The 51,323-nt window shown below is 39.8% G+C and overlaps 1 protein-coding gene and 1 long non-coding RNA gene across 3 annotated transcripts; one reads left to right on the top strand and one right to left on the bottom strand.

Moving 5' to 3' along the window:
* Positions 1 to 21,767: 21,767 nt before the first annotated feature.
* Positions 21,768 to 25,823, top strand: LOC127944726 (uncharacterized). The gene is made up of 3 exons (XR_008150413.1): positions 21,768 to 21,884; positions 22,484 to 22,828; positions 23,951 to 25,823. It is a non-coding gene; the product is annotated as an uncharacterized LOC127944726 (long non-coding RNA).
* Positions 25,824 to 26,175: 352 nt separating this feature from the next.
* Positions 26,176 to 50,634, bottom strand: LOC127944697 (sodium/hydrogen exchanger 8). 2 transcript variants are annotated; one of them, XM_052540880.1, is made up of 16 exons: positions 50,344 to 50,633; positions 49,662 to 49,840; positions 46,967 to 47,047; positions 41,840 to 41,898; positions 37,259 to 37,342; positions 36,155 to 36,256; positions 35,940 to 35,974; positions 35,716 to 35,859; positions 29,720 to 29,852; positions 29,312 to 29,417; positions 29,119 to 29,235; positions 28,951 to 29,033; positions 28,742 to 28,853; positions 28,379 to 28,599; positions 26,924 to 27,070; positions 26,176 to 26,838 (listed from the first exon to the last, which is right to left on the bottom strand). In XM_052540880.1, exons 1-16 carry the CDS (start codon positions 50,538 to 50,540, stop codon positions 26,725 to 26,727), a joined length of 1,914 nt encoding a protein of 637 aa, XP_052396840.1. In that variant the 5' UTR covers positions 50,541 to 50,633; the 3' UTR covers positions 26,176 to 26,724. The 2 variants fall into 2 exon arrangements, with proteins under 2 accessions (XP_052396840.1, XP_052396841.1); XM_052540881.1 differs by lacking the exons at positions 28,379 to 28,599; positions 28,742 to 28,853 and having other exon boundaries at positions 50,344 to 50,634.
* Between the last annotated feature and the right edge of the window lie 689 nt (positions 50,635 to 51,323).

The raw sequence follows: 51,323 nt of genomic DNA, 5'->3' as shown, positions 1-51,323 counted from the left end.
AACAATTTACCACTTCAGCCATAAATGAGACAAATTCCAATTTCCCGATCACCAAACTATCCTCTTTTGTCTTACTTAGAACCAACGTCTTTTCATCCTGTTCTTGTACTTTTACCTCTCTGTGTGTCTGCTCTTTTTGTTTTGCTTTTTGTGCTGCTTCAGCGTAAGTTAATCCCTCAGTTATTCTCACATTTTGAATTTTCACAGCATGTTTGTGAACACTACATCCCCCAAAACCAGCACTATGCTCACCTCCACAATTACAACATTTAGCCTTCACTCCTTCACCACATTTACCATATTCATGGTCACCCCCACATCTCGCACAGCGTTGTTTTCCTCTGCAAACAGCACTAACATGTCCATATTTCTGGCACTTGAAGCATCTAAGCGGAGGAGGCACATAAGGTCTTACTGGATAGCTTACGTATCCTATTTTTACCCTCTCTGGCATTCTTTCCTCATCGAACTGAAGCATTACTGACAAACTATCCATTCTTTCTTTGTTTTTCACGTACTGAAGTCGTTTTGCTCCAACTACCTTCGCCCCTTCAACGCAACTTTTAATTTTATCAGTATTCACATCAGTAGGAATTCCAGTTATTACTCCTCTAACCCAAGGTTTCTTCTTCATCAAAGTGCATGACACCAAGAGTCCAAGCATCGAGGTTATACTTAGAGCCTTCTTTTGTTGTTTTTCATCCTTACATATGATAATCAAGTTACCATCTCTCAGAGTCTTTGCACTATGAATTTCACCTAAGGCTTTATTTAGCGATTTAGTTAGTTTAATTGGGTTAATCGTCATACCTGAATCTGCAAATTTCATCATCACTTTATATTCTTCAATGTTTTTCCTACTCACATGATCCTCCTTTCCACTATCCGTAAATGATCCTTGACTATTAGTTTTCTTTCTTTTCCGATTTACTACTTTCCACCATTCATTCCCTCCTGTACTCCCGCTACACGATTCATTTTCCATTTCCGGATCACTACCAGAGCTACCGTCATTTCCTGCCATCAGTGCTCCAGTCCAACCCAGTCCCGCCTCATTCCCAACCGTTGGACCCCTAGTCCTCTCCCAAAAGAGCGCATCGTTTCCTGATGTCCTTTATATCCTGTGTTAGGAATTATGGGAAATGTAGTTTGGGTACCACAAGGGTTTGGATTATTTGTTAATTGTAATGTTGTTATAATAAAGGGCATTCTTTCCAGTACATTTTATTATTGCTTTATGGTGAATGGAATTTAATGCCTATAGAGTTTATTTATGTATATATTATATCTTTCGTTTTCATTTAGGTTTCTGGTGAGGGATCCCCTGGATAAACATCTGAGGCCCAGAACTCAGTAGCGTGTTGATTTTATTTATCAGTTTGTTTTTTTGCCCTTTTCTTTAGTTTTCCCATATATATATATATATATATATATATATATATATATATATATATATATATATATATATATATATATATATATATATTTTTTTTTTTTTTTTTTTTTTACTATATGAGTGTGGCAGTTAATAAAATGTAATTTTGAAGATTCTATGGATGCCTCCTGAAGATTTTATGGAAGAACCCTGACAAGATGGTGGCAGCCGGTGGGATTCTGTCCAGGAGGAGGTTGTTTATATAGAGTCAAATATGGAAGGAATGGCGCCCAAAAAGCAGTGCGTGCTGGTGTTCCTGCTGACATCGAGGTCGTACCAGATGGGGGAGAGATACTGATGGAGGATGCGGCAGGTGCGGCAGGCCGTATGTCTGATGAAGAGTCGGAGGATGAAGTGCTGGAGCTTAATTAGATGTTTCAACGGTTTATGCGAGATCAGCAAGAGAGAGATTCATGTCAAGCACAAGAGGCAGTTCGACAAGAGACGAGATGGAAATCTCTTCAGCATCAGTTCCGTTTATTTGAAGTTGAGGTCGTCCGGCAAACTTCGTTGGAGGATTTGCAAGATAGGGGAGCCGCCGAGCCAAAGGAATCGCCAAGAGCTTCTAGTGGCTCTCATAATAGGAGCCATGGATATGTGCTGCAGGAACCAAAGATGCAACAACTGAGTGAGTCGGATGACATTGAACATTATTTAACTGCATTTGAAAAGATTGCGGAGGTGTGCCAATGGCCGAGGGAAGATTAGGCCATTAGACTCATTCCGTTGCTGACCAGCAAGGCGCGCTGCATATGTGGCAATGGATGTCACAGATGTAATTGACTACATGCAGGTAAAAGAGGCTATCTTAAAGAAGTATTCCATCAACCATGAAATGTACCGACAAAGATTTCGTGCTATGGAGGTGCTTGAAGAGACCCCTAAAGAACTGAATGTTCGATTAAAAGACTTGTATCAGAAATGGGTGAGACCGGCAGAGAGGACAAACCAGGAGATCAGAGAAATAATTATTCTTGAATAATTTCTGCAGATGCTTAACCCAGAAGTGCAGACGTGGATCAAAGAACACAGTCCATCTTCAGCTAAGGAGGCGGCCCGTCTAAATTATCTTCGTGGCAGCACGACGTAGAGCTGAGCCCTGGAGTCTCTCCCACTGGAAGACAGCCTGGGACAGATCTTACATACGACCATTTTCAAGTACAGCATTTCAAGGAAGCAGGTCTGCAAACGAGGCAAGTGTAACACGAACTGAGAACTTTGGTGGCTCTGGTGTAGAGACTATTAAGTGTTATAAGTCTGGTCAATTAGGTCCTGAGAAGCCAATGTGTCCTCAGTTGACAAAAACACTTACTAATATATGTTATGTACCTCGAGAAACACTACCTGAACCTGTTAACCTTCCCATTCCAAGTCAGGTGATAAGAACTGTTGAGTTGAATGGAAAAAAAAGCCACTGCCTTAATAGATACAGGTTGCACACAAACCCTAGTAGAATCCGAGCTGGTACCTGAATTATGTGCTAGTAGTCAAGTGAAGTCAAGTCACCTTTATTTATATAGCGCTTTAAACAAAATACATTGCGTCAAAGCAACTGAACAACATTCATTAGGAAAACAGTGTGTCAATAATGCAAAATGATAGTTAAAGGCAGTTCATCATTGAATTCAGTGATGTCATCTCTGTTCAGTTAAATAGTGTCTGTGCATTTATTTGCAATCAAGTCAATGATATCGCTGTAGATGAAGTGACCCCAACTAAGCAAGCCAGAGGCGACAGCGGCAAGGAACCGAAACTCCATCGGTGACAGAATGGAGAAAAAAACCTTGGGAGAAACCAGGCTCAGTTGGAGGCCAGTTCTCCTCTGACCAGACGAAACCAGTAGTTCAATTCCAGGCTGCAGCACAGTCAGATTGTGCAGAAGAATCATCTGTTTCCTGTGGTCTTGTCCTGGTGCTCCTCTGAGACAAGGTCTTTACAGGGGATCTGTATCTGGGGCTCTAGTTGTCCTGGTCTCCGCTGTCTTTCTTTCTTTTTTGGATCGGGATGACTGCAGTGACCCTCTGATCTGGATACAGACTGGATCTGGTGGCCACGGTGACCTCGGAACAAGAGAGAAACAGACAAATATTAGCGTAGATGCCATTCTTCTAATGATGTAGCAAGTACATATGGTGTTATGTGAAGTGTTTCCGGTTCCGGTTTACCTAATTAATGCAGCCTAAAAATCCTTTAACGGATTTGGATATTAAAAGCATATTAGTATGTTACGTGTATGCCAGGTTAAAGAAATGGGTCTTTAATCTAGATTTAAACTGCAAGAGTGTGTCTGCCTCCCGAACAATGTTAGGTAGGTTATTCCAGAGTTTAGGCGCCAAATAGGAAAAGGATCTGCCGCCCGCAGTTGATTTTGATATTCTAGGTATAATCAAATTGTCTGAGTTTTGAGAACGTAGCGGACGTAGAGGAGTATAATGTAAAAGGAGCTCATTCAAATACTGAGGTGTTAACCATTCAGGGCTTTGTAAGTAATAAGCAATATTTTAAAATATTAAATATTATTTAAAAGATACTTCCTGGTTCTAGTAAGAACTCTTGCTGCTGCATTTTGGACTAGCTGTAGTTTGTTTGCTAAGCGTGCAGAACAACCACCCAATAAAGCATTATAAGGTCATAAATGCATGGATTAACATTTCTGCATTTGACATTGAGAGCATAGGCCTTAATTTAGATATATTTTTGAGATGGAAAAATGCAGTTCTACAAATGCTAGAAACGTGGCTTTCTAAGGAAAGATTGCGATCAAATAGCAGACCTAGGTTCCTAACTGATGACAAAGAATTGACAGAGCAACCATCAAGTCTTAGACAGTGTTCTAGGTTATTACAAGCAGAGTTTTTAGGTCCTATAATTAACACCTCTGTCTTTTCTGAATTTAGCAGTAAGAAATTACTCGTCATCCAGTTTTGGTGTGTTTCACTGGGTGCGAAGAAATATAGAGCTGTCACGACTACGTCTCACCGTCACCCAGTTGCCCTGCTGCAGGGGCTCTGCTGGAACCGGACAATGTACAGGACTCCCTGAGCTAGACGCATCCAAAGCAGTATCTAGAGCCCTAACATTCTTACTGTCCTCAATAAAAGTTTGGATGCGTGTCTCTAATTCTGAAATCTTCTCTGTCAGCCTAACTATTTCCCTGCATTTATCACATGTGATTCCCTCATCAGCGACAGAGATAGATAAACTGTACATGTGGCAAGAGGTGCAAATAACAATAGCAGGAGAAGCCATTACTCAAGACTTTACAGAAAATTATGTTTCTACAATATTTAGTAGTAGCTAGTAGTTTGTGCACATTTGACAGGATTTTAGAAAAAATAATAATAATAAAAGATGTAGTCAGCTTGACGATGAACTATCAATATTATTAATTAAGTTATTATATGATTCAGTCACACATTTGGCAATAATTGTTAGTTCTGTTTGTTGTTTCAGGGTTAGCATCATCTGAGGTCCTCTGAGGGTCAGCATCATCTCTTCTCAGGTTTTCTGGATCCAGACTGGGGCTTGTGTAAATCCTAGATGCCACGGGATGTAAATCCCGTGGCGAAACATAGAAACAAAATACAGACATCATTAGCATAGCTGCTGATCCAACAAAGTAAAATTAGTTTAACCCAAGCTAATGAATAAAAATGCACCTTTGATCAGATGCAACTACACTCACAATTAAAAAGATACATTATTCGAATGCTTGGCGAAAGAGATGTGTTTTTAATCTAGATTTAAACAGAGAGAGTGTGCCTGAACCCCGAACATGATCAGGAAGGCTATTCCAGAGTTTGGGGGCCAAATGTGAGAAAGCTCTACCTCCTTTAGTGGACTTTGCTATCCTAGGAACGACCAAAAGTCCAGCGTTTTGTGACCTTAGGGTGCGTGATGGGTTGTAACGTGGTAGAAGGCTAGTTAGGTACGCAGGAGCTAAACCATTTAGGGCCTTATAGGTAAGTAATGATAATTTGTAACTGATACGGAACTTAATAGGTAGCCAGTGCAGGGACTATAAAATTGGGGTAATATGATCATATTTTCTTGACCTGGTAAGGACTCTAGCTGCTGCATTTTGGACTACCTGTAGCTTGTTTATTGACGAAGCAGAACAACCAACGTAGCTTGGCAATGTTTCTAAGATGGAAGAATGCAGTTTTTGTAACATGAGAAATATGATTTTCAAAAGACAAATTGCTGTCTAATGTAACACCCAGATTTCTGACTGTAGAGGAAGTAACAGTACATCCGTCTAGTTGCAGATTGTAATCTACAAGATTCTGTGTAGTGTTTTTTGGTCCAATAATTAGTATCTCTGTCTTATCTGAATTTAATTGGAGAAAATTATTTGTCATCCAATCTTTTACATTTTTAACACACTCTGTTAGCTTAGATAATTGGGAAGTTTCATCTGGTCTCGTTGAAATATATAGCTGAGTATCATCAGCATAACAGTGGAAGCTAATTCCGTATTTTCTAATAATATTACCAAGGGGCAACATGTATATTGAAAATAGAAGGGGACCTAGGATGGATCCTTGTGGCACTCCATATTTTACTGATGATAAATGAGATGACTCCCCATTTAAGTAAACAAAATGGTAGCGATCGGACAGGTAGGATCTAAACCATCTTAGAGCCTGCCCTTGAATACCTGTATAGTTTTGTAATCTATCTATGAGTATGTCATGATCTATGGTGTCGAATGCAGCACTAAGATCAAGTAAGACTAGAAATGAGATGCAGCCTTGATCAAGATTGATCGATAATATCATAAATATGGTGTGAATTAAGTTATATTTTATCACTTTTAAAAAACAGAGAGTGATAGTAAGATAAAGATTCTAGATAAAAATAAAAATAAAAACAGCTACACAGAGCTACGATTACAGAAGGCCAACAGGAAGTAGAGAAAACACTGTCCCTAGTAGTGATGCTCCAGTAATAGTGAGATGGGTTTACGGGTAGGAGCGGCAGTATGTTGTCATGGATTTATATCTGGGGATAGTGGGGCAAACCTATTAGTTAAAGGTAGGACTGGCACAGAACTTACCATACCCAGTGATTTTAGGTCATGATTTCCCTGCTCTGATGGATTTGGTACCCTTTCAGTATAGCTGTAATGTAGTTCTGACTCAGGCACAAAGCAGGCAGAATGAATGTGAAGAGGAAATCCCATTGATGTCTATGCCTTTCTTTGACTCTGAATTGTCTATGAACCAATGTAAAGTAAGGAAGTCTAGGAGGTTGAGGCAGGGGAAAAAGGGTCAAAGGGTGATGTGGCGAGTGGGGCGGGGCCTGGGACATTATTTTATGTGTTTGCTTTTATTTGTGCGCGTCAGTCGCCGTGAGGGGCTGATGCGCTGTTTTGTTTATTTTTGATTATTAAAATGTTTTGATTGTCCGCCGGTTCCCGCCTCCTTCTTCCGGATGAATATGGAGTTTTTTATCGTTACAGTGGTGCTGAAGCCCGGGAGAAGGAGGGACGCGCTGCTGAAGATCCCTCGCCACTGTGGTGAATCCGCGGTGCCCTCGAGCTGGCGAGGTATGTGCCGCCAGGGACGCTCGAGGCAGTGGGCTGGAGCGAGTTGCCGGGGATGGGCGAGCTCGCTGCTGGCCGCCCACGATATGGAGGGGCGGCTGCCGTCCGTGAGGGAGCGGAGTCGTCGGCGCCGTTCGCCAGGGGACCGGAGCCTGCTGCCTCCGCGAAGGAATCCGGAGGGGCAGGGAACGGGGGACTCCTGCTGGCTGCCCAAAACCGGAGGAGCCGTCGCCGTCCATCGGGCGGCGGAGGAGTGTCGCGCCGTCCGCCGAGGGCCGTCCAGTGCCACCGCCAGGCACCGCGGAGGAGATCACCCAGCTGCTGGAGGGCCGAGCAGCAGTGCGTCTGGGAACCGGATTTTTTTTATTTTTTTCCTCTCTCCCCTCTCTCGTCCTTGTCGCTCCTCCTTCCATCTCCTTTTCTCTCGCCTCGTCTGTCCTACCCCCAGGTTCCTGCAGGTCCCCGTGAGCGGTCCCCCACCGGAGGAAAGGGGGGGGGGGGGGGGAGTAGAGCGCAGTCTCGAGGGTACCCCCCGGCCTGCGAGGGGCGATGGGGGTATGTGGCGAGTGGGGCGGGGCCGAGAGGCGTGGGAACGAGGAGTGAGGCCAGGTGTAGTGATTGGAGATGAGTTACACCTGCGCCCCACCGCCGGTCTTGAGTCCCACGTAGGAGATGGAAGGATATAAAACTGGAGTGATGACTGTGAAGGACGAGAGAGGACCAGGCCTGGGACATTATTTTATGTGTTTGCTTTTATTTGTGCGCGTCAGTCGCCGTGAGGGGCTGACGCGCTGTTTTGTTTATTTTTGATTATTAAAATGTTTTGATTGTCCGCCGGTTCCCGCCTGCTTATTCCGGATGAATATGGAGTTTTTTATCGTTACAGGTGACTTGTTGTATCGTAAAACGGGAGAGTCACTCTAGAATTGATGTCCTCTTGAAAGGACATCGCTGAGTTTTGTAAAGTTTGCCCTGAGTGCTAATATAGCGGAATTCGCCAACCCCATAAAGTCCCGTTAATTCCTTTACCAGTCATTGAGATTCCCTTTCAGTGGCTGGGAATGGATATTGTAGGTCCGCTGGAATGAAATAAGACCAGCTATAAGTATATGCTAGTCATTTGTGACCATATGACACGGTTTCCAGAAGTGTTTCCCTTAAAAAACATCAAAGCTAAAGCTATTGCCTCGTGTCTGGTCCATTTTTTTTCAAGAGTAGGTATTCCGAAAGAAAGACCGATAGAGGAACGATCTTCACGTCTCAACTTCTGCAACAGGTGTATCAACTGTTGGGGATAAAAGGGTTAAGAACAAATTCCTATCATCCGGAGACAGACGGGCTAGTGGAAAGATTTAATCAAACTCGAGTGCAGTGCTCCGTAAATTCATGAATGAGGTGGGAACCGACTGGGCTCAGTGGCTACCATACCTCATGTTTGCTTATAGGGAAGTACCGCAGGTGTCAACCGGGTTTTCACCGTTCCAGCTGATGTATGGTCATGAAGTGTAGGGACCATTGCCCCTGGTAAGAGAATTGTGGGAGGGGAATTTGGAGACGTCAACTAAAACTAGTGTAATTGATTATGTGTTAGCCATGAGACAAAAAATTACAAAAAATTACCGAATTTACGTCTGCCCATTTAAAAGAAACACAGAAAAAACTAAAGACATGGTATGATAGGAAGACAATGTGGCAGTCTTTCGAGCCGGGTCAAAAGGTTCTTGTGATGCTCACTAGCTCAGAAAATAAACTTTTGGGTAAAGGGCCGTTTGAAGTAGAACAACTACATATGACATTGTGACCATAGGACAGGCATGAGCACATTGGGTGATGCACATTAATTTGTTGAAGGAATGGTACCCACAGAGTAAAAGCACCATTGTTAATTTAGTCAGGCTGGTTAAAGATGAGGAAGAGGCGGAAGAACAATATTTACCTGGTAGTCAGCCCTCACCACCTGTTGATCTTAACCATCTTTCGGTAGAACAGCGAACTCAATTTCAGCAATTATGTGATCCAGAGTTGTTTAAAAATCAGCCAGGCTACACTGATAAAGCATAGAATCATGCTAAAAGAAAATGCTCAGCCGAAACTAATGAGTTACCGCATTCCTGAACGATTGCTGGCTGCTTTTGAGGATGAGGTAACACTGATGCAACAAATGGATATAGTGCAACCATCAATACGTGAATGGTGTAATCTGGTTGTCAGGGTTTGGGGCTAATCACCTGCGTAATCACCTGCCCAAGGTGCAATGGACAGTACCTGCAGAAAAAGCATTCCGTTTGTTAAAAGGGATGCTGAGTAATGAACCTGTTTTGTGTAGTCCTGATTTTTGAAAAGGCATTTGTACTTCAAAGAGATGCATCTGACTTAGGTTTAGAAGTGGTCCTGATGCAGGAAGAGAATGGAGGAAGGCATCCTGTCGTGTATTTGAGTCAGAAATTATTTCCCAGAGAAACTAGGTATTCTGTGGTGGAGAAAGAATGTTTAGCTTTGAAATGGGTTCTTGACTTGTTGAAATATTGTTTGGTTGGCCGCGATTTCCTTATTGAAATGGATCATAACGCTTTGAAATGGTTGAATAGAATGAAAGATACCAATCCTTTATATCCTGTGTTAGGAATTATGTGAAATGTAGTTTGGGTACGACAGGGGTTTGGATTGTTTGTTAATTGTAATGTTGTTATAATAAAGGCCATTCTTTCCAGTATATTTTATTATTGCTTTTTGGCAAATGTAACTTAATGCTCACATTACATTATTCATTTAGCTAATGCTTTTATACAAAATGACTTACAATTGCTATATACAGGTCCTTCTAAAAGAATTCGCATATTGTGATAAAGTTCATTATTTTCCATAATGTAATGATAAAAATTAAACTTTCATATATTTTAGATTCATTTCACACCAACTGAAATATTTCAGGTCTTTTATTGTTTTAATACTGATGATTTTGGCATACAGCTCATGAAAACCCAAAATGCCTGTCTCAAAAAATTAACATATTTCATCCGAACAATAAAAGTCAACCTTCAAATAATTATGTTCAGTTATGTACTCAATACTTGGTCGGTAATCCTTTTGCAGAAATGACTGCTTCAATGCGGCGTGGCATGGAGGCAATCAGCCTGTGGCACTGCTGAGGTGTTATGGAGGCCCAGGATGCTTCGATAGCGGCCTTAAGATCATCCAGAGTGTTGGGTCTTGCGCTTCTCAACTTTCTCTTCACAATATCCCACAGATTCTCTATGGGGTTCAGGTCAGGAGAGTTGGTAGGCCAATTGAGCACAGTAATACCATGGTCAGTAAACCATTTACCAGTGGTTTTGGCACTGTGACCAGGTGCCAGGTCGTGCTGAAAAACGAAATCTTCATCTCCATAAAGCTTTTCAGCAGATGGAAGCATGAAGTGCTCCAAAATCTCCTGATAGCTAGCTGCATTGACCCTGCCCTTGATAAAACACAGTGGACCAACACCAGCAGCTGACATGGCACCCCAGACCATCACTGACTGTGGGTACTTGACACTGGACTTCAGGTATTTTGGCATTTCCTTCTCCCCAGTCTTCCTCCAGACTCTGGCACATTGATATCCGAATGACATGCAAAATTTTTCCAAAAGTCCAGTGCTGCTTCTCTGTAGCCCAGGTCATGCGCTTCTGCCGCTGTTTCTGGTTCAAAAGTGGCTTGACCTGGGAAATGCGGCACCTGTAGCCCATTTCCTGCACACGCCTGTGCACGGTGGCTCTGGATGTTTCTACTCCAGACTCAGTCCACTGCTTCCGCAGATCCCCTAAGGTCTGGAATCGGTCCTTCTCCACAATCTTCCTCAGGGTCCGGTCACCTCTTCTTGTTGTGCAGCGTTTTTTGCCACACTTTTTCCTTCCCACAGTTTTCCCACTGAGGTGCCTTGATACAGCACTCTGGCAACAGCCTATTCGTTCAGAAATTTCTTTCTGTGTCTTACCCTCTCGCTTGAGGGTGTCAATGATGGCCTTCTGGACAGCAGTCAGGTCGGCAGTCTTACCCATGATTGCGGTTTTGAGTAATGAGTAATGATGAGTTTTTAAAAGCCTCAGGAATCTTTTGCAGGTGTTTAGAGTTAATTAGTTGATTCAGATGATTAGGATAATAGCTTGTTTAGAGAACCTTTTCATGATATGCTAATTTTTTGACATAGGAATTTTGGGTCTTCATCAGCTGTATGCCAAAATCATCAGTATTAAAGATTCTGTAGGAAACTTTTGTAAAAAAATATTTTTTACATATTTATTAAACCTGTCATTATGTCCTGACAGTAGAATATGAGACCGATAATCTGTGAAAAAAATCAAGCTCCTCCCAGTGGTCCTATTGCCATTTGCAGAAACTCCATCGCTCCCGGTAAAAAATAACCAATCAGAGCTGCGGTCCGTAACTTTGTTTGTGTTCAAAATGTAGAAAAATTTATATAATAAGCGAGTACACCATGAATCCATTTTCCAAACCGTGTTTTTGGCTTGTCCTGAATCACTAGGGTGCACCTATAATAAGTGTTTATATTCTGACTATTTTAGATTGCTTCAGGGGTACTGCAGCGGAGTAACCCAGTACCTTTGTGATTCTTCATAGACATAAACAGAGAGAAGTAGTTCCGGCTACGATGTTCTTCCGCAAGACGCAAGCAGTTCTGTTTATTAACCGCTACAGCGTCAAAAGTTCCCTACCGCAGCTTTAAAACAATAAAAGACATGAAATATCTGAATAATTAGTAAACAAACTACAGCTAGTCCAAAATGCAGCAGCAAGAGTTCTTACTAGAACCAGGAAGTATGACCATATTAGCCCTGTCCTGTCCACACTGCACTGGCTCCCTATCAAACATCGCATAGATTTTAAAATATTGCTTATTACTTATAAAGCCCTGAATGGTTAACACCTCAGTATTTGAATGAGCTCCTTTTACATTATACTCCTCTACGTCCGCTACGTTCTCAAAACTCAGGCAATTTGATAATACCTAGAATATCAAAATCAACTGCGGGCGGAAGATCCTTTTCCTATTTGGCGCCTAAACTCTGGAATAACCTACCTAACATTGTTCGGGAGGCAGACACACTCTTGCAGTTTAAATCTAGATTTAAGACCTCTTTAATGCTAAAGATCTCTTTAACCTGGCATACACATAACATACTAATAAGCTTTTAATATCCAAATCCGTTAAAGGATTTTTAGGCTGCATTAATTAGGTAAACCGGAACCGGAAACGCTTCACATAACACCCTATGTACTTGCTACATCATTAGAAGAATGGCAGCTACGTTAATATTTGTCTGTTTCTCTCTTATCCGAGGTCACCGTGGCCACCAGATCCAGTCTGTATCCAGACATGATGGTGGATCAGCACCTAGACAAGACCTCTACTGCCATGAAAGACAGCGGAGACCAGGACAACTAGAGCCCCAGATACAGATCCCTTGTAAAGACCTTGTCAAACGCAGCACTAAGATCCAATCAATCAATCAATCAATCACCTTTATTTATATAGTGCTTTAAACAAAATACATTGCGTCAAAGCACTGAACAACATTCATTTGGAAAACAGTGTCTCAATTATGCAAAATGATAGTTAAAGGCAGTTCATCATTGAATTCAGTTATGTCATCTCTGTTCAGTTGAAATAGTGTCTGTTTTAATTTGCAATCAAGTCAATGATATCGCTGTAGATGAAGTGACCCCAACTAAGCAAGCCAGAGGCGACAGCGGCAAGGAACCGAAACTCCATCGGTCACAGAATGGAGAAAAAAACCTTGGGAGAAACCAGGCTCAGTTGGGGGGCCAGTTCTCCTCTGACCAGACGAAACCAGTAGTTCAATTCCAGGCTGCAGCAAAGTCAGATTGTGCAGAAGAATCATCTGTTTCCTGTGGTCTTGTCCTGGTGGTCCTCTGAGACAAGGTCTTTACAGGGGATCTGTATCTGGGGCTCTAGTTGTCCTGGTCTCCGCTGTCTTTCAGGGCAGTAGAGGTCCTTTCTAGGTGCTGATCCACCATCGTGTCTGGATACGTACTGGATCCGGGTGACTGCAGTTACCCTCTGATCTGGACACAGACTGGATCTGGTGGCTACGGTGACCTCGGAATAAGAGAGAAACAGACAAATATTAGCGTAGATGCCATTCTTCTAATGATGTAGAAAGTACGGTGTTATGTGAAGTGTTCCGGTTCCAGTTTACCTAATTAATGCAGCCTAAAAATCCTTTAACGGATTTGGATATTAAAAGCATATTAGTATGTTATGTGTATGCCAGGTTAAAGAGATGGGTCTTTAATCTAGATTTAAACTGCAAGAGTGTGTCTGCCTCCCGAACAATGTTAGGTAGGTTATTCCAGAGTTTAGGCGCCAAATAGGAAAAGAATCTGCCGCCCGCAGTTGATTTTGATATTCTAAGTATTATCAAATTGCCTGAGTTTTGAGAACGTAGCGGACGTAGAGGAGTATAATGTAAAAGGAGCTCATTCAAATACTGAGGTGCTAAACCATTCAGGGCTTTATAAGTAATAAGCAATATTTTAAAATCTATACGATGTTTGATAGTGAGCCAGTGCAGTGTGGACAGGACCGGGCTAATATGGTCATACTTCCTGGTTCTAGTAAGAACTCTTGCTGCTGCATTTTGGACTAGCTGTAGTTTGTTTACCAAGCGTGCAGAACAACCACCCAATAAAGCATTACAATAGTCTAACCTTGAAGTCATAAATGCATGGATTAACATTTCTGCATTTGACATTGAGAGCATAGGCCGTAATTTAGATATATTTTTGAGATGGAAAAATGCAGTTTTACAAATGCTAGAAACGTGGCTTTCTAAGGAAAGATTGCGATCAAGTAGCACACCTAGGTTCCTAACTGATGACGAAGAATTGACAGAGCAACCATCAAGTCTTAGACAGTGTTCTAGGTTTTTACAAGCAGAGTTTTTAGGTCCTATGATTAACACCTCTGTTTTTTCTGAATTTAGCAGTAAGAAATTACTCGTCATCCAATTTTTTATATCGACTATGCATTCCATTAGTTTTTCAAATTGGTGTGTTTCACCGGGCTGCGAGGAAATATAGAGCTGCGTATCATCAGCATAACAGTGAAAGCTAACACCATGTTTCCTGATGATATCCAATAAAACTAATAGAGAGATACACCCTCGATCAGATGATAAGAGCAGATCATTTGTAACTCTAAGGAGAGCAGTTTCAGTACTATGATACGGTCTGAATCCTGACTGGAAATCCTCACATATACCATTTTTCTCTAAGAAGGAATATAATTGTGAGGATACCACCTTTTCTAGTATCTTGGACAGAAAAGGGAGATTCGAGATTGGTCTATAATTAACAAGTTCTCTGGGGTCAAGTTGTGGTTTTTTTATGAGAGGCTTAATAACAGCCAGTTTGAAGGTTTTGGGGACATATCCTAATGACAATGAGGAATTAATAATAGTCAGAAGAGGACCTATGACTTCTGGAAGCACCTCTTTTAGGAGCGTAGATGGTATGTAGGGTCTAGCATACATGTTGTTGGTTTAGATAATTTAACAAGTTTATACAATTCTTCCTCTCCTATAGTAGAGAATGAGTGGAACTGTTCCTCAGGGGGTCTATAGTGCACTGTCTGATGTGATACTGTAGCTGACGGCTGAATGGTTGCAATTTTATCTCTAATAGTATCGATTTTAGAAGTAAAGTAGTTAATAAAGTCATTACTGCTGTGGTGTTGGGAAATGTCAACACTTGTTGAGGCTTTATTTTTCGTTAATTTAGCCACTGTATTAAATAAATACCTGGGGTTATGTTTGTTTTCTTCTAAAAGAGAAGAAAAGTAATTGGATCCAGCAGTTTTTAATGCTTTTCTGTAGGATAGATTACTTTCCCGCCAAGCAATACGAAATAGCTCTAGTTTTGTTTTCCTCCAGCTGCGCTCCATTTTTCGGGCTGCTCTCTTTAGGGTGCGAGTATGCTCATTATACCATGGTGTCAAACTGTTTTCCTTAACCTTCCTTAAGCTTAAAGGAGCAACTGTATTTAAAGTGCTAGAAAAGAGAGAGTCCATAGTTTCTGTTACATCATCAAGTTGTTCTGAGGTTTTGGATATGCTAAGGAATTCGGATACATCAGGAAGATAACTTAAAAAGCTGTCTTTTGTGGTAGAAGTGATGGTTCTTCCATACTTATATCAGGTAGAATTTACAGTTTTAGCTATATGAAGTTTGCACAAAACTAAATAATGATCTGAGATATCATCACTTGGCTGAATAATTTCAACACTATCAACATCAATTCCATGTGACAGTATTAAATCTAGAGTATGATTTCGACAATGAGTAGGTCCTGAAACATGTTGTCTAACACCAATAGAGTTCAGAATGTCTATAAATGCTGATCCCAATGCATCTTTTTCATTATCAACATGGATATTAAAATCACCAACTTTTAAAACTTTATCTGCAGCCAGAACTAACTCGGATGTAAAATCACCAAACTCTTTAATAAAGCTTTCATGGTGCCCTGGTGGCCTGTATACAGTACCCAGTACAAACATAACAGGGGATTTATCATTAACATTTGTTTCTCTGGATAATGTTAAATGAAGCACCATTACTTCAAACGAGTTATACTTGAAACCTGCCCTCTGGGAAATCCTGAAAACGTTGTTATAAATTGAAGCAACTCCTCACCCTTTGCCTTTTAGAAGTGGCTCGTGTTTATAACAGTAATCTTGGGGGGTGGACTCATTTAAAATAATGTAATCATCAGGTTTTAGCCAAGTTTCTGTCAAACAGAGCACATCTATATTATGATCAGTTATCATATTATTTACAAAAAGTGTTTTCGTAGAAAGGGATCTGATGTTCAATAAGCCAAGCTTTATCATTTGTTTATCCATATTGCATCTGTTTTTTATTTGTTGAACCTCAATTAAATTGTTAATCTTAACTTGGTTAAGTTACTCGGTTACTTGTTATAGTGTGAAATCTAGATGAAAGAGTCTCTATGTGCTGAGAATTAACTGACCTCTGTGACGGGAGGCAGCTAGCAGACGGTTGGTTTAGCCAATCTGTCTGCTCCCTGACCTGGGCCCCAGTTAGTCAAGTATAAACACTAAGACTATTTGCCATATTTCTAGAGAGAAGAGTGGCGCCACCCCAGGAGTGATGAAGACCATCTCTTTTAAACAGGTCAGGTCTGCCCCAAAAGCTCGTCCAATTGTCTATGAAACCTATGTTATTCTGTGGGCACCACTTAGACATCCAGCCATTGAGTGATGACAATCTGCTATGCATCTCGTCACCACGGTAAGCAGGGAGGGGACCAGAGCATATTACAGTGTCTGACATCGTGCTTGCAAGTTCACACACCTCTTTAAAGTTATTTTTACTGATCTCCGACTGGAGAGTCGAACATCATTAGTGCCGGCATGAATAACAATCTTACTGTATTTACGTTTAGCATTAGCCAGCACTTTTAAATTTGCCAAGATGTCAGGCGCTCTGGCTCCCGGTAAACATTTGACTATGGTGGCTGGTGTCTCTATATTCACGTTCCATACAATAGAGCTTGGGAAACTACGTCACTGCGCATTGCATTCTGGGTAGTTGCGGCCATGTTTGGGGACACGCTCATCAGTAAAAGTGAAAGTGACATGACATACAGATCAAGTGTAAGATTACATATAAAGAAAAACTCAACAAGGAAGCAAATATGCGGTATTTAGAAAAAAATCAAGACAATCAATGAACTCAATCTGCACGAACACAAAGAGTGGTCGGATGATCTTAAAGAGCTGCCGCTCGTAACCTTCCCAATAACCTTATACAATTCTTCCTCTCCTATAGTAGAGAATGAGTGGAACTGTTCCTCAGGGGGTCTATAGTGCACTGTCTGATGTGATACTGTAGCTGACGGCTGAATGGTTGCAATTTTATCTCTAATAGTATCGATTTTAGAAGTAAAGTAGTTCATAGAGTCATTACTGTTGTGGTGTTGGGGAATGTCAACACTTGTTGGGGCTTTATTTTTCGTTAATTCCCCAATGTGTTTTCTAACCTTGTTTGTAGTGTCAGAGCGTACACCTCTGATCAATTTAAAAATGATAAATCTCTCGAGTCTCACCTGCAATTTACAAATGGATGGGTGCAGAACCTTCATATCTTCCGCGTCAACGAGCGGAAAACTGTTGTTTGCACAAAGGCCTTGAATTAATCAATTTTAACAATTTCTATGTACCTTTTTCACTTATTACATTATCTATGTTCTTGATACTTGAAGGTTACTGTACTATACTTGAAGGATACTTGAAGTGCATTGAACGTTTAAAATTAAATAATCTTTTTTTTTTTTTTTTTTATTTTCACTGCCCTACCTGTGGTCTTGATACTTGTTTACCTAATTACCTTTTTATGTATTACACTGCCCCTTTACTTTTTAATATGTGTTATTGTAAACTGTACAAATTAACCTCAGTGTGTTCTGATGCACAAATAAAGAGATACAGAATTGATCAATTTTGCCGTTTATTACTGTAACAGGTGGTATGCAATAGGCATAACACTGATAATGCAGGAGATGTGGTTGATGCATGTAACATTTAATGTAAGTCTGTCAAATCGATTAATCACATCCAAAAAAAACTTGTTTATATAACGTACATTTCTGTATATATATATAAATGCACATACATACGTGTGTATATATCAGACCAAAGGGACAATCCTTCTTTTCCTTCTTACTGCTGCTGACCAAGCTATGTGACGCCACTTTGTTAACTCGGAGACCTGAGATCAAGGTGCGGTTTTCCAGCGGGAAAGCTGGAAAATCGCACTCCATTCAAATTATTTTTCCATGCTGGTCATGAGTACAAGTATGGCAGTTAATTACACAACAAGCTTACCATTGTAACTTATTTTTTAGCTGTAGAGAGTAAACAAAACAGTCTATTATCAATCCAATCCAATACATACAGCCGTGTCCGTGTCCTAAAGTCCCAGAAAGCATTGCGTTGCTGACGTCATGTTCCCAGACTCTATAGAATCACCAGTAACAAGAACACTTTCATTAGGTTTCTCAGTGGGTGCATCACTGAGTGGGGAGAACCTGTTTAATGTTTTTTTTTTTTTTTTTCGGAACAGAAGAGCGGTGTTTTGATCCACGACTACGTCTCACCGTCACCCAGTTGCCCTGCTGCAGGGGCTCTGTTTCCGGAACCGGACAATGTACAGGAATCCCTGAACTAGACGCATTCAAAGCCGTATCTAGAGCCCTAACATTCTTACTGTCCTCAATTAAAGTTTGGATGCGTGTCTCTAAGTCTGAAATCTTCTCTGTCAGCCTAACTATTTCCCTGCATTTATCACATGTGAATCCCTCATCTGCGACAGAGATAGATAAACTGTACATGTGGCAAGAGGTGTAAATAACAATAGCAGGAGAAGCCATTACTCACCGTGCTTGATGAAATATTCTTACTGCAGTTGTTTGATGAACTTGTGAAAAACTAGAGCGAGAGAGAGGAGAGGAGAAGAGAAAACAGCGATAGGTTCGCATGAAAACGCTAATGAGTGCTAACACTTTGCAGGTTTATTGCACTCACGGATATAAAATAAAAGTGAACGATCAAAATTAATCTGATAAGATTGATCGATAATATCAGAAATATGGTGTGAATTAAGTTATATTTTATCACTTCACAACAGAGAATGATAGCAAGATAAAGATTCTAGGAAAAAAAATAAAAACAGCTACACAGAGCTACGATCAGCTACAGAAGGCCAACAGAAACTAGAGAAAACACTGTCAAGAACAGCATTTATCTGAAATATAAGTTTTTTTGTAACATTATTAATGTCTTTATCGTCACTTTTGATAAATTTAAACATCCTTGATAAATAAAAAGTATTAATTTCTAGAATTTCCCAAAATATTATAATTAAACTTACTCCAAGCTTTTCAATGGTATAATGTTACAAAAGCTTTTTATTTTATATAATTGCTGATCTTTGGATCTTTCTATTGGATCTTTCTTACTGTATACAAATTTTTGACTGGTTGTGTACATATGTTGAGTAGCCTATATATCACACTCATATCACATCTTGTTTTGATTAAGAATAAAACTTCAGGTCCAAGGATATCGCTAAATTTTAAATTGAAATCTAGCTTTATTTGCACTGGCCCATGGAAACCTCTATGAACATACTTGACTTGGCCAAAAAATCACAGAGGACGAATTTACGTTTTATTAAAAAGTGTTTACTTATTCAACACTCATGGCGTGCACACACATTAGGATAGGTTAGATGCCTGCCTCTGTTGTGAGTCCTTATCAAGCACTTTACCAATTCAACTACAAACCCGATAAAAAAAAACATATTACATGTATGTCAATTGGCAACATGACTGAGTATAAAAGAGCCTCTCAGAGTGGCAGTGTCTCTCAGAAGTCAAGATGGGCAGAGGATCAACTATTCCCCCAATGCTGCGGCGAAAAATAGTAGAGCAATATCAGAAAGGAGTTTCTCAGAGAAAAATTGCAAAGATTTTAAAGTTATCATCATCTACAGTGCAAAATATCATCCAAAGATTCGATTAATCTGGAACAATCTCTGTGCGTAATGGTCAAGGCCGGAAAACCATACTGGATGCCCGTGATCTTCAGCCCTTAGACGGCACTGCATCACATACAGGAATGATACTGTAATGGAAATCACAACATGTGCTCAGGAATACTTCCAGAAAACATTGTTGTGAACACAATCCACCGTGCCATTCGCTGTTGCCGGCTAAAACTCTATAGGTCAAAAGAGAAGCCATATCTAAACATGATCCAGAAGCGCAGGCGTTTTCTCCGGGCCAAGGCTCATTTAAAATGGACTGTGGCAAAGTGGAAAACTGTTCTGTGGTCAGACTAATCAAAATTTGAAGTTCTTTTTGGAAAACTGGGACGCCATTTCATCCAGACTAAAAAGGACAAGGACAACCCAAGGTGTTTTCAGCGCTCAGTTCAGAAGCCTGCATCTCTGATGGTATGGGGTTGCATGAGTGCATGTGGCATGGGCAGCTTACACATCTGGAAAGGCACCATTAATGCTGAAATGTATATCCAAGTTCTGGAAAAACATATGCTCCCATCCAGACCTCGTCTCTTTCAGGGAAGACCTTGCATTTTCCAACATGACAATGCCAGACCACATACTGCATCAATTACAACATCATGGCTGTGTAGAAGAAGGATCCGGCTACTGAAATGACCAGTCTGCAGTCCAGATCTTTCACTCATAGAAAACATTTGGCACATTATAAAGAAGAAGATGTGATAAAGAAAACCTAAGACAGTTGAGCAACTAGAAGCCTGTATTAGACAAGAATGGGACAACATCCCTATTCCTAAACTTGAGCAACTTGTCTCCTCAGTCCCCAGACGTTTGCAGTCTGTTAAAAAGAAGAGCGGATGTACACAGTGGTAAACATGGTCTTGTCCCAACTTTTTTGAGATGTGTTGATGCCATGAAATTTAAAATCAACTTATTTTCCCCTTAAATTATACATTTTCTCAGTTTAAACATTTGATATGTCATCTATGTTGTATTCTGAATAAAATATTGAAATTTGAAATTTCCACATCATTGAATTCTGTTTGTATTCACAATCTGTACAGTGTCCCAACTTTTCTGGAGTCGGGTTTGTACTCTCTTCTTCTTCTGCTTGGCTCTTTGACCTGCATCACTCACCGCAGAGCAAGACTGTTCTTGATAAAGCTGCTGTGAAAACAAGGGAAAAAGCAGACGTGGAAGAAGTTGGGGTGAAGTGATCTTTATATAGGATGAGCAAAATACTTTATCACTCCATCTATAGCGCATTGTGATTGGATATTTACACTGTCAGTACAGGAGACAAACCAATGGGCCACTGGCTGCTCACTGTCCCTGCGTGATGTTCCTCTGTAAAAAACATAATACAGTGTGATAGGTGACTGGTTAGGCAAGCAGGAGCTAAACCATTAGGGCCTACTTAGTAGTAATATTTTTTAACTGCTACAGAACTTAAAAGGTAGCCAGTGTAGAGTTTGTCAAATTGGGTTGATATGATCATATTTCCTTTGGAAAATCTACTAAAGACTCCAGCAGCTACATTTTGGATCTGTAGCTTGTTTATTGAAGATGCAGTACAACCACCTAGCAGTGCATTATAGTCCAGTCTAGAGGTCATGCATGAACCTTTGACTGCAGAGGAAGTAAAAGTACATTCTTCAGACTATAAAGCATGTTTATTAAAAAGCAAGTTTGTAATATTTTTTTTTGGACCTTTTGACATCGATGAGAATTCAGATTCAGACCTCTGAATGTAAACTTTGAGATCCCCTGGTTTAGTGCATGGTTTTGATTGAGGCAGTGCAGCTTCCTGCAAAAGTGGCCATAGTCAAAGTGAAGGGTCATGCAACAGGAGATTCAGACAATAAGAGGAAATAAAATGGCTGATGCAGCTGCAATGGAAGTTGCTAAAATAAATAAATAAATAAGTCTCTATGATTTCAAACATAGTAAACATACAGCCTGATGCTGTTTTGGTTGAGGAACTGAAACCACCCCTAAACATCTAGACAAATGCACAACTTACTAACGCGTTATAATCAACCATTTTATTTCTTCCCTATCCATATAAGGTAACAATAAACTCCTGAATACTTTGATTGGATGTCTGGGCTGATGTTGCTTTCATAAGTGTGACCTATCTTCCTGGATAAATGTTGAGAAATCTGTTCGTCTGCACGTTCATTTCCCAGACCTGCGCAGCAACCAGACACTGGGGTTGATTATAAGATTGAATCTAATACACACACACACTGGAACACATTTCAGTGTTATTCAGGTAAGCTTTTTCAATTCGCACATGTTTTCAAATACAATGTATAAGTGGTTTTGTATACTGTCTAAAAAACAGGCTTTGTTGTTTTAAATTATGAGTCTGCATGGGTTTTTACTTAAAAATGATTAACTAAGAGTGTCAATCTATTGGAATAATTGGACATATTTGGATTGTTTTCAATTAAATGGACCATTTCTTTGAATTTTTTCTGAACCAGGAAATCTGGCTAAATATACTACATACAAATTATTCTCTAGCATTCTAGAATCAATACAACCCCATTTCTCTTTGATCTTTTTGATCTTTATAGAACTAACACAACTACAAAGAGGAAGATTTCCAATGTTTTCTCTGACCAACTAATTTATATTTTTTATGCTACAAAGCTAAAAATAAAAAATAAAAGTTGGGAGAAAAGATAAAAGCAAAAAGTAAGTTGTAATATAGTTAAAATGTTTTAAAAACATTCCACAATGAACAGAGCAATTGGTACTGGGGAGGGTATCATCATGATTTTTTTTTTTTGGAAAAGAAAAGAAACAAGCATCAACCAAAGTCTATGTCTTTGTCAAATTAATTCAAAAAAGACATTTCTCATCCAGACTTTTATCAGTGACAGTTGCAAAAACTTCATCCGTCATCATTTGGGGGTACATCAGTGCCCATGGCATGTGTGACTTACAGACGTCTGAAGGTGAGCCATATATATTGTACATAGACATTTGATGCCATCAAAATGACATGTTTTCCCAGGAATCCCAAGGTTATAAGAGCCAGACAAAGCCAGGTGTCCTTCTGCATGTGCTTCAACACTGGGGTTTCATAGACACAAAGTGAATGTGCAGACCAGATCTGTCTCCTACTCCAAATGTATGGTCCATCATGAAGAGAAGAATAAGACCATGATGATGACCACAGACTGTTGAGCAGCTGAAGTCTTTTATCAAGTGAGATTGGGCAAAACTTTCACTTCCAAAACTGCAGCAATTTGAGTTCTCAGTTTAGAAACCATTCAAAAGTGAAATTAAAAAGAAAGGGGATGCATCACAGTTGTAAACATGCCTCTGTATCAACTTTTCTCAAGTGTGTTATATGCATGAAAACCTAAATTTGTTTATATTTATAAAATGCTATAAAGTTGGTCAGTGAAAACATTGGAGACGCTTCCTTTGGAAAGATGAAAAAATAAATAAATGGTTTAAGAGCATCAATAGATCCCAAATTTTAGTCTTTTATTGCATTTTACAAAACATTTCTGGACTAAAATTAAAGGGTTAGTTCACCCAGATAGCAAAATTATATTATTAATAACTTACCCTCATGTTGTTTCAAACCCGTAAAAACTTCAGATAATATTCGGAGCACAGTTTGAGATATTTTCTTACCTTTCTGGACATGGACAGTAGACCGTACACACAGCTTCAATGGAGGGACTGAGAGCTCTCAGACTAAATCTAAAATATCTTAAACTGTGTTCAGAAGATTAACTGAGGTCTTACGGGTTTGAAACAACATGAGGGTAAGTTATCAATGACATAATTTTGCTATCTGGGTGAACTAACCCTTTAATTAATAATAATGAGAAAGTAAAAAAATAAAAAATACCCAAGTGCCCATGATTCTTGCCAGAATAATATCTACTTATTCTGGCAAGAATCTTAAATGTGCATCCAGTGGACACTTTCCCATCAGGCCATGAGAAGAGGGTTTATGAACGGCAGTGAAGTAACTCTGTGTTCAGGGTTAATGTCATATTACAGACAGATGTGTTGGAGCTGTCAGGATCCCCTCACTCGGGTCGCTAGTTAGGCGACAGGCTTCTGACACTTGGTGGTGTATTGTCCTGTGTTTGTGTGAGTGTGAGGTTTCCAGTTGTTCTCGGTGTTTGGGGATGTTCGTTCATGTGTTGTGTGTGTTGTTTTTGTTTGAGCTCAATGTTTTTGAGCTTGTTCATTGTTCAGTGTGCTCTAGCTGGTATCTCAGCTCAGCTTGGCCAGGCTGGGTGACCAGATTACTACCTTAGGCTGATTTAATCAGTTCTGCAACATTCAAGTTTCTTTGTCTTTCAGGAAATCAGAGTTTGGCAGCGAAATCAGGCCATGGAGGATAAAAATAACTCCAGTGATCTCATCATCTCTACCACATCAACTGATATGCTTTACTATGACAATGAAACACCTTCTCATCCACCCTATTATTTTCATGCAGTCAGACTGTCCATCTTCTTGATCACTGCTGTTTGTCTGGGACTGCCATGTCTGATTTGGGCTTTTTATTTTGTGCACCTTCAGAGAAAGACCAGAGGCCGGATCTCAGCCTTCGTCATCCTCCTCCTCCTCAGTGACCTGTTGCAACTGCTCCTGTATCCATTCATAGTGTCAGCACTTCTTTCTTTCCATGGCTTTAACATGATTTTTATAATGGCTGTAACATTTTGTCTGAAAATCTGTAGCGTTCACCTGCAGCAGCTGGTGGCTCTGGAGGGGGTCCTGACCCTCAAATATCCACAGATCTCTGCTCGTATCTTCTCATCCCCGTTACATCATAATCTCCATCATTATACTTCTTTTCTCTTTGATGTGTGTATTGTTACTGGGTTTTGGTGGCCCTAATGGTGGGAGCCTGGGTTTTGGCTCAGTTCTGGCACCTGTGTTTTTATTGGTTGTCACAGGGATGATCACCTACAAGGCTCCGCCCACTCCTGCCAGCACACCTGCCACTGACAACAGACCAGGCTCGTCGTTGATTCATGTTACCATTTTTACTGTAGGTGTGCTTTATTTACCTTGTGTGCTGGTCCACTGTGTGAAGATGCTCCATGTTTTCCAGCCAGTGTCTTGGTCCGTGATGTCTCTCTGTTTGTTGAGTCTGACAGTGATTTCAGAGCCTCTCCTGTGTGTGCTGGTCTGCAGAGAGACTCTCAGCACTCAGACAAAACACACTCACACAGAGTTCAGCTCTCAGCAGACAGCAGTCTGAACTCATTGTCATCAGTTGCTTTGACTTTGACTGCAAAATATGCTTATTAATATTAATAAATGCAGAGAGCCGGTTGCTAAAAATGGAGACAAGTGGAGAGTAAATGGAAAAAAAGACAGACTCCAAAGTCTGTGCACTTTTGCAAAAAAAGAAAAAATAAAGAATGGTTGTTATACTCCAAACTTACATCTCTGTTTGATTGCCTGGATGAAATAAAAGACTGGATGTCATCGCGTTTCCTGCAGCGTAATGAGTCAAATCTGAAGAGGTGATCTTTGGTCTGTCGGCGTTAACCCAACAGATTTCATCTTGGGCCATTAGCTCCCAATCTTAAGATTCAGGTGAGGAACCTAGATGTGATTTCTGACTGATTAACACATTAAAGCCGTGGTAAAAGTTAGCTTTTTCAATTGAGGGGCATTGCCAAACTGAAAAGTTTCTTGTCTTTTAAAGATAGTGAACCGTGATTCATGTGTTTATTTGATCCAGACTGGATTACTGTTACTCTTTATTTCTGGGATGTCTTGATACAGCTGATGCAAACTGCAGTGGCCAAAGAACATGCTCCAGTATCTCTCCAGCACTGGCTTCCTGTTGATTTTAGAGATCAATAAAAGGTTTTATTAAAGGTTTTTAAAGGTCTATCTCCAGTCTGTTACAGCATCATAATCCTGCTACTCATTTAAGATCATCTCAGAGTTTCCTCTTAAATGCCATGCCTACGCACTACTTAAAATCAATGCTGAAGACGCACCTCTACTCTGCTGAAAACAATCATCCTTAAGTGCACGGACAATGAAGAATGATATATGTATATGTGTTTTGTAATTTTGGGAGAGTCAAGTCAAGTCACCTTTATTTATAAAGCGCTTTAGACAACACAGATTGTGTCACATTGGCTTTACAGTGTTAAACAGGAAAAACGTGTGCTGATAATGCAAGGGTGCAATAGAAAAGTTTATGGTTGATTCAGTGTTGTCATCGTCCAGCACATTTCTATTATCTTCCAATAGTGTCTGTGCAATCAAGTCAACAATGCTGCCTGAAACTGTAAAGCACTTATGTTGTTTTCCAATGTGCTATAAGGATAAATGTAGACTGATTAATATTTTGTACTTCTATAAATTGTTGAATATCTGTGAACTAAAAGTGTTCAAGTTGATTCAAGTCGAGTGGTGCTTGGCATAGCCACTCATAATGTTGTACGTATATCAATCACTGTTTACATTGTGTTAATTATCAATAAGTTTAAAATGTATGTCTGTTGTGCTTCTATATTTAGGAGCAAATGTACAAAAGTCTGTTGAAGCACACACAAGTTCCTGGAATCCATCATTTATTCATCTTTTTTTACACCTCTTTCCCACTGCAGCTTCGTGCTTCAACATATAAATGATGCACAGATACAAGTCCTTCATTCACAACTTCATTAGAATTAATTATAAATCAAGTCTGCTACAAAATAGTGTCCAGAAACATTATAAAATACTCTTTTACCCCCCATTTACCCCCAAGACAACACAAATAAATATTTCATAGAAAGTTAAATAGGTTATGTTTGTTAAATTAATTACAGAACACAAACATTCATTGTCTGTGAAACTAAACCACCAACAAAAAAGTAGTGCAAGAATCTCGTGTTACATTACGGTGCTCAGCCTAGTAAAACAAATGACAGAAATGTGTCCAGTATTGCAGTTTATTCGTTTTGCTTTCTGTCTCAAATTCTCTTTAGTCTTCCATCTTTCTTCTTTTGTTATCTGTAACAATCTCAGGCTTTTGGTACCACATCTTCTCCTCATCTGTGAACCCGCATCCATCCCAGTGTGGTTCAGACTGTATTCTTCATCCACATCTCTCCTCATCAGAGCAGTTCTGCCTCATCGTCCTCATCCTCAGAGCCGGACGGACCCTGACGCACCTCCTCATACCACTTATTAGTGAGCGTCTTCATCTGGATCCGCCCATGCAGCAGGTCCTGAGAGTAACAGATCACACACACCAGTCATTTATAGATTTTGTGTAACTGGACTAATGTGTATGGAGGTTATGAGTGGCCGAACCTCTTGTGTGAGTCTACGGGTGAAGAAAGGGTTCAGATACTTGGCATCAAGCCACAGGAAACCCTTCAGATCCTGCCTCTGAAAGATGTGAGCTTCATACTCCTCCTCTGTCAACTCCGACAGATGCTCAGATTCAATGGCATTACCCTGAGAGAGAGAGAGAGAGAGAGAAACAGAGAAGAAACAAACCAGAAATATAAAAGACTATGTGGTTTGATAATGAATGCAACTGTCTCAAGGTTATAACCTCTACTGTGAGGAGGGGGCACTGACTGTAAACCTGGACCAAACCAGGGTCATGGGGTTTCAGAAGAAGGCCAGGTCTCAGAGAACATCAGTTTCTGGATTTATGAATCCATGTTTTAGACTGTTAATCTGTATTGTATAAAGCGCTTTACAGATAAAGGTGACTTGATTTGACATAAATTTACTGATTTGTAAGTGTTCATATTTTCTTTAACAGTGTGCATTAACAGTGTGAAAGACCAATTGTTTGTTGTTTCAGGCAAACTCATGATACTGAATTTTGCTCACAATATTTCCCATAATCCTACTTGAGTTTGTTAGCCCATATAACTCGGTCTGGATTCACCGATGACAAGGAGGACGTCTTGCGTCTTTATTTTTCAAACTTTCACTTGTGCCAGTGTTTTATAAGAGTAAAAACCCTTTCTGTGTAATCTTAGTGTAATACTGTGACATTTATCAGAATAAACCTAAACAAACATAGAGCCCACTTCACTGCTGTTTAATCAGTACAGGCATATGTTGAACTTTATTATTTAACACACTTGTGAAACAGTAATGAATGCAGAGTGTTCTGCTGCCGCATAAAAAAGTAATCTGACAAATGTTGTATGTAATCTTCGTCTGCAAGCATCACGTGAGCGTCACTACAGGAAGCAGAACGTGCTGGACCATAGCTCTTTAGTTTTCTTTATTGTCTTTAGAGATCTGAGTAGAGCAGATCCCATAGCATTCAGAGTTCAGACAAAACATCCCCATGATGCTCGTTAGATATTCCAGAAGAACAGACCTGAATTGCTAGGTCCAGGTTTCTAATAGTGACAGTTATTGCAAAAGTAATAATGTGTGCGCAGTCGCAGTTTAATGTGTAAGGTAAGACTCCGGTTTTCATAGTAAAAGCTGTTCACTCTGAATTTGATTTAATAGCACTTCGTTAAGGTCTGACGTGGGTTCATCGTTCAGGGATGTTGTCGTTACCCCAGGTTTTCGTGAAACACCCAGCCCAGTTTGAGCCCAGTTTGTGTGCTGTTTTTTATTTTGTTTTATAAATGAATGTCACACGAAAATTCCGTAAATCTGGTGGACTTTTAAAAAAGGTTCTTTTTAAATGAAAATGACTCTGAATTTACTCATAGATTTATGCAAATTTCATCAGATCAAGTCATTCAAATCAAGACTTTCAAACGATAAAGAGAACCGTTCTCTCACCATCTTCTCAGTTTTGCTCAGGTTGATGTCTTTTTTGTTCTTGCGCCGTGATTGGCTCTCCTCGATGTCCATGATGCGGATGAGGGGCATGGTCCCGCCCCCCAGCAGCAGGATGGTGAAGAGCACGATGACGATGGTGGTGGTGCCGATCAGCTGCCTCTTCTCTATTGGCTCCAGTCCCAGGTGAAGACTGAGGGCGTACGGGATCGCCCCCCGCAGACCTGGGCACCAGCACACAACACATGGGTCAAAATCTGCTTTTCTAGAAGTGTACACATTATTATAAAACAATTGACACGAACTACAAAAAAACAAACAAAAAACCTGAATTGTCATTGACATGGAAACTAAAATCCCCCTTACCACTGAACCACATGATGAACATCATTTTAGGGGTGATTTTATGATCTCTGCAGAAGTTGAGCAGAAAGGAGAGGGGGAAGATATTCACCGCCCGGCCGACGAGAACCAGAACCTGTGACCGGAGAACACTTCATCAGAAACTGATAACGTATCACTTCCTCAGATACTGAAGTAATGAAGGTCAGAACAAGCACTGCTGGGACACCTACTATACACCAGATGACAAACGACAGCTCGAACTTATGAGGGAAGCTGAAGATGGACAGCCCCAGGAAGGCAAACACACAGGTCTCTGTGGGATCAGACAGAGAAGAGAAGAGAAGAGTTAGGTTGATGTAAACCGCAGCAGGTTCAGGAGTGCTGTGTGAGGACCTCACCGCACATGAAGGCCACGGTCCGGAGCGTCTGCTGCATCAGGATCTGAGTGACCGGTGATAGGTTATGATGAGTGTAATGAGACATGACGATACCGGAGAACAGAATGGCCATGATCCCTACAGACAGAAAGAGAGCGACCCTGATGAACTGATCAAACACGGTTAAACTCGTCAGCATGTGCTTCTAACTCACCGGAGAGTTTGATGCCCTCGGCCAGACCATACGGGAGGTATGCAAATATAATCATCATCCCAAACTCCAGAGACGGGGTCTTCCTCATGTCGAAGTGCTTCAGGGCCTGCGTGCTCTCGTTCAGAAACATAATCTCACAGGACGTCTCCAAATAAACAACTATCTACAGAAGATATGACCCTAAAAACCCAAAAGGTAACACACATATATATATATATATATATATATATATATATATTCACTATTACCTAGTTGCTTATTAGCATGCTTATTACTAGCATATTGGCTGTTTATTAATACCTATCAAGCACATATTAATCCCTTAATGGTTATTTAATTAATGATGCAAAATAAATAATTGTATTAACCAAAAAAAGACATTAAAAAGACACAAAAGCATGAGGATACGATGGCAGAGATGAGACCAGTGAGTGTGCCCAAAGCAGCCGACCCAAAGAACATCTTCAGGAAGTAACCGAGCGCCTGCACGAAGGTTTCCCAGCCTGTAGAGACATCTGAGCCCACGAAGCCCTCGGCCGTGCTGAAACACACACACACACACACACACAGCTCTCATCTGCTGGCCTGTATATCCTGTACACAATATGTGCTTGGCAAAGCAACAATAACACTTACAATTAAAGATGTGTAAATATTTTAAATCCACAAAACCGAATGCTGTCTTGTCAAACGATGAACTGAATTATGTGCATCTTGCTTGTAGCATCTTCTGAAAATCTGTTTGTCTAATCGTCCTGACCTTTAACAGACAGCAGGGGGCAGTGGAGTCCCAATCATATCTCTCCTCTACTGTACATACAGTACACAGGTGCCAGCATGTCTCCAACACAGGAGTGTCCTTAACAGCTTCGTAAGCGTCTTATGATGGCAGCCGAGCATATGATCGAGATCAGTGCACTTCAAATCTAGTTCACCTAATTCAGTCATCATTTACTCACCCTCAGCTTGTTCAGGTCATTTCTTCTGATGAACACAAAAAGAGATATTCTGAAGAACATGGGAAACTAAACTACAACCAGTGGTAGCCATTGACTTCAATGGTATTTCTTTCCATACTATTGAAGTCAATGGCTACCATCATGAATAAATGATGACAAAATGTTCATTCTTGGGTGAACCGTCCTTTTATATTATGACAAAGCGTCCTATAGATAGCTAAATGTGATAACAGAATTGAATTAACATTTATCTGATCATGAATTAGAGCTTACGGTGAGACTGTTAGTAGTTATTTACTGCACATGCCTGATTGTATTCGGAAGATTGTATTATTGACAACCACTTTATCAACAACGCAACGTCAGCCATTTATCTATTCATTTTGTACACGCTGATTAAAAAGATCAACAAATATCTTATCGTTCAGGACAGTTTGGCACACGTGTGTAAAACTACACGCAGAGAGGAACTGCTGCTTTCTAGGAAACACTGCAGACTCATCAATTAGGAATGAGATCATTTTACCAGACAACACAATGAGCACAGACAACCCTCGAGCTGAGAGGAGAGCAGAGACGCCAGAAGACAAAACCGTGTGAGATGACACGAGGAAGGGGAATGAGACCAGACGAGGAAACACAAGACCAGATGAGACCAGAAGAGACGGGACAAAGACCAGACTAGATGAGAGAGACAAGAGATGAGAAGCAACTCGAGAGACTACAAGAGACAGACGAGACAAGACTGGAATGAAAAAGAAAGAACAAGAGAAAAGAGATGACTTGAAGAGTTAAGAGAGACAAGCTGAGATAAGACCAGATGAAATCAGACACGAGAGATGAGAGTAGAGATGACGAGACGTGAGACGAGAAAAATAAAGAGATGTAGCTATATGAAATGAGACGAGAAGAGACAGATGGAGACCACAGAGGTCAAGAACACATGATCCAGGCGCTGTAAAGACACACGAGCTTCAGTATGAGCTCCAGCACACCACACGTCTCACACGTCCTGTTCAACCTGTTCCTAACATGACTTCACCCAGACACATGAAGCTGTCATGTTCGGTCACATTCATACGGAGAACACCTGTCAGTCTGAAAACACAGGTAACACGAGGGCCAGACGTCCCATCGACAGGTGCCCTGTAAGAACATGAAAACACGTCCCAGTACGTGAGGCCAAGAGCTGCTCCCTCTGAGCTCAGCTAGTGAGAATCATCAGTTTCTTCATAAACACACACGACAGACGGCTGGATACAGTCGTGTTGTCTCATGATGATGGCGTGTCCTGCCTCGTGGACTGGTGTTAATCAAGTGTGTGAAACAAGCAAACAAACAGGGCTTAATGGGAGATGTGGCACTGTAGAAACACACACACACACGTATGAGCCGGTTATAAAGATAGAAAAGCTCATGTTATATATGGATCTGATTTAGAGGTGCTAAGCAAATTCAGGATTTGCCCGGCCACCCTGATCCAAATCCAGAGTCATAATCTCCCATCATTCACGAGCTGGACGCACATTATTAGAGAGGAACCAAACTTCCTGGAGCTCCTGAATGAGCTCGGCGTGTCCCAACAAGAGAAGGGTTTTGACAACCAAAGGGTGTTCAGTTCCACGGATCAGTCACTTGTTTCATTTCCTACAAAGTGTCATGCAAGTGGATCGAACAGCTAATTTAAGAACAGGGCTCCTAAATAATTCATGGAGCAAGACCTGTGCTGCATGACGAAGGAAAACGGTCCGTTGTTACACCTGAAACATCACACATTTGGTTTGTATCATCTGTTATAATGCTAGGTTTTTTCACCCTCTCTGATGAAAGTAGATTTGGCTCTCAAACACTAACAGGATGGTTCATGTTCACCCAAGAGACCGGTTTCACCACAAGAGCGTGAATCCTGACGCATTTATCACACACTTTGACTTTTCCTCCATAAATCACGGGACGTGGAAGCAGAAAACGGCTAAACCTGACAGAATGAGGATGTCTGCAGGCCACACGGCCAAAGGCAGCTCGGCCACAAACCAACTCGAGAGAGAGAGAGAGAGAGAGAGAGAGAGAGAGAGAGAAAAGAAGAAAGTGTCTGAACACTATTTAAGCTTGCTGAGATACAACGTGCGACCAGTTCATGAACGAGATGACCCAGATTGCAGCCAAATCCTGTCACACAACAGATTTTCTCAAATGCTGTGTCTGTGAACTCATTTCAAACCAAGTCTGCAGTTCATTGCTGCTTTTGCTACTAACGCCTGACTTCCATATGCAAATAATACCGGTTATGATTGGCTGGCATTCAGTTATATCACATTTCACTTCAATATCAGAAATACAACAATAAAAAAAATATATATATATATAACATTGAATTTTTTTAAATATAATTGAAAATCTCTATTTTGTGCTGTATAAAATATATTCAAGACATTTAATCTTTGTTATTAACTCAACAGTGCGATGGCCAACGGTGCATGTGTTTTTGAGTCTGGTTTCAACACCTGCAGATCTGGTTTGGTGCTCACACTGTGTGTCTTACTAATCACACAGTCCAGGTCAAACGTTTGCATGCGCTTGATTGTTGTAAGCTGGATGATCTTCAGCTGGTTTGTGATAGTTGTTCATGAGTCCTGGTTTGTCCTGAACAGATGAACTGCCAGAAAAACCCTTCAGCTCCCACTAATGCTGTGGTTTTTCAGTATTTCTGTGTATTTGAACCCTTTCCGGCAGTGACTGCATGATTTTGAGATCCATCTTTTCACACTGAGCACAACTGAGGGACTCAAACACAACTATGACATCAGGTTCAAATCCTCACTGATGCTAACAGCTAACAACACAGCACATGTTAACTTTTGAACTTTGTATGATCCCATTTAGGTAAGTCGCAATGAAATAAAAATGTTCAATTCTGATTTTTATATGTGCTATTGTTGTGTTTATTATAGATGATTTATGTGTGCGCTTCATTATTTTGTAAAAATGTATGTGCCCTTCATGATCTTCAATCACATATGTGAACCTTCCCTCCGCTCGAAGCCACTTCTTCTTCTTCTTCTTCTTCTCTTCCTGTCCTGTGCTGTGGTGTGAGGGGTCTCCTTTCTGACTGCATTTTGTTAACAACACCCAACTCTCAACGATCAATTCAATTCCCCAAGAACGAAATCAAGCCCCTAAATTTCTTCTCATTTCCGAAGCCCTTTCACTCGGTCATATGTCACAAAGGGAAAAATAAAAATCTCAACTTCTGTTTCCTGACGACTTTAACATTGTTTTAAGATTCTTAGAGGTCTATGTAAACCTTTGACCTGAACTGAAATTGTAAAAAAAAAAAAAATTAATAATAGTAATAAAAATATTATTGCACTGTTTAAATTTTTTTTCCATAAAATAACAACAAAATAAAGTGTAAAGATACTATTATATTTTAAAATAAAAAATATTAAAATTATAGTACACTTAAAAACACAAGGCTAATATTTACATTATATATACCATATTACTTTTTTCTTTTCTTTTTTTGTACACTTTTCAAACCTTAAATCAGCAAGCTTTTTTAAAGGGACAATAAGTAACTTTTTAGGTATTTTATTATCTAAAATCAATATTTTTATTCATAAATATGCCCTCAATGGTGTACAAATACCTATGCCAATGTTTAAACTAATCCTCGTAAATGAAGAATTTATTATCTTTATATACATGGGACGGGTAGGTCGACGGAGGCTTCCATGTAGTTCCGCCATCTTGCAAAACTATAATAGCAGAGAGGGACAAAAAGTACTAAGCCAACGCGTTTCCACAACGCGTTTTCGGTCAGAGCCAGAAACGCAGGTGCAGAGCAGTGAGAGGCGCTTGAAACTGCACCGGCAAGTTTAAAAGTCTGGATTGCATTCTTATTATGGACCATACATATGCCGCGCCACAGGAGAAGAAAACATCGTCGCCAAAACAGTCAAAAATAGAACGTAAAAGGAAACATGACCGTAGATTACAGAAAACAGAGTTAATGTCGGGGAAGCTTTTTCTAGGAGGAAAGAGCTAATGCTTGATAAAGATTTCAAAAGAGACGCTGAAGTGGCCAGTTTTCTTCTCGACAGGTAAGTCAGTGTTACAGTCTATATTATAATATTTTTTTTATATCTAACAATGCATATAATTCAGAAAATATAACGAATAAATTAGACATAACTACTAATTACAATATTTCATGTTTTCCACAGTCAGTAATTCATACTGTAACATTCGTTTGTTAGTTGTCATGTTGCAGTTTGTTTGAAATAACACACCTGTTCACCTGAAGGAAAACTCGACGAAGTGCTATTAGAAGATATCCCGTCAAAGCTTTTTGGTACATATCGCCTACCGTAGATGCAACGCGCATTTGAAAAAGCCAGGCGCTGGAGAGCAAAATTAGTTTGAATGCAAAATACAATTTCACCACTTGATGGGAGTAATTCCTACTTAGTGTCCCTTTAAGTAAATATATGCTCCGGTGGATTAAGTGCTGCAAAGTGAAAAAATAAAATAAAAATAAAATTATAATCAAACATGTGTTGAATAACATGATCAGGCCTATGTTTTGGAATAGCATGACCCTGCAGAATAAGAACATTATTCATCACACTGTTTATATAACTATCACAGTCTCTGAACACAAACTCAAAGCTTGAGGGCAGCCGATTCAAATACAAAACAGATGCTCATCGCAAACGGTTTGCTCCCCTATTAAACTATCAAGTGTTTTTATTTAATAAGTGTTCCCTACAAACGTGTGTGACACATCGAACTAAGAGTGAGACTCCACACGCATGGCTAGAGGCTAGTAATGCTATATCAGTAATCCAAAAACACTTCCTTAATCCTTTACGAGTTTATTCCTTTCTATGACGTTTCCAGGAGAAAAAGTGCTTTAACTTCCCTGACTGAGTACAGAGAAGTGCTGGTCTACAAACCTCTTGAGTCAGCCTGCATTTGAATGGACAGCGTCCTGAGGTCACTGATCTGAGATTTTGTGGTAACACTTTGGAAAATTAATTTGCTGCTTATTAATAATTAGTAAGGTAGTTGTTAAGTTCAGGAATGTGTAAGTTTAAGGGATATGATCATGCAGAATAAGGCATTAATAAGTGCTTTATAAGACATAATAAACAGACAATATACTAAATATATCCATGCTAATAAGCAACAAATCAATAGCGAGAATTGGTCCTTAAAATAAAGTGTTAGCGGTTTTGTTGTTACAGTATACCACCCATGGCCAAGAACCGTAGTTTACAGCGAGACCGGCAGGTTTCAGAGCGAGGTGTAGGGCAAATATGTTTGTTTCAGTGGAAACATGTAGCATGAGGATGAGATTGCACATATGTTTCAGCACCAGGGGATGTCAGATCGTCTAAATGACTTTCTGGAAGACAGTTTTGATGATTTAGTGAGGCCTACTTTGTTAGTACGATGGACACAGCGTCGTTTAGGATGCTCTCTCCGAACACCAGCATATTGAGCACAGGATCCACGTTCAGAGCGTTAAATATGGCGATAGTGGCGACCGGATCCACGGCCGAGATCAGAGACCCAAACGCAAAACTGGAGGGGAATAGAAAGAGGGAAAGTGAAGACACGGCCTCTCATAGCTCTGCTCAAAACTGCACAAGCAATACTCTCACCTGTCTGTCATCGACATCTTGTAAATAACATCGGCCTATTCAAGAGACACACGGAAACATAACAGTCATCATTTTTAAGAAGTCATACCAGAGGAGCTGTTAGGGTGTGCCAACTAGTCTGACTAGATAAACCACTTCATGAACTCTCTCACACATGTTTACATGGAAAGACATGAGAAAAGCTGTTGATGTCTAACAAAACAGTAAGAAGTTACCTGTCCCAGGAAATAGATCCCCCCTCCCACGATGAAGGCGGAGATCGCCGTTCCAAAGACGGCGAATAACGTGATCGAGCCGATGTTTTGGAAGAAATTCCCCTGTGGAGTAAGAACCTGATCAGTTCATGTCTCAGTTTTCTGTGTGTGTCTCTGAACACAGACTCAACCGTTGATGGCTTGAGGACAACCAATACTACCACAAAACCATTAACAGATAACACTTGAGAATAGGGAACACTCTTTTAACCATGGCGTTTCCCTCAATGCACTCCTAGTTTGGGCAGGATTTGTGATTTCAACACAAATCCTGCCCAATTGCTTCTCAAAACTAGCCCCATCACGTTTCGTTCTGGGCGATAAAACACAAGTCCAAGGTCGTTTTTCATTTCCGCGGGTTGAAGCGACCCCAATCCCAATAGCGTGTAATTTAGCCATTAAAATGCCAATTTTACCAAAGCAACCCCGCCAGAAAATGTGTTTTTTCTCCCTGGAACGAATTTTTATTGGGGAACCCCCTGTGCAGGCTTTGTTGTGAACGCCCGTGCTGGAGATACTTTACTGACAAGATGCGCTTGAAAATCACAATTGATTTTCTGCACAGCCCTAATATGCACACTAATAAGCAACTAATTAATATTGAGAACAGGTTCTTAAAATAAACTTTTACTGTTTTATTTAATTAGTCTTTCCAGTAAACGTCTGTAATGAACTTGTGAGGACGAGAGGGTTATTAATGTTACATCAGTAATCAATAGAGGGCAAATCTTGTTTTTTAGTATTTGAGATCCAGTAACTCCACTGACCGGTTGAGTTCCCCCAGTGAAGGATTGATCGCACAGTTTTAAACTGGTTAGTACTGAGCTGGGATCTTTTAGGGGGATTTACTGAGAGAACCGGTTGAGCAGTCATTTGTAGTGGACTGAAATACACTTGTCAAGCTGTGTGTTTACTCTTATGTGCGGCCCCTGAGGAGAAAGCCACAGAAAGATACGCTTTCTTTTATTACATTCAGTTCAGATTCCTTCTTCTCTTATTTATGGCTAGGTATTTGTTGTTGTTGTTTTTTGGGGGAAAATGTTTACAATTGCAGTATTGTTTTACCTTGTGTAATGAGTATCCAGACTCAAAAATGATTGGTGGTAGAAGTAACAGGAAAAACATATTTGGACGAAACATCTCTTCTTCCTGCGAAAAAAAGAAAGAAAGATTGAACAGACAGATTCACATTTGATGTTTCCATCTGGATACGGTTCATATAGAGTTTAATATAATGTTGTTGTTGTTGTTAAAGGGGTCATATAATGCGATTTCAAGTTCTTCTTTCTCTTTGGAGTGTAACAAGCTCTTGGTGAATAAAGAAGATCAGTAAAGTTGTAAAGACTAAAGTCTCAAACCCAAAGAGATACTCTTTATCAAAGTTAAGTCTCATCACGTCCTCCTACAATGCCTGGTTTAAACACACCCCCACATCTCTACGTCACTGTGCGGGAAGATTTGTGTAACACTGCCCAAATGTTCACACAAAGAAAGAAGGTGTAGAAGACTTTGATTCTCGCTGCAGTACTGTTGTTTCCAGAACAACCCAAATATTCAGATGTGTGCAGCGCATTTCATAGAGGACTGTTTCCTGATCCTGGGAGACAAGACTACAGTGCTGTTCTGTTCGGATTTGCCACTGATGATTCAAACTTAGTTTTGAGCTGTGTAGAGTAGAGCTTGTTGTTTGGTTTTACGTAACATGATGCAACACAACACGTAAAAAAAACAGTATAAGTTATTATAATCAGTAATTATATGTCCCCACGGAACATAACAATAATGTACACTATGTGGAAAATAATGTGTCTTTTAACCTTAATCCACATAAACATATTACATTACACCAAATACACAAAATAATGTTCTTTTTAGCAACATCATATGACCTCTTTAATATTAATAACACAGTCGACTGCATGACAGCGCTGGTGTTCATGTTTTGATTATTTTATTATTATTTGTGATCCTAGACCACAAAAGCAGTAGATTTTCCTTATATGCCAAAAAATCATTAGGACATTATGTAAAGATCATGTTCCATGAAGATATTTTGTAAATTTACTACTGAAAATATATCAAAAATGTATTATCATTATAATAAGCATTGCTAAGTTCTTCATTTGGAAAAGTTTTTTTCTCAATATTTCTATTTATTTTTTTTGCACCCCTCAGATTCCAGATTTTCAAATAGTTGTATCATTCACATTTAGCAGACGCTTTTATCCAAAGCTAATATGTTTTACCTAACGTGTTTCCTGGGAATCGAACACACAACCTTGCGCTGCTAACTCAATGCTCTACCACTTGAGCCACAGGAACACGATCTCAGCCAATATTATTATTATGTTCATGTAGAGTAAGACACTCTGAATGACTTATTCTGAATGAAATGTGTTCATGTGCATGCAAAAGCATACATGATGCTTGAGTACAAAGCAGAACTGTGTTTCTGTGAAATAATGCCAGGCATTAAAGACACACTTCACACATGTAACCGCCAGCGCACCACATTTCATCATTTGCATGCTCTCATTCTTCAGGTTCCTGTGCAGGGAGGCCTTGCTCTGCCACATTCTCTTTCAGTTCCACAATCTTCTAACACTTCTGGCAATCACTGAGAAGAAAGATAAAACAAAGCTACCCTTTGGTTCATAACAGTTTGGAACAATTCACGGGGCCAGTCTTGAGAACAGCAAAGGAATATTAGAGGAATTAGGATTTGTGTAGGTGTTAAAGCACATGAACCCAAGGCTCTGCGTGAGAACTAAAGCTAGCGGTTGGTGGCTGCTAACCAAGTGCTCCAGCACGCTGCAACAATCAATAATAATGCAGCACTTCTTCTGCTCGCATCTCTAAATCTTTGTTAGGACTGCAGCAGCACTTTTCAGTATGATAGGAAGCTTCTGACGCCAAAGCGGCTACATTCAGAGGACAGCAAAATTACACTGCTTTATAAGATAGCTGAAATCAGAAGCATTCATCTTGATGGATAAAGTCACAAACACTATCTCCGCAGGTATGTGAATGCAAACACTTTTAGCTATGCAAGACTGAGCTGAGAAATGTGTCAGAACAGTTTTCTGCAGCCCAGAGGAAACACGCATGGCATTCTCAGAGCTGCCACAGCAGACGCTACCGTAAACCAGCCGGGTTAAACCACTCCTGGAGCCCAGGGCAATCCCAGGATGCACTGCTACAGGTTCTGGAGAAATATTCTCTACAATCTGAACAATACTTATATAATTGATTTTTAATTGGATAGAAGTGTTTTTATTTCACCCATCATTTGTTGTGCTTCCCTGTCAAGTTTTTAATTTAACATCTATCGACACCTTGGGCGAAATAAAAACAGCTCATGTTCATGTGCTTTAACAGAGAAAACAACGCTGCCAACAACATAGAGTTTGTGTTTTAAAGGGACAGTGCACCCAGAAAAGAACATCCTGACACCAATTACTCATCCTCATGTCATTTCAATCCTAGAAGACTTCGTTCATCTTCATGGGGAAAAGGTCTTTGTTATAAATCCTGAGAGAGTTTTAGTCCATTTCACCAAAACTTTGATGCTACAAAAATAAATATTTATAAAATTAATTCAAAATTGAGAAATCTTAATAACACTTTAGTTTAAGGACCAATTCTAAAAATTAACCAGTTGCTCATTTGGATGCATGGTTAATTTTTATGATGTCTTTCTGAACTTTTTTGGATGTTTTGGTATAATGGACTTTCAATGGAGGGATAGACATCTTTCAGGTATCATTAAAAAATATATTAATTTGTGTTCTTAAAATGATCAGATATGGTCAGATATTTATGAAAACTCAATGTCAGCCTTCAGGTTCCATTCTGACGTTTAGCTGACATATATTCAAGTAAAACTCATCAAAAACTCATCAATATTGTTTAAGGGTTTGGAGTCGTTAGGGGGTCGAGTACTCGACCCCAAAATTGTAAATGGTAATGTAAGTCCTACTATTAGCTAGCAGCTGGAGATGGGTCATGAGTGTCAGCTAGAGTGGCCAATTAATCAGTTCAGTCTTCATGTTTTTTCTCTTTGTTTGCTGTGATGATTGAAGTGCCTGCTCTGTGCTTAAGATGTTAGACAGTGTTCGGTGCATCTGTACACTGATGTCCTGTGAAGCACAGATAAAAACAGACTGAAGTCTTTGGCCATTGCATCACTTACACCATGAGGAATGCACTTTTCAGAAGGTGTGTACACAGAAAGATCAAAATAATTCCACTTTTTAAAAAAATCATTTGCATCGTTTCTTTCCATCTCTTCCTCCATCCAGCTGTTCCTTGAACACAAGAACACGTCTAATGTGACGGTGCCCTGAGATAAGCATCTGCCTGAGCTCAGATGAGCCACATTCTCATTCTGTCTTGCAAAAATGCATAGTTTCAAAACTGATAAGTTGGGCTGGCTGAAAGACTAGTCCATTTTAAAAATCTAGATCTGTACATTATGTGCCGACTAGAAACACCTGCTCACGCCACATCTCTAGAATCAGTGCTCTGTAAAGAGTTGAAGCACAGTTTAGAGGGAATGAAGCAGAGACACGCTCCAGTTGAGCGGTTCGTCGAGAGGGTCTCTGGTTACCCAGACACTGAGAACCGAGGGGCCCTCTTGACCTTTAGACTTCCTGGAACAAAAGGAAGCTCTGTACTCACAGAGTCCGGCAGCACCTCACATCCCAGCCAAAAATGGTAATTAAGACCCGAAACAGAGAGAGAGATGAAAAGGTGGAGAGGAGAAGAGAAAAGAGAGGCAGGCATGACAGGAAAACAGGAGACAGAGGAAGAAACAAAGAGACTGTGATGTAGAGAGAATGAAACAGGAGACAGAAAGAGAGGAAGAGGTACTACACATTAAATGATTTTTGTTCAAACAAATGTCATTACTATGACAAGATTTTGTATTTATTTATTTATTCTGTTTTTTTTCCCATGGTAATTCTCAATAGCAACAGATATATCTTTGATCATCTGAACTAATGTAACAAAAGGCTGGACAACTCATTGTTATATTTATTATTAAGTTATTAAGAATATGTTACGTACCATATTCATGCTCATATTTAACTTACAGATAACATTCCCATGCGTCAACCACAGGTTCAAGGTCTAGACCAAGACAAGGCCAGAATGGCAGTGACTCACTGGCCACTCCTCAGTGTATTTGCACCAATGTTTTTTTCACACTCCCTTTAAGATATAGTTCATCACTGTTTCACATGATACGGCTGATATTAGTAGGGAAAGTTTGATGCCAGTCACAGACGTGAGCATTTTTGCTCACAGTGCATCACATTTGTAAAGGTATTTACTGTCACTTTTAATCAATTGAATGCACTCTGAAGCACAGTAGTGTACATGAACAAAACTTCATAGCACATTTTCAACAAATCTTGCATCAGCATGCATAAACACATTGGTTTAGTGAGAGAAGAGCTTCCACAAGCTGTTGAAATCCCATCACAAGTGGCCACAGGAGATGGGAGCAGGTCTAAATGCCCACTTGTGATTGGATCACCAAAGGCTGGTGTTAATACCAGGAATGAACAGGGCAAAAACCAAACCTTCAGACAGAGCTAACAGCATCGTCTGTGGTTTATAGCGATGACGAGATGATCATACCTTCCAGTTGGCCAACTGCTGCGACTCGATGATCTTGATAACTGCTCCCATCAGGATCCCTGCAAAACAAAATCCAAATACAAACTACCGTCAAACTACCCTGTGATCAAGACATTAGCTGCTATATGAATAATTAAAGGTGCAATAGGTGATTGTCTTGGAAGAGGTGGAGGTACTGGTCTGCTCATCTCTAATGATTGGGAATTTAATCCTTTACCATCATTGAGTATCAACAGCTCCTTTGAATCCCATTCAGTTACTATTACCTACCCTATTAAAATACATTTTCTAGTTGTCTATCGACCCCCATAACCACTAGGTAACTTTTTGGATGAATTAGATGTGCTGCTCTCAACCTTTCCTGAGGATGGTAATGCCCTAGTTATTCTTGTCTTCTAGGCCAGCCCGTACCACCCCTTCCACCCCTTGATTATCTGATGGTCTACGCGAACACCGTTCTAAGCTTAGAGGTGATGAAAAGGTGTGGTGCAAATCCAAAAATACTACTGACCTTAATGTGTTTTAGTCACTCCTCTCTTCCTTCTCTGCTAATCTCTCCACTGCTAAAATGACATACTACATCCTAACAAAATTCATCTACCCTATTTTTCGGACTATAAGTTGCACCTGAGTATAAGTCGCATCAGTCCAAAAATACGTCATGATGAGGAAAAAACATATATAAGTCGCACTGGACTATAAGTCACATTTATTTAGAACCAAGAACAGAGAGAAAACATTACCGTCTACTGCCGTGAGAGGGCGCTATATGCTGCTCTGGGGTAGGCTACAGGAGAACTCAGCAGCATAGAGCGCCCTCTGGTGGCTGTAGATGATAATGTTTTCTCTTGGTTCATATCTCTCGGTTCATTTCAAATTAATTTTGATAAAACATTACAATTAAAAGTCGCACCTGACTATAAGTCGCAGGACCAGCCAAACTATGAAAAAAAGTGTGACTTATAGTCCGGAAAATATGGTAACTCTTGCATGCTTTGTAAAACATTTTCCTCGCTCCTTTGTCCTCCTCCTACCAACTCATCTTTTCTAATCATCCCGCTTGATCCTATTCAATCTCATACCCTTCAAGCCATTTCTCCTGCAGTTGTACCTGCACTCACTAACATCATTAACACATCGCTCCACAATGGTGTTTTTCCCTCATCATTTAGACAGGCACGTATAACCCCACTACTTAAGAAAGCCACCCTCAACCCATCTCTATTAGAGAACTACACTTGAACGAGCTTGAACGAGCTGTGTTCAACCAAGTCTCTGCATTTCTCACACATAACAATCTCATTGACAGCAACCAATCTGGCTTCAGAAGTGGACATTCAACTGAGACGGCCTTGCTCTCAGTTGTTGAAGCTCTACGACTGGCAAGAGCAGAATCCAAATCTTCAGTACTTATCATGTTTGATCTGTCCGCTGACATGGTTAACCACCAGATCCTCCTATCAACCCTACTGGCAAATGGCATCTCAGGAACCACACTTCAATGGTTTGAGTCTTACCTATCAGATAGGTCCTTCAAAGTATCTTGGAGAGGTAAGGTGTCCAAGTCACAACATATAACTACTGAGGTTACTCAGGGCTCAGTTCTTGGACCACTTCTCTTCTCTGTCATCATTAGGTTCTGTCATTCAGAAACATGGCTTTTCATACCACTGCTATGCTGATGACACTCAACTCTACCTCTCATTCCATCCTGATGATCCGACGGTAGCTGCTAGCATCTCAGCTTGTCTAACAGACATTTCTTCCTGGATGATGGACCATCACCTTCAACTCAACCTTGCCAAGACAGAACTGCTTGTGATTCCAGCAAACCCATCGTTTCATCACAATTTCACCATCAAGTTAGGCTCATCAACTATAACTCCTTCAAAAACAGCCAGAAGCCTTGGAGTTATGATTGATGATCAGCTGACTTTCTCAGACCACATTGCTAAAACTGTCCGATCCTGCAGATTTGCTTTATTCAACATCAAGAAGATCAAGCCCTTTCTTTCAGAACATGCTTGTTCTGCTCCTTGTTCAAGCTCTTGTTCTGGACTATTGTAATGCTCTCTTGGCAGGTCTTCCAGCCAGTTCTATCAAACCTTTACACACATTTACCATTTACCTAAATTTGTTACTTCAGACTTATGTGCCTCTAGAAGCTTGCGTTCTGCAAGTGAACGTCGCTTGATTGTCCCATCCCAAAGCAGCACAAAGTCACTTTTACGGACTTTTAAATTAAATGTTCCCTTCTGGTGGAATGACCTCCCCAACTCAATCCGAGCAGCTGACTCCTTAGCCATCTTCAAGATTCGGCTTGAAACACATCTCTTCCATCCTTTGACCCTCTAACTTTAACACTCACTATTCTAATTCTATTCTTAAAAACAAAAACAAAAAAATCTAACTACCTTTCAATTTTTTTTGTATTCTATTTTCTTTTCATATATATATATATATATATATATATATATATATATATTAAAATACTAGAACATCGAATTTGCTTATTTTTGCTCTTGTGCAAAATATGTCAAAATATCCACCTTGGAAATTATGCTCGAATGACTACGACTATCCAGTGCTATTATTTGGTTTCTGTACCTTGACACCTACAAACTTGAAAAAAAAAAAATTGGTGTGAAACAGGAGTAATGTTGTTTGCACTTTTTGGAAACAGGAGATGAGCCCCTTTTCTAATGCACCACCTAGCTTGATAAACCCCTTCTCAAAGACTTACTGTTTGTCAATTTTATTTGGGTAACACACATATTCTGAATGCCTTCGGCAGAATTCGAATGAGCCATTTTAATCTAGATTAATCTAGATTAATTTCAAGATCACAGTGAGATTAATCTAGATTAATTTCAAGATCACAGTGAGATTAATCTAGATTAAAAAAACATTATCTATGCCCACTTTAATATATATACCCTAGTTAGCTCTATTCTGTTTTCTTTTTATTATATTATTTAAAAGCCCATGCTATGTGTACTGTGTTTAAAGATAACTGTGACTTGTTATAGCACTTATATATCATTACTCTTTTTGTTGTTTTTGATTGCTTCCATTGTCCTCATTTGGAAGTTGCTTTGTATAAAAGCGTTTGCTAAATGACTAAATGTAATGTAATCTTAGAGGTTTAAGGTCTTAATGTATTTATCTGTATTTATATATTTTGTGGAAGGCGTAGGACCAAGAAATGTACATCCAATCAAAAAGCTCGGTCCATTTAAATGGCTTTTCTACCTGCCTGTCATTGTATATATCTGCATACCTCTGTGCACCCTGTTTGCGCAGACAGAATACATCATTAGCGCATTCACGCACACTGTGCAGACAGAGCTAGAATGGCAGACACACATCAACAACCTGGTCTTCCTTCATGGTATTGTAGTACGTTTAACGTTTGCTCGCTGTGAATGATGTAGCCCAGTGGTTCCCAATTCCAGTGGTTGCACACATATTTTTTCATGTCTAGCTTTTAGTTAATACACTGATTCAGATTACCAACTCGTTAGTAGTGAGCTGCATGAATGAAATGTGTTCATTGCTCCCTACTCCCTAATTCCTACTGTACTTCACTTCGGAACATGGGCTGGAATTGGGAACCGCTGATGTAGCCTATCGTAGTAATGTTGTCTCTGGTCAGTGAGCATAAATGTGTTCAGGAGGCGTGGCTTTGGACAGCGATTGCAGGAAGGGTGGGACGTTCACTTTCAGTGCTATCAGGCTAATGTTAGCATTTTCAAAGATCTCCTATTGCACCTTTTACAAAAGAAAAGCTAAATGAACCAAGTATTAATGCTGTGTGTCATTTGCTGGATGTTTTGTGATAATTGTTCATGAGTCCCTCGTTTGTTCTGAGCAGTTCATCTGTCTGCTGTTCTTCTGCATGTTTGAACCCTTTCCAGAAGTGACTGCATGATTTTGAGATACATCTTTTCACACTGAGTGACTCAAACAGAACTATTAATAAAGGTTCAAACATTCACTGATGCTCCAGAAGGAAACAAGATGCATTAAGAGCTGGGGGTGAAAACTCAGGAACAACTGTCACAAAACATAAAAACATTTGTGGATCATCCAGATAACCACACACAGTATTAATATTAAAGGGTATGTAAACTTTTGAACAGGATCATTGTTATAAATTCAGTTATTATTTTGTCAAACATTCAGATTATGTTAAATAGCTTATTCAAGACTGTAAAAAAAAAAAAAAAAAAAAAATATGACCCCTTTTTCTGTTAATTTTTTTACATGTTGCATATTATTCAAGGGGTATGTAAACTTATGAGCACAACTGTTTATAGAGAGATATTTCACCTAAAAAAATTAAAATTATATGTGTGTGTGTGTTAAATGGATTATTCTGTAGTTTAACAACAAACCAAATGTTCAGACAGAGAAAAAAAAGGGGGAGTACACAAAAAGGTTCTGAAAAGTGTCTCTAAACACATGATTTAGAAACTTTATAGGGTTGTGCCATTGAGTCTGTAAGTTTATCCCTCATGAACTCGTCTTCATAAAATTCAATGTATCATCTTAGGCTTGTGAAAGTCAATGGTAACCAAAACCCACAAAGGAAAGAAAGTCATGCAGGCTTGGAATGATTCAAGGTGAGTAAATGAGGAGAGAATCTTGATGTTTTGGTGGAATAACTGGTTTACTCTGTGAATATCAATAGGCTTGAATACTATGAGGAACTGATTAATCCACACGTAAACTAAGAGGAAGTACATTCGTCTTCATTCAGACTCAGGAAGCACAACATTGTGAAACACAACAGTACATACACACCTACTCTTGACCTGATAGCAGTTTATTTTACTGCTTCACACGAAAGGAATGTGTGTGTACTTCATCTGTCCCCTCCTGTTCCTGTCCTCTCTCTGTCTCTTATGCAGGTCTATTGAGTACTGATCAATTATTAGATTGCTCATAAAACAGAGTGATCTCATTTCTGAAGACACCCCGGTTAGTCACTTGTAACAGGAACCCATGCTGTTTTTATCATGCCTGGCTGACACAAATACTTCACCAGCATTGAATGGAACGGTTTAAATGGTACCACAGCGGTGTGGTAAAACTTCACGAGAATGAGATCATAAAGTCACTTACCCAGAGAAACCACAGCCACACTCTCAGGCAAAAAGTGCAGCTTGAATTTGATCAGCAGGTGCACCAATATAATACAGATACCTGAGAAAATAAGAAATATATACATGGAGACAATTGACAAAACATTAGGCATAATAGTTTTCTACAAAAACAGTTACCACAATTATAGTTACTGCAATAATACTGTGGCATTTGAAGGAAAAATAAATAAATAAATAAATATGACACTGTTCAAATTAATTGATCACTGAATTAATATAATAAGAATTAAAGCACTACAGTAATTATCTTAAAATTATTTGTAAATGTACATTTATGTATATATATAATGTATATAGGGAAAAAAAGTTCAAATGTTTGGGGTCAGTAAGATTATTTTTTTTTTTTATTCCCAAAAGTTAAATCAAAAGTGACTTTCATAGTGTTACAAAAGTGTTCTTTTGAACTTTCGATTCTTCAAAGAAAACATGCATCTTAAGTTTCTGCAAAAAATATTAAGCAGCACAACTCTTTTCAAAACTGATAATAATAAACATCAAATCATCATATCTGAGTGATTTCTGAAGAATCATGTGACACTGAAGACTGGAGGAATGATGCTGAAAATACAGCGGAGCATCACAGAAATACATTACAGTTTAACACAGAAAACAGTTACTTTACATTATAATATGTTACAGTTTTAACTGCATGACATCTCGCGGAGCATTTTTTTTCTTCAAAAATCTAAAAATAAATCTTACTGAACTACAACTTTTGAAAAGCATCATACGAGTAATAAAGATAATATCTTTATGCTTTTTTTGTTTTAATGTTATTATACACTTATTTACATGTTTGTCGTTCTTCAACACCTTCCTTTTTTGTCGTTTTGTGTTTAAAATAATTAAAAAGAATGCATAAAGATCACTTTTCAATAAACAATATCATATGTCTATGTTGTGTAGCAGGTGTGAGATGTGGTGATGTGATGTGTCACGCAGGTTTATAATTACACTTCAGCCTAGATTAAACCTCTAGTGTCCGATCCCAAAACATCAACACATAACCTGAAACCTCGGAGCCTCTAATGACACAGAACACACACGACCGGTTTCACGGTGACGTCACACAGTCCGAGTCGCCAACCATCTCATTAAAGTCATGACGATGACAGACGCTTCTGTGTGGACTGTGTGCATCTGAGGCAGTCAGTCAAGTTTACATTATTAGAAACCGATTTCCACTTTAATTAAAAAAGATTTAACAAACACAATTAATGTAAGCGTTAGAAAAGAAATAAGACAAACACAGTGGGTCTCATTCATGAAACATTTGTAAACATTCGTGATTTGCGCGTGAAGAGACCTTCCTGAAAACTCTTCTCCGGATTCACAAATACTTCGTAAACGTCAGATGTGATAGTGAAGTGTGTGTGTGTTAATGAATTCCTATCAGTCGTAAATAAGACATAAATCCCGCCCATTAAATCCGACTGAGAATTATATATGGGCATCAGATTATGACACCAAACGAAGGATTTCAACATGTCTTCTCAAAAGCGAATGAAAAAGAACAATTTCTCAGGTGCAGAAATTGAAGTTTTATTATCAGAAGTTCGTTCAAAATGCCACATTTTATGTTCAAGCGTGCATAGTGGCGTATCAGGTCCTAAAAAAGGAGGTTTGGCACCAGATTACAGATGCCATTACTGGCTATCATAATACAAGTAAAAAGAAAAACCTTCAATACATACTATATATAATATTTGTTCAAAATGCTGTGTAAATATGTACCCAATTAGCTTTACGCCGGCCCCTCCCCCAAAATGGCCATTTTCCAATCATACATCATAGCAACCGTTACTATGTTAGAAGTTCCAACAAACTTTGACTCCAAGCAAGATGGTGAAGCGGTGCGCCCATAGCGTTTGTAAATCGGACTCTAGATAGCCCGAGATATTGTCTGGAAGAGTTGTGTTCTTCCCACTCCCAAAGCCGAAAACACAACGCCATGTGATAAAACCGTGTGGACGGCCCCACTCCCAGTTAAATGTGTCGAACATGTAGGTTTAGCTAACTAACATACCCTTGTATTTGAACAAAATAGCTACTCACAATAGACAATAATAGACCATAACGTATGAAAGAGAACTGTCCCGGCAGTGCAAGAGCATGACCGGTCCACAAGGCTGTGCTGGTTGCATTTGAGGTTCAGGTCATTGGGTTTCTCAGATTTCGCTTATCGATACTAGTCGTGTCTCCTTCATTGCGTATCTTTATACTTTGAATATATCCCTACATTGCATACTGTAACCCATTTTGCCTCCATCTGGAGGAAATCGCGGAGGTATTGCTCCAAAAAAGGTGCCACGCACTGGTATACCTCTTTCCGTCATGAATCTGTCGCGCTGGTCGTGTTTGACCATTTGTTTGTTGGAAGTAGCAACAGTAACTAAAGGGGGCGGGGCTCTGCCAAAGGCTAATTAAGGTGAATTAAAATGCAGCCTTATTAATGAGCAAAACGTTCGGATGTTAAACGCAATATTTACGCGTGGCTGGGAGCAGGTGTAGATTTCTTTCGTACCAACTATCATTTGGTAAATACGAACATTTTAATGAATCTGAAAATTTACGCCAGAACCACTTTACACACGATTTACACAAAACTTTGTTCTGCTGGTGTTTGCTGAATGAGACCCGTCTCGCACACCCACCGATGACCAGCAGGCTGAAGAAGATGCTCATCCCGCTGGACTGCTCCTCCTCCTGGGCCTTGACGCCCGTCTGCTCCGGCAGGATGGGCTCGTTCCTGGGCGGCTCGGGGGGCATGGCCTTGGCCACAGGGGTGGTGGACTGAAGCGTCTCATTGATGGGGCTCTCGGTGTCATTTAACCTGTCAGACGGATAGATTTTATATTGTATTACATGAAATATATTTTACTTCATAACACATAGATACATCTCTGTGACAAAAATTGGCCCGATTTATCTACCGGAAATCATTCATGTCTAATTTAGAAAGTCAGAGATAGATAGAATATCTAAATGCTAGATCATCCGGGCAGAAGAATGATCATATTCACTCCCTAATATTTAGGCCTATAACTGTAGACAGGTGTATACTGTGGCACTCGTAGTACAGTGATGGTATCAGGGAGTAATACCATGGTATTTTTGATACATACTGCAATACTGGGTGGTTACTATATGCATGTGCAGGAAAAAAGGAAAACTTAGCAGTACTATGACATCTTTGTTCGTAACTATAATGATGATTAACGTGTTATTAAATACATTCGTCACTGTAAGTTTCGCCGCTTCACAGCTGTCACACTCTCATTCTCTCACTCACTCACTCACTCTTTCTGCTGTTAAACTGCTACAGTTAGATAATACCTGCTCTGGTGATCTCCATCAGCTGTATTCTCATGCTGTACATCACTGACATCTTTATAACTGGCAGATTCTTTATCGTTTTTACTGTTTGTCTCGTCATCTGCTGCCGCAAACCGCCCGAGATCAACCGTCAATATAATGAAGAACACCGCGATCACAACAGCGCGATTCCTGAAACTCATCGTGTTCATAAACATAAATAATCATTAGACATACGGGGGGGAAAACACGAAATTAAACTACTCATGTCGCCACAATCCATGTTTCGCGAGTAAATTCATCGTCATCATTACTTACCCGGAAATCCTGGGAGATGTAGTTTCTTAGAGACGTAAATTTGTAGTTAGGGTAATTTTAAGTCTAATAATGGCATAAAACGTAGATATCGTGTTTTGATGTTACCATATATGTTTATTTCATTTTAAAGTATTCACAAAATATATTCATTGTGGTTGTAGGAAAGAAAATGGCAGTTTAAAAAAAAAAGACGTGCTGACGTCACATTATAGTGATGGTTGCTGGGAGTTGTAGGTCGTATAAAGTGGGCGTGTCCACTGCACACAGTTCTGTGATGTCTCAATTTGGAATGACATCCCGGTGAAAAAACACAGGCTGTCCACTAAGTCCACATAAAGTTTGCATTAGCTCCACATTCACTGGTAAAACAATACATCGTTCTATTATATTCAGCTTCATAATTTAAGTTTTTTCTTTCTTTCTTTTTTAAGCTCTATTCTATTCTATTGGCTGTGACAATTTTCATCAGGACTGAAGGACTAATTTTCTCATTTGAATTGTAAGGTCTTGAGCTGGACTCCTACTCTAAATAATATGCAAATGCATTAATGGGGCCATTCAATTTCCCCTCGGCGATCAGTACCTGCATTTATACTGTACCTGTCTTGTCTGTTTCACAGCCTCACCGGAAAAAACTATGGAAGGACTATTTTCGAAATGAATTGCAAATTGTATTTTCAATT

This window comes from Carassius gibelio, chromosome A23 (genome assembly GCF_023724105.1).
Source record: "Carassius gibelio isolate Cgi1373 ecotype wild population from Czech Republic chromosome A23, carGib1.2-hapl.c, whole genome shotgun sequence".
In the NCBI taxonomy this organism is placed as follows: domain Eukaryota; kingdom Metazoa; phylum Chordata; class Actinopteri; order Cypriniformes; family Cyprinidae; genus Carassius; species Carassius gibelio.
This window is presented reverse-complemented; position numbering and strand designations above follow the sequence as displayed.

Excerpts from the sequence above, each read along its gene's own strand:
- LOC127944697 (XM_052540880.1), bottom strand. The coding sequence starts at position 50,540 with ATGTTTATGAACACGATGAGTTTCAGGAATCGCGCTGTTGTGATCGCG. Across the intron at positions 29,853-35,715 it reads GTGTCCATCGTACTAACAAA|CACGGCCGAGGGCTTCGTGG; the intron begins GTAGGCCTCACT and ends TGTGTGTTTCAG. Across the intron at positions 26,839-26,923 it reads CCCGTAGACTCACACAAGAG|GACCTGCTGCATGGGCGGAT; the intron begins GTTCGGCCACTC and ends TGTTACTCTCAG.